General features: G+C 38.9%; 2 long non-coding RNA genes across 2 annotated transcripts; one reads left to right on the forward strand and one right to left on the reverse strand.

Annotated features, from left to right (window-relative positions):
- Positions 1–23864: 23864 nt before the first annotated feature.
- Positions 23865–60059, forward strand: LOC140498428 (uncharacterized). The gene is made up of 5 exons (XR_011965092.1): positions 23865–23915; positions 24839–24928; positions 38653–38713; positions 43847–43969; positions 58899–60059. It is a non-coding gene; the product is annotated as an uncharacterized lncRNA (long non-coding RNA).
- On the reverse strand, positions 30645–49522 carry LOC140498427 (uncharacterized). The gene is made up of 4 exons (XR_011965091.1): positions 49431–49522; positions 46040–46090; positions 45199–45292; positions 30645–31099 (listed from the first exon to the last, which is right to left on the reverse strand). It is a non-coding gene; the product is annotated as an uncharacterized lncRNA (long non-coding RNA).
- Positions 60060–72089: the final 12030 nt, after the last annotated feature.

Below are 72089 nucleotides of genomic sequence, written 5' to 3' on the forward strand. Positions count from 1 at the left end.
AATAAAGTTATGTGAAACCATTCTATACATACTTCTTTTTGTCAGTTCTTTCTCTGGATGAAGATAGCATTTTCTTTCATACGTCCTTTGTAGTTAATTTGGGTATTTATCAAACTGTGGCATATGATCATGAAGCAGTACTACTATGATATAAGAAATGTGGAGCTAGATGATCTGAGTAAAACATGGATAGACTTGTATGAAATGATGAAGAGCTGATGTTTTCTTAATTGACAGATCCAATGGACTTTTCCCTATTCTTATCCTTCTTGACCTCTTTGCAACTTTTGACATTGTCAACCCAGTGACATCTCTTCCTGGATATTGTCTCTTCTCTATGTTTTCTTGATATTGCTCTCTCCTGGTTTTTCTCCCACCTACTTGCTCTTCCTCAGTCTCCTTGGTTGGATCTTCATCCAGGTCATGCCCATTTACTTTGAGCATCCTCCAAGGTTATGTCTTATAACCCCTCTTCTCTCTTCCCTCTATATTATCTTGGTTGGTGATTTCATCAGCTCCCACAGGTTCAGTCATCTCCTTGTAGATTATTTCTAGATCTATCAATCCACCTCTAACCTTTCTCCCAACCTCTAGTCTCACATCACCAATTGCCTTTTGGCCATCTTGAATTGGAGGTCTTGTAGACTTAAATTCAACACACCCTCATTACCTTTCCCCTCAAACCACTCTATTTTCCTGTTACTCTCAAGGCTACTAATATCCTCTCAGTCAATCTGGCTTGAAATCTTAGTGTTGGACTTGACTCCTCATTTTCATTTATCCTGTATATCCATATGTTGTCAAATCTTGTCATTTTTACCTTCACAACATATATGTGTATGTTTTTTCCATTCACACAGCCAGAACTGTACTGATCTTCATTACCCCCCACTACAACAGGGAAACCAACAGCTTTCCAATTTATTTCTCTGCCTCAATTCTCTTTCTACCCCATTCTGTTCTCTACTAAAAGGAATTTTCTTAAAACACAGCTCTGACCATGTCATTTTTTAATTTAATAAAGTCTAATCTCTCCCTGTTACCTCCGGAATCAAAACATAAAGTCCTTGGTTTGACCTTTTGAGATCTTCACCATTGATGTCAAATTATAATAGAAATGGGACCACTAAATCACACATAATGATTCCTGTGGGACCATATTGACTTAGAAAACTACAAATTAACATTATCTATGTCCTATTGTATTTTTAAAAATTAAGTATTTCCCAATTACATTTGAATCAGGTTTAGGCTGTGCTAGGGATTATTGGGGCCATGACTGAGTATCTGACACTTCTGCTTTTTATAACTTTATCTCTCTAATATTCCTATACTTTCCTTTAAACATTTTACAATCCATCTAGAATGGCCTACTGGGTTTTTCTTGCATGTGATATTCAGTCTTCAGTCTTCATGCTTTTGCATTGGCTCTTACCTGTGCATTAAATTCTCTTAATCTTTCTCTCCACCTCCTAGATTCCCTGACTTCCTTCAAAACTCAACTAAAATCCCATATTCTATAGGATGGTTTCCCCAGTTCCTTTTCTCCTCCCTGTTTATGTTTCTCCCTTTTCTGCTTGTATCTCATCCTCTGAGATTCCCTTCCATCTATAATGTGCTTATCTTTTACAGTTATCCTCACATTGTATCCACCACTAAAAGGTGAAATGCTTACAAGCACACACCTTATTTTTGTCTTTCTTTGTTTTTCCAAGGTCTAATGTAGGGCCTGCAACATAATGAGCACTTAAATGCTTATTGTTTTACCAATTCCAGGACCAGGGTACCATGCTCCCTCTCATTATCTTGACATAAAATTATTGTAGTAGACAAAGGAGCTACTTTCTCTTGCATATAGGAGAACCCTAGTTCTGTTTCCTCCTGAATATAGGGAGATCTGTCACTACTGAGATACTTTTTGTTTCCATCCATGTTTATGTCTGGAGTAGAATAATCCTGTTCAAGAAAATGACTTCATACATTTTATTTTTATATGCATCAACTGTGATGAAGCTGTTTATACATTATTTAATTTACCCCCACAGGCTATATGATTTATCCTTGCTCTCAAAGAGGACAAAGACATCAGGGAGATGATGATATGACTTGATTGAATTAGATTTGAATGGAAGAGGGCCATGGAAAGTCACCAGCCTTACTTTCTTCTCCAAATCCATATGGGTCTAGAGTCCAGATATAGATTAGGACAACTAAAGGTGGCCTAGGATACAGTAGGACACCTTGGCCTTTTTAAGCTAAGGTCTTTCCAAGTTCTTACTTTGAGTGAGCCCATTCAGTGAATAGGTTTGTTGAAGAAGTCAGTCAATTGATGGCCCCCTTTAATAATAATAAAAAATCAAATTAGGAGGGGGAGACCCTCTGGTTTGCTGGCCAGAAAAGAAAAAAATTACTATTTACATTCACTCTGAGCCAGGAGGGCCCAAAAAGTAACCATTAAGTAGTCATTGGGCAGGTACCTATTGTCCAATTAATGAGATTCAGAGTGAATTGACTTTAAGGCATGGTCTTTGAGAAAGAAATCTAGTTAGTAAACCCTGACCTAGCTAGGTAGGTTTAAGCTATCAAAATTTACCTTCTGCCCAAAGGAAGGTTGTGATGCCCCATTTTGGAAGAGGAGAGAAGGAAATGAGTTGCCCAACTGGAACTGACCAGATGGGTCCCCACTCAGGCAGCTCAGACTACTCACAGGTTTATCCTTCTTTTCCAAAGAGGGCCATCAGGGAGATGATGACATGACTTGCATTGAATTGGATAGGAATGAGGGAGGGCCCTGCAGAGTTACCTGCCACACGTTCTCCTTCAGAGCCATCTGGGTCCGGTGGCCAGCTATAGAGCAGGACAACAGGAAATGGCCCCAGTACCCCCACAACATACCCATGAGGTGGGTTACAGAAGTACGTGTTATCATTATCCTTCATTTTACAGGTAATGAAATGAAAGATCAGAGAAGTTATTAAATTACCTCTTTAAGGTCACACAGCTATTAAATATCAGATTCAAAATTCTAACTCATGCTTGACCATGAAGGGTAAATATGATTTGGATTGGTAAAGGGGAGGAGGGAATTGTTTTCTTTGGGTAGGAAGAGGGGACAGGCTAAGCAAAGGTGAGGAGGACTCAGCATGGATCAGTGAAAAGACATGGTGGTTTGGGGGCAGTGAGTTCTTTTAGGGGAGTAGTTGAAGACAGTAAGAAAAGTTTGGAATAATTGAAAATATAGGATCATAAGGTAGAACAGATTGAATGTCCAGACAAGTTTGGACTTTCTCCTGTAGACATTGGGGAGCCACTGAAAGATTTCAAATAGGGAAACAATACAATGAAATATCTAATTTTTGAACGAAAGCAGTATATCCCTTTTAACACACACAATTTTAGGATAAATTTTGTATAGTAGAAAGACTCAGGACTAGGTTCAATCTTAGCCCTGTCAAACTGAGCAGGGAAATTACCTTCCTTCTCTTGGCCTCAGCTTATTTATTTGAAAAAGTGAGAAAGTTGGACAAGATGATGTCTCAAGCTTTTTCCTATATTCAGCAGTGCTAAAGCTAGGGCCAGGGTCTCTAGTGTTTTTTTTTTTTAATTAATTTTTAACATTTATTTTCACACAATTTTGGGTTACAAATTTTCTCCCCTTTTGTCCCCTCCCCCCCCCCAAACCCGAGCTTTCTAATTGCCCCTGTGACCTATCTGCTCTCTCCTCTATCCTCCCTCCCTGCTCTTGTCTCCGTCTTCTCTTTTGTCCTGTAGGACCAGATAGCTTTCTTGACCCCTTAACCTGTATTTCTTGTTACCCAGTGGTAAGAACATTACATTTGGTCCTAACACTTTGAGTTCCAACCTCCTTAGCTCCCTCCCTCTCCACCCCTTCCCCTTGAAAGACAGGCAATTCAATATAGGCCATATCTGTTTAGTTTTGCAAATGATTTCCATACTAGTTGTGTTGTATAGGACTAACTATATTTCCCTCCATCCTATCCTGTCCCCCATTACTTCTATTCTCTTACGGTCCTTTCCCTCCCCATGAGTGTTGACCTCATATTGCATTCTCCTCCCCATGCTCTCCCCTCCATCCTCCCCCAACCCTGCTTGTGCCCCTGTCCCCCACTCTCCTGTATTATGAGATAGGTTTTCCTATCAAAATGAGTGTGCATTATATTCTTTCCTTTAGTGGAATGTGATGAGAGTAGACTTCATGTTTTTCTCTTGCCCCCCCTCTTTATCCCACCACTAATAAGTCTTTTGCTTGCCTCTTTTATGAGAGATAATTTGCCCCATATAACTTCTCCCTTTCTCCTCCCAATATTTCTCTCTCACTGCTTGATTTCATTTTTTTTTTAATATATGATCCCATCCTCTTCAATTCACTCTGTGCACTCTGTCTCTATGTATGTGTGCATGTGTGCATGTGTGTGTGTGTGTACTCCCACCCAGTACCCAGATACTGAAATGTTTCAAGAGTTATAAATATTGTCTTTCCATGTAGGAATGTAAACAGTTCAACTTTAGTAAGTCCCTTATGATTTCTCTTTGCTGTTCGCCTTTTCATGGTTCTCTTCATTCTTGTGTTAGAAAGTCAAATTTTCTTTCCAGCTCTGGTCTTTTCATCAGGAAAATTTGAAAGTCTTCTATTTCATTGAAAGACCATTTTTCTCCTGAAGTATTATACTCAGTTTTGCTGGGTAGGTGATTCTTGGCTTCAGTCCTAGTTCCTTTGACTTCTGGAATATCCTATTCCATTCCCTTCTATCCCTCAATGTAGAGGGTGCCAGATCTTGTGCTATCTTGACTGTATTTCCACAATACTTGAATTGTTTCTTTCTAGCTGCTTGCAATATTTTCTCTTTCACCTGGGAATTCTGGAGTTTGGCCACAATGCTCCTAGGAGTTTCTCTTTTTGGATCTCTTTCATGCGGTGTTCTGCAGATTCCTTGAATATTTATTTTGCCTTCTGGTTCTAGAATCTCAGGGCAGTTTTCCTTGATAATTTCATGGAAGATGATGTCTAGGCTCTTCTTTTGATCATGGTTTTCAGGTAGTCCCAGAATTTTTACATTGTCTCTCCTGATTCTATTTTCCAGGTCAGTTGTTTTTCCAATAAGATATTTCACATTATCTTCCATTTTTTGAATCTGCGCGGTATGTTCTGAGATATCTGTCTTTCTCGAAAAGTCCTTAGCGTCCATCCATATCATTCCAGTTTTGAAAGATCTATTTTCTTCAGTGAGCTTTTGAATCTCCTTTTCCATTTGGTTAATTCTGCTTTTGAAAGCATTCTTCTCCTCATTGGCCCCTTGCACCTCCCTTGCCAGCTGAGTTAGGATAGTTCTCAAGGTTCCAATTTCTTCAAGATTTTTTTGGTTCTCCTTTAGCAGGGAGCTGATCTGCTTTTCATGCTTCTCCCTCATTCCTCTCATTTCCCTTCCCAGTCTTTCCTCCACCTCTCTAACTTGATTTTCAAAATTCCTCTTGAGCTCTTTCATGGCCTGAGCCCATTGGGTGGGCTGGGACACAGAATCCTTGATTTCTGTGTCTTTGCCTGTTGGCAAGCATTGTTCTTCCTCGTCAGAAAGGAAGGGAGGAAGTGTTTTTTCTCCGAGAAAGTACCCTTCAATAGTTTTATTTCTTTTCCCTTTTCTTGGCATTTTCTCCAACCAGTGGCCTGACCTCTGAATGTTCTCCTCATACCCACCTCACCTCCTGGTCCTCCTAGCCAGCGTTTGGGGACTGAGATTCAAATGCTGCTTCCCGCCTTAGGATTTTTGGCGGGTGCAGGGCTGCTATTCAGTGTGAGAATTAAGTTCAGGTGCTCAGGTGGGGCAGGGCCGCCTTTCAGGCTCAGTTCCCTCAGGGGGTTTATGCACAGACCTTCCACAATGGATCCAGGCTCCCACCTGCTTGGGGAGCCCCTGTCTGCAGCCGCCTCTCAGCTTCTATCTCCCGGGGGGGCCCGAGCCATGGGGGCACCCCACTCCCCTCTCAACCTGCCAAAGAGACTCTCTCACCCACCCTCGTCAGTCACCTGTTGGTGGGGGGGGTTCCGTGCCGCCGCTGAAGATCCCGCCTCCGGAGCCCTCTCAGATCTGTGCCTCTCGGAGCCGCGGCCGCGGCCACGGCCGCCGCCACAGGTCCGGGCTGGGCTCCGCGTCTGCAGCGCGACGAACCTTTTGCGAGAGGTTTGCAGGTCCCTCTGTGGGTGGGGGGACCCGCGTGGCCGCTGGAGATCCCGTCCCCATAGCCCTCTCGGATCTCCTCCCCTCAGTGTCGCGGCCGCGGCAGGGCCGCACTCCGCTCCCCGCCCGGCGCCCAGTCCGCGGCGCGAAGGACCCTCCGTGAGAGGTCTGCAGGTCTCTCCGGAGCAGAAATCTCCCTCGCTCCAATACTCCGTGGTCTCTGGGTGCAGAATTCACCCTGGCTTGGTCCCCTCTAGCCATTCTGTGGTTTGTGTGTTCGGAGCTATGTGTATGTGCGTCTTTCTACTTCGCCATCTTGGCTCTGCCCCAGGGTCTCTAGTGTTGACTAACCCTATTAATTTGGCGAGGGGCAGTTCTAGTCTAGAAGAAGATAAGGAATATGATGAAGCAAGCTATTACCAGAAAGAGATCAATAAACTGGAAAGAGCCAGGAGAAGGAGAGAATGAAAAAGACCAAAGGAGAATCAGAACCAGACATTTTGATCTTCAAGTTATGAGGATGGTGCTGAGCACTAGGTAAAGAGTTAGATAGACAAAGACCAATACATTTAATTTAAAGGCCATATAGGTTCTTGTGAGTTTTAAGTCTAGCACTGACTAGTCCTGTTCTCCAGGGCCAAATTCTCCCCCAACTTTGCCAACTGTCTATTATCTGGAGAGGTCTCCAGCTGCATTAATTCCCATGAATTCTATGCTTCCATGTACAAACTCTAAAATCCTTTGCTTACATGATTTTATGGTGTATAGATTAGAAGAGAAGGTAGAGAAAAACCTTAGGAAGCTATTTCAATAATCTAAGTATGAGATAATGTTATTTTGGACTATGTGAGGCTAATGAAAATGGCAAAAGAAGGTTTTGAAAGAGATTTTGAAGAAAGGATTGCTGGTACTTGGTGACTGAATCAAACGAGAAATTAAAATGACTTCTAGACTGAGAGATTGGAAGACTAGGAAAATTGTGTTAGTATTTAAACAAATAAGAAAATTAGACAAAGAATCTGGTTTTGAGGCAAAATTGATGAGTTCAGTAGTGGATATTTTGACTATAGTGTGATAGTGGAAATGACCAATAGATAGTTGAATATGTAACTCTTTGAATTTGAGTGAGAGGACATACCTGGTGATTTAGGAATCATCCCAAATGATTTTTTTTGGTAATTAACAATAAAAGCAATAGTATTTTATGTTTTTTTTTATACTTTCAGTTAATTGTGAAATTGTACATCATTGTTGGACATCATTTGTGAAAATCTGCTTGTTCCTTGGAGGTTGTCCCCATCTCGGTTCTCTTTAATGATATTTCTACCTCCTTTATAAACATATCTGGGATTATGATGTTGGAGTCTAACTGAGGATCCCAGGAATGATGGAATCACCATCTTTGATGGAGAAAAGAATTTTTGTTATAATGATTTCTGTGAATCTTCTCTGTTTTCTTCTGTTTGTTGTCTTCCTTCTACTTTCATCTTAAAGTGTCCTTGGGATAAATCTGCTTAGTTGGATATTTTGACAATATTCTTTAAGTTGGTTTTATTGCCTACTGCTTTTTTCTCCTTCTTAAGTGGATTACTGTTCAATTGTCCATTGTCCTTGTTTGCAAGATTTTACAAACAAATTTGTATCATAATCAAATGTTTCTTTTGGCAGCTACCTCTTTGTTGGGCAAATAAGATATTTGATGACAAAGTACTTTCTAGGTTTTTCTTTTTGAGGTCTCCTTGTTGTGGCAATTAATTTTTCTTGGTTAAATTTCTGAGTAAAATCATTAGAGTTCAGTGTCAATATAATTTCTGTTGTCTGCTCCCCACTTTTGATGATCAATTGTTTTAAAAAGTAGATTAGGGTTAGTTTGTTTCAATTGTACATTGTATCTTTATCTCATTATTATTCTTTCTAAAAACTATGATCTTAGTTCTGATGAGTCAATGATATGACTATGCACAGATACATGATTTAGGAATGACTGATATGAATAACACATTTTCTTTCCCTGTCTTTTAGCAAATAATTTATTTCACCAGAAAGTGTGAGTTGCTAACTCTGACACTGAGGGATAGTAGAGTTCTTACTCTAATAGCTCCTCACACTGTGAAGATGACCCTGAATTCTCAAAGTCTATGCCAATAGGGTTTAAGTTCTGGCAGGTTCTACCATACTGGAAAGACTTCAAATATGAGCCTGGCAGAAGACCAAATCTGCTTTCCAAGGAGCAACATAACTAAGTTTGAAGTGACTCATTCCCAACAGGATGGCCAAATGGTGATTCATTTTTTTTTTTTTTTGGTAATGCAACCAACTAAAAAAAGAAAAAGCCTTTTTGCTGTAAGGCCTCTTCTGCTTCTGCAGTAACAATTACAGTGTAGCAGGAAAGGAGACAGAGAGGGTCAATAATCACATAATAAACTTGTATTGGACTATTGATATTCAAAATGTAAGATCCTTGGCCAATGACCAACCAGTACATGTATTGCCAGAAGAGGTGAATCATGCCAATCTTGACATTCTTATTATAAATGAAACCAGAAGAAGGAAGGAAGTTGTAATGAAAGGGAAGGATGGGTCACAGGCACTCCTTGGGGAAGTACGATAAAGTGTTAAATATTGTTTGAGTGGATTTTATCCCATGTCTAAAGATAATAAGGATCATTATTTTATGGGATATTGGGTCATTATATATTGTAGTACTAATTATAAGTACTAAAAAAAGAGTCTCATTAAAACTATTATAAGATATCCACTAAAGTTGGTTATTAAGGACCGTAAATGTAAAGACATTTTACAAAGAACTTAATAAGATGCTCCAAATTAAATCAATATCTGATACCTGGAGACTTCAATATAAAATTGGGTAAAGGAGAGAATGAGGAGAAATAGTTGAGAAGGCATGGTTTAGGGAAGACATCTAGGTAGCACAGAGTGTTGGGCTTGGAGTCAGGAAGACTCATCTTTCTGAATTCAAATCTGGCCTCAGATATTTACTAGCTGTGTGACTCTGGGCAAGTCACTTAACCCAATTTGCCTCAGTTTCCACATCTGTAAAATGATCTGAAGAAGGAAATGACAATCCATTTCTGTGTGTTTTCCAAGAAAACCCCAAATGGCTTCACAAAGAATCAGACATGACTGAAAATGATTGAACAACAACATGATTCAGGGAGAAGAAATGAGAATGAAAAAAGAGATTACAGATTACATAGATGCTCCATGCTTCTGTATCATAAACATTTTCTTCACAAAAGAGTTGGTAAGCCCTGAACATTCATAATAAGCACCAAGCAATATATTGAAGCATGTTCATGTTCTGTTTATGTAGGTCCACATGGGTTGTCTAACCGAGACTCTAGGGAATGTTAGGATCAGTATTTCTAAAATCTTTCCCACTCCTTTCCAAGGGAGATTTTGATTCCTGCCTGTAGAGGAGCTGGAGAAAAGGCCATGAGGCTGATCATTCTGCTTTCTTTGGGGTAGAATTATATCTATCTGCTTCTTAAATATTGTTAGTCTAGAGGAAATGATTTTTAAGTTTAAGTTGCTTCTATGATAGTTGTTCTTTAAAGAGGAAAAGAATGATGCTTATATCTGAAGGCTTGATTCTCTTTCAACTAAACACTAGTTACACAAAAAACCATCACAAATAGTAAATAGCAAATAAACCCACTTATTTAAGCAGATAGCAAACAGAAATCAGAGAAGTTAAATAGATTGGCATATACTAGACAATACACAGAGTGAATGAGCTCTCTCATTAGTTGTGAGATACCTCACTTCAACTGAAAGAGTCCTCAGTCTCACCCAAGGGGCAAATTCCCCAGTCTCTAGGGAAGTAAGCGGGAAATCAAAGACATGTTGAAGTGTGACTTGTTCTTCGTGTCTATTTCTTCCCAAAGTCTCTGTTGTCTTTCTCCTTCTCTGTGTTTCTGTTGCACTTTTTCTCTGGCTCTGTTTTTCTTTGTCTATTTGTCTGTCTTTCTTTTAGCACTACCAACTAATTCTGTAACAAGCTATGACAGAGAAAAAGACAATCCGAAGAAAGGATGTCCATAGTGATATTTTTCAAGTGAAGTAAAGGGCATGGTACTTTCTTTCCATCTGCTGACCTTAGGAGTGCATAGAATGTGGGCCAGGTCCGCTGGCACACCTTGGGGCAAACATTGCCATTAACTCTTTCCTTGCTAAAGATGAGGATGGGCCAGTGAAAATGCTTCCCTTACAGTGTACTGTTTGATTTGTCCCATAAATCCTGGTACCCAAGAAGGTGGCTGATGCTGTACCCTAGTGCTCAGAAACCAGTTTACTAAATGCCTGGAGCCCTGACCATCATCTCTGACAAGTCTTTTGGGGTGGGGGATGGTCACAGAGTATTAACAAGTAGCACTTGTAACTTTTGAATTTATAAAAGAGTGAAACACAAATTTGGGTGCTCCTAGTTAGCGTCACACTTGCCATTAGAATAGGTGACAGGCAAGTGAATTATCATGAACTAGAGGAGAAAACACATCTCTAATCAAAATCATTTTAAGAAGTCTATATTGAGTACCTTCCATGTTTAAAGCACTGTAGCGCCAATGCAGTATTCACAGTACCCATGGCAGCTATGAATATCCCAATGCAATTCTGAATCTCAAAACACCACAGACTCTCCACATGGAAGACAGAACCAAAACATTTATTCAGACACCAGTAAGCCAAATCCATTATAGTAACAAAAATTGATACACAATAACAATGCAGAAAACAACACCATCCCCAAGACTTCCCTCTGCTGGGCTTCCCACAAACCAGGTCCATTAAACAAATCACAACCAGGCTTCCCTTAAACAAAAAACCCTTTTCTCACTCACAGCCAGCTGTGGGCTCGCTTGTATCCTTCAGTTCTGACTGCTGTCTCACTCATTTCCTCTCACCTCTACTCTAGCTCTACCTTTTCCTGCTCCACCCATTCAGCAAACTTCTCCCACCACAGGCTCCATGTGACTCAGGCTTCCCTGTGACCTAGGCAGATCACATGGGCCTATTAATGGATGGGAAAGATCTTCCTATTAAGAATCAAAATTGCATTAACAAGAAGTAAAAATACATTATCAATATAGACACTGTCCTAGTTTGCAATGACCTTACATAGTTCAGTTTTCAAAGGAAGTTTAGTCATAGAATCATAGATTTTAGTGCTAGGAATCACATAATCCAGCCTTGAGTAGAGTCTATTTGATTCACATTGAATAGGGTAAGTGCTGAACACCTAGTGCTTAGCATAGTGCCTGGTAGATGATTAATAAATATTTATTTATTGATTGATTGATAAGGATTTTATATTCATCAAATATGAATTTACCTTGTATTATGTACTCATAGCTATGCTAGATGTTGAAGGGAAACAAAGAAATATGCCAAGTCAAATTGACAAACATTTATCAAGCACCTGCTATATACCAGGCACTGTGCTAAATACTGGGGATAAAAATAAAGGCAAAAAGCAAAAGGTAGTCCCTCAAAGAACTCGCAGTCTAACAAAAGATTCCTACTCTCCATTCTTCCCAAAATAAACACACCTAAAGAAAAAATAAACACTTCCCAAATAAACACAAAGAATCAAGATAGTATCAGAAAACAATTAAACAACAATTTCAGGCAAAGAGCCCAACAGGGTGACACAGGCAGCAAGCTAAGGAGTGACCTCATTTTTAGCATGGGGGTGTTGGAAGGCAGTGTTTTGGGAAGGCTGTATGCAAGCCTTGAGCCTTGAGCTAGGCCTTGAAGGCTTAGTAGACTATATATAAATGGAGAGGTGAGAGGAAAACATTACATGTAGGGTTACAGCATGAATACCACCTTGGAGTTGTTGTGGTTCATTTAAAAGATCCTGGAAAAACTTGTCTGGCAGGGATGGATAGTTCATGTTGGGTGGAAAAGAAATGGTAGAAAAGATTAGACAAGTGGAGTGGAGACAGATTATGAAGGGGCTAAGAAAGCTGGTAGAGAAGATTGGATTTCATCCTGAAGACAACTGGGAGCTATTAGAGGTTCATGAGCAGAGGAATGATATGTTGAAATTTGGTGTTTTTGAGTATTAGTATGGTCATGGTAGTAAGAACAAATGGTTGCTCCTAGTTTTAAAGTGGAGGTCATAGATGGGGTACCTCAGATCAGAAGTCACTGAAATATTTTATATGTGTGTCTCCCTTCAGAATTCATGTATTCTATTTCATCCTTGTAAAGTGGTGAATATATCCATCCTTGAGGAAGTAAAATCATGCCTAACATCCTCTGGGGAAGTTCCCATTTCCCACCTCAGTTTAATTATTTTTTTTCTTCTCTACCCTAACCAATAAACTATGAACTTCTCTTATTTTGTCTATTATCCCATTGGTAGAGAATTCCTGAATTTGGATACCTTTCTTTTTCCCACCCAACCCAGCATCCATCGGGACTTGCTCTCTCCTCTCTTCTTTCTTGAATTCATAGTTTCTAGTCATGCAAAATAGGCACTACTTCACATATGAGAGATAAGTAAAAAAAAAATGTGGCATTGCCTTGCTACCACATAGGGAATAGAAGCTTAGCAAGGAATCTTTGGTTTGTATGTGGATTTGTGGGTTTGGGGGAATGAGTGAGGGAAGTAAGTCTATTGTGCGAGGCAGATCAGATAGGGGCTGGACTTGGAGGTTTTTGTTGCTCTCATCTGGTCATAATTTCCCTGATAGAAAAACAGATGAAAACTGGATCACAATCTTGATCTCCAATCCTGAGTGATATTCAGTAAGTCCTCTACCAAAAAAGATGTCAATATGAAAATTAATCAATTTCCAAACATTTGTTAAATTCCTACTGTGTCCTAGGCATTGTGTCAGGTATTGGGTGTACAAAACCCCAAGTGCCCTTTAGGTCTTACCCTTTATTTAGTCATTCCTTGGGGGAAACAATATGTGTGTATTTAAATACCTCCAGTCTACCTCTCTTCAAGCCTTCCCTTTCCCCTCACACTCTCCTATCACAGCCTCTTCTTTGTGTTGTGTTAAGTCCAACAGATGGTGAAAGGATGAGAGAGGGCAATGGGTTGTGTTCTCCTTTCTCAAAATATGCTGCTATTCTTCTCTCTCTCTCACCTTAGCCTTAGGAGAGAATTGAGTGTGCGCCCCTTCGCTCCTGTTATTGTCTGTTATTCTATTATCACATCCATTCCTTAAACCATTGTCAGATAACATTTTGGTTATCAGTTGATCTCTTACTGGAGATTAGTTGCCAGCTAACTGATGACAAGAATGGGACTCAGTGTAAGAGGAGGGAGGGTGAGGAGGTGGAGATAAAGGGGATGCCTAAGAGAAGGTGGAAAGGTACCAAAGACCACAGTCCCCTTTCCCCATTTTCCCCAGGTTTACTGTGATCATGCCACTTCAAGTCATGTCACATGCTATCCATGCCATTTGTGTCATTGGTTATTGAAATAACTTTCTGTAGGTGGACAATACAACATGATTTGTGAAATAGAAATTCTCTTCCTTGTCTCAAATCCCACTAAAGTGATATCAGGCTGTGCTAATGGAAGCATTATGTGCTAAACCAGAAAAGTAATTATTTCAAGCTACTTGGCACTCATCTTGCCTGAACATATTTCAACTGCTTTTAGTTTGGGATACCACATGTTGAAAAAGAGACAAATTAGAGCAAATTCCGAGAGAGGCAACCAACATGATAAAATGTCTGGTTAAAGGTTGGTGGCATGGCTCAGGGGCTTGGTAATGGGTTATAAATCTTTTCTCTAGTCAGCACTTCATAGCCGGCATCGTCTATCTGATTGCTGTCATCACTGCTTATGTTCAGAGACCGATGTAGAAAGGAATTGATGGTCTCAGTGAATAGTTCAGAATGTCTCTATAGCAAAAGAAATGAAAGACACCATAGTCAGCATCCATCTTCACTGTTTCATTGAGAAAGCAGATGACTTAAGAAAAGTCAAGGCCAAATTGAATCCTCACCCTATCACAACTGGGCTGGCATTGGTGCTAATTAGTCCTGATGGTGTCCACTCTTGTGACCAAATGAAGCTTTACAAGAGGTTTTTCATTTAGGTGTGGGTAAAATCTCTGTGATAGTTGAGTATTTCTTGATGGTTTTAAAATTTGCCTTAAGTGATACCTTCTTTAGCAGTTCTATGCTGATGTCTATAAGGTACATAAATGTATGGCCTTGGATTACTACATCTTTCTCCTGAAGAATTTAAAGAACTTTTCAATATTATAATAGCTAGGGGTACTTTTGGTTGGCAAAGTGTTTTACAAATATGATCTCCCTTTTTTTTTACCTAACCAAAACCTTGGGAGGTAGGTACTACTATTACCCCAGTAGTAGTACTACTACTACAAAGGAGGAAACTTGAGTCTGGGAGAGGTTGAATGACTTGCGCAGTGTCACACAGCTAATAAGCATCTGAATCAGAATAATCTTCTTGACTTTAGGTCCAGTGCTAATTCCCACAGCCTCCCTGTGTGATGAAGGGAGGGGAAGGTATTATTATCCTCATTTTATGGAGTGGCCAGAATGTTGAAGGCTCCTCCTCCCTTGCCATCCTTCTAATTTTCATCATCAGAAATAGTCGCTGCTAAGTTTTCCAGGTTGAGATGTAGGTGAAAAAGTGAATTAGGATATATAGGCAAAGAGGTCAGGGATAGGTCCAGAGCCAAAGTCAGGAACCAATTGAATTCTATACTTTGCTAGCCCATTTATTCATTTGACTGGTTGTAGATCAACAAGCAGCCATCATAGAAGGAATATCTTGTTATGAACTGTCAGCCGGTATTTATAAAGCTCCCACTATGTGCCAGTTACTGTATGAAATACTGTTGATATAAAGAAAGGGGGTAAAATCCCCTCATCCCTGCTCTCAGGGAGCTCACAGTCTGAGGGAGGGACAACATGCAAATAATTATGTACAGAAGAGCTATTTACAGGATGAATTGAGATTAGTCTCAGGGGGAAGGTGATAAGATCAGGGGAGGACTGATTGGGAAAGGCTTCCTTTGGGGTGATGAGCCAAGAATTTGAAAGCTTAGGGGGTGGAGATGGGGAGAGAGAGTTCCAGGGAAAGGGGACAAACTGGTGCGTGGATGTTACCCTAGGTTCATGCAAGCTATTCATGTGGAATCTGAACTTTGGCTGGTCCTACTAAACTGGAAAGTCTATGGTGCTGATAATTAACTATATGACTGTTATTGCAGGACCAGTCACCTAGTTTTATAACTAGGTGGCAAAAATTTTTTCAGCCACAGAAACTCGTAAAGACTGTCTGTCTATTTAAGGTGGAAAGGGATATCGACCTGTTTTAGTGGAGTGAGAATCCATTAAGATGATCCTTGAAATTTGAAGTCATTCTAAAGATATACACATATTCTTACAAATAGAGTATAATTAAATTACAAATTAGTGTCATCTAACTGTCCACTGGGTTGCCTGACAAGAGATTACATAGTTGCCCAGATCCAACTCTTACATATAAGAGTGAAGGAGAAAAGAAAAGAAAGAAGGAAAGATAGTTGGGTCATTGACCTGGTAGGAAGAGGGAAAGAGGGAAAGGACAAAAGAGAGAGTGCAGAAAAGAGGAGAGAAAGAAGAGGAGAAGTGCTATGAAATGCTTTTGTCCTCTGCCAAAGGCCACTCAGAAAGGGCCAAAAAGTGGAGAAAGGAAAAGAATGTAGGGAAGGCAAAAGGATTGGAGAAGAGGAGATGGCACAAATTACAACTTTTTAGAAACTGCAAGACATATAATGCAACACATTTAAAATTAACCAATCAAAAGTGCTGTTGCTTTTTGTTTTTATTAAGTTCTTAAATTTTCCAATTTTGACATGAGTTCTTAGTTATTTAAAAATGAGAAAATATAATTAGATATTTAATTTTTTTCAAATATACATGTAGTCCATTTAAGCTTTTGTAATTAGAGAATAAATATTTAAAAATGTATATTTTATCATAATAAATTAAAATTGTACCCTATAATAATAATACCAAGTTGCATGTTTATTCATAAAAGTTCCATTTAAAAATCATCTACTTAGGAAAATTATGACTATGTAAAACTTCACTGTCATATTGTAAAAGCATAGAAGAAATCTGTTATTCAGAATTGTGCATGCATTGAACATAGAATACTTATATTTGCTAAGAATTATATTAAAATAAAATTACAGTCTATCCTAATATGGAATTAGTAGTTCTTTGGTTGATTAGAGTCTATGTTGTCTAATAACTGACAGATTTTGTCTATTTATGAATATTTATTCTCTCCCTCTTCCTTCTATTTTAGAACATTGTCTTCCCCACCAGGTGTGGAAAGACAGATGAAGCCTATGGCAGAGAAACAGGAATATAACTTCTGATCTGGTCACAAGACAAGAGCAATTTCCCTATGTCCTCCTGACTTGCTTAGTCAGGTCTATCAGATTACCTCTCCTCTGGCCAAGGTCTTTAGAGTCCCTTCCTCAGTTCCTTGGAGGGCTAGTATCAAAATCATACCTTCTGCATTGCAAATAGGTAGGATTTGATGATCACTGAAGGTGTCATCCATTTTTAAGAGCTGGGATGGATTTGAATTGAGAAGGTGACAATCCCATTAACAACTACAAACTGCTTCCTCAGGCTGGTCAGAGGTTTATCTACACCTACTTTTCTGAAGTTTATTGTTCTGGTGGGAGTTCAGTTGGGATGTGCATTCTTAACACCCTCTCTATAAAGTGCTAGAAAGCAATGAAATATCAATGAATAATTATGATATTAAGAGCCTCCTACCAATGATTTATGTGGGAGGAAGTTTGAATCATTCAAGATATCAAAATAAACAAAACCTGGTGTTCTCTTCAGCAGAATCCATTCCTTCATCTTTCTCCCTTTTGTAAAGCTTCTTCTTTCATATCAACAAGAGAATACTTTGGTACTTCCTTTAACTTATGGGACCAGATATTTACCATGGGCAAAGCTTAGTCTGTGGGCAAAACTTCTTTGGTGACAATTACAAGGAAAAAATTTTGTGTTTGTTTTAAAAATACATTTGATTGAGGAACCAAAGGAGAAAAAGTAAAGCTGGATATTTGTTTCTTAATTTGAATGTATCGGATATGTATGAAAACCACTGCTTCCAGTTGGATTTGGGGGAATGACATGCAGTATCTTTAGGCTCCTCTATTAAAAGGATATTCTGTTGAAATGAAATGCCAGGATGTACCTGGTACTTTTGGCAAGAGTACTGCCTTTCATGCAGCTTTCCTGCCAATACCAACATCCCTTAATTACTCTTATGAGACTGTGGAGGCTCACCCTGTTCCCAGATTCGCTCACTCTTTTTTTTTCCTTCAGTAAGAAATCTGGTAAGCTTCAAGGTTAAGGCCTCCTTGGCTCCCTTTAAATCCCAGCTGAAATCCTACCTTCTGCAGGAAGCCTTCCTCAACCCTCTTCATTTCAGTGCCTTCTCCCTATCAATTATTTTCTACATATCCTGCTTATAGCTTGCTTTGTATATGTTTGTTTGCATATCGTCTCCCCCGTTAAATTGTAAGTTCCTTGAGGGGCAGATACTGTCTTTTTCCTCTTTTTATATTCCCAGCCTTGGAGTGATTCTTAGCACATTGTAGGTGCTTAATAAATACTGGTTGCTTGATTGACATGGTCAGACTTGTTTGTGTTTCCAAAAAAGAATGCACACACAAAACCTTTATTCTAGACTTTAGAATGTTGTCAGTTATTCCCTCATAATCCTATTTAAAAGAAGATAAATTTTTCATTATATACTTAGTGCAATCAGATATCTATAGGAACCCCTTCGACATACCCCTGGACCCTCATTTTCCACAGGAGAAAACTATAACGTGGACATAAGACATCATTCTTAGTGTAGCAGCTGAGCGCTCCTTTTGAAGTCAGAAAAATCTGGATTCAACTCCTTCCTCAGATGCTATCTGTGTCACTGTGAGCAAGTTATAACCTCTCTGAGCCTTAGTTTCCTCCTCTGTAAAATAGGGATAAAAATAGCACCTACCCCACAGAACTATTTTGAGGATTAAAGAAGTAATGTACATATAAAAGACTTTGCCAATCTTAAAGGCCTGTTTGTCAGTAATTATTATGTTCATCATTGTTATCTTGTTCTGATCTTTTTTGGTTGGGATTCAGATAGAAAAGGTTGCTATTGTGCTATCGTTTCTTTACAGTCAGCTTTCTATGGGCTATTCTAGCTTTGTTGGACATTATCCTGTCAATAAGCATTCATGAAGTGTCCACCGTATACCAAGAACTTTACAAAGAAAGGTCGGTCTCTGCTACAGTCTCTGCTCTTGAGAAGTTCACAGTCTGATGGGGAATACAACACCCAGATAACTATGAATAATAAGCTATATACAGGATAAATCAGAAATAACCAGCAGAGGCAAGGCATTAGATTAAGAGTGATTGGGAACGACTTCCTTTAGTTTGGATTTCACCTGAGACTTAAAGGAAGCCGGGAAGCAGAGATGAGGAGGGAGAGCATTCCAGGCATGGGCAGTAGCCAGTGAAAATGCCTGGAGCTTCCCCAGCTGATAAATGGTCAAAGGATATGAGCAGGCAATTTTCAGAGGAAGAAATTAAAGATATCTATAGTCATATGAAAAAATGCTCTAAATGACTTTTGATTAGAGAGATGCAAATCAAAACAACTCTGAGGTACCACATCACACCTGTCAGATTGGCAAACATGACAGAACAGGAAGATGATAAATGTTGGAGAAGATGTGGGAGAGTTGAAACACTAATACATTGTTGGTGGAGCTGTGAGCTGATCAACCATTCTGGAGAGCAATTTGGAACTATGCCCAAAGGGCAACAAAAATGTGCATACCCTTTGACCCAGGAATATCACTTCTACAACAATATCCCCAAGAGATCATAAAAATGGGAAAGGATCCTACATGTACAAAAATATTTATAGCAGCACTCTTTGTGATGGCCAAAAACTGAAAATCAAGGGGATGTCCATCAATTGGGGAATGGCTGAATAAATTATGGTATATGAATGTAATAGAATACTATTGTGCTATAAGAAATGATGAACAGGAAGACTTCAGAGAGACCTGGAAAGACTTATATGAACTGATGCTGAGTGAAAGGAGCAGAACCAGGAGAACTTTGTGCACAGCAACAACCACAGAGTGTGAGGAATTTTTCTAGTAGACTTAGAACTTCGTTGCAATGCAAGAACTTAAAAAAAAATTTCCAATGGTCTTCTAAGGCAAAATGCCTTCCACATCCAGAGAAAGATCTATGGAATTCAATCGCAGAATGTAGCAGATCATTTTTGTGTGTGTGTATTACGTTTTGGTTTGTTAGATGATTTCTCCCATTCATTTTAATACTTCTCCACAGCATGACTATAGTGAAAATGTATTTAATAGGAATGTATGTGTAGAACCTATATAAAATTGCATGCCATCTCAGGGAGGGAAGGGGAGGTAGAGAAAGGAAGGGGAAAATAATAATCTAAGTTATATGGTAGTGATTGCAGAACACTGAAAATAAACAAAATTAATTAAAAAAAAAAAAGAAAGACAAAAGAAAAAAAAAAGAAAATGCCTGAAGCTGGAAGATGGAGTATTTTTTTAAGGAACACAGGAGGCCAATGTCATTGGATCAAAGAGTATGTGGAAGGAGAGGGTAAGGTGTAAGAAGACTGCAATACTGTGTGTGTGTGTGTGTGTGTGTGTGTGTGTGTGTGTGTGTGTAGGAGGGACAGGTTATAAAGGACTTTGAATACTGAACAGATGTTTTCATATTTTTTCTCCATTCCCAAACTGTGTAATCTAACCAAACTGGCTGTCTCTCTCTTCTTCTTACATGCAGTACTCAGGGCCTGGGATATGACCTCCTCTCATGCCTAGAATGCACTCCTTCCTCTTTATCTCATAGCATCCCTGTTTTCAAATACTAACCCTCACCCCCTTTCCCCCAGTTCCTCTATTTTATCATGTAAACATACATTAAAAAAATGATTCTTAATGTAAGGAATAAAACAAGCATTTCCTTAACATAGTAGAATAGAAGAAAAGATGATTCTGCATGAAATTGCACATCTATTGTGTGCAACTTGCATATATATTTTGCTATATATTACATTGTGTTTCAAATAATATATAAATAAATCTAATTAAAATAATTAAAAAAATTTAAACTGTAATTTAAATAAATACATATTTTAAATAAATATATATATTTAATAAAGTTATCATGTAATTTTTTTCTTACCTCCCTCCCTCCCCCAGTTGACTAGAATTAGACTTATATAGTCACATGATACTCTTGTTTTTATCCATTGCACCAGAGCTCGGGCCTGACCAAGGCTCAGAGATACCTCTGAGGTCTAGTTTGCCTCTCTGCATTAGGCTCTCTGGCTCCTCTTGTTTTCTATCTGTTGTTGTTGCTCTTGTTTCAGTCATGTCTGACTCTTCATGACCCCACTGGGTTTTTCTCATTGGAGTGGTTTGCCATTTCTTCCTCCAGCTCATTTTACAGCTGACAAAACTGAGACAAAATCAGGGTTAAGTGACTCACCCAGGGTTGCATAGGTAGTAAGCGTCTGAGGCCAGATTTGAACCCAGAAAGATGAGTCTTCCTGCCTCTAGGCCCAGCACTCTATGGTGCCACCTAGCTGCCCCAGTTTGCTGCCTAGCTTTGGGGAATTTGCATATAGACATTTAGGGTTGTGGGGTTCACCTTTCTTGGATTTTGTCTCCTATGCATTTCTAGTCTCTCACTTGATGTCTATGTATAATCTTTTGCCCTCCTTCAGATCTTTTTTAGTTTAAATCCTTTTTTAAAAAATTAAATGTGTGGCACCAGGAAATGTATTCTTAACAGCCTTTGTTAGGTGTACTCTCTTTCTGGCCAGGATCTTGTCTTTCCAATATTGTAAATTATGGTCCAGAAATCCAAATCCCATTTTCAGATACAATATTCTTAGCCAGCTGTTCACTTCCCAAATTAATTTTTGTTTTTTATCCCTTTCCTTCAATGTACAATAATTAGGAAAAAAATACAATTGATTTATGGTCTTCAGTTTCTTCCTCAAGATTTCATAATTTTTGACTTTTTTCTTAGTTTCCTTCTGGAACTGTCACTTATGGTTAGATGAATCACCAGAAGTAAGTAGACCTTATAATAACTAGCATTTACCTCCCATTTCTTCTCTTCTCTATCATCGTGACATGGATCATCTCTATTTCTTCACCACATATCCCTTTCCTACTATTCTTTCTTTCAACTTGGAAAGTAGAAGGATATTCTTCAAGTCCCTTTCTCCTTCAGGAGGGAAACCAGCCTTCTGCTTGGAACACAAATGGTTGTTACTTGGCTGTGGGAGAAACTCAGATATACTCTGTTCGATGCAAGTTATTAAATAATAATGATAATAATAATAAATAGCATTATGGAGTACTTTATGCTTTGCAAAGCACTTTGTATATAGCATTTGATCTTCACAACTACTCTGTAAGGTTGGTGCTATTAAACCTATTTCACAGAAGAAGAAATGAAGACTGAGAAGTCAAATGACTTTTGCCTAGGATCCCATAGCTAGTTGTGTTTGAGTTAGTTTTTTTCATCTCCAAGTCTAGCACTCAATATTGTATACTAACTAGCTGCTTAATATCTTTTGCTCTCCACAAGAGGGGAGAATTTCTAGCCTCTTTTCCTTAAATTACCTTGGGTAGTTTTGTACCTTAAACTGGTGGGTATTTACACATCAACTCCAAGCATCTGGCAAAAACTTTCTCAATGTTATCTTATCTTCTTGAACATGGATAATCACTCTTTTCAGTATCTTCTGTGTTAAATGGATCATCACAAAAGTTTTGAATAAGGCCAATCTCCAATGATATGCCACCCTCTCTATTTCTCTGACTCTTCAGAGAAGTCATATCATACTGACCAGAGTGTTAATTTAATCAATGATATAAACAGGACCCAATTAGTCTTCATTTTAGGGTTTCTGAGAGTCCTTTACAGCTACCATAATAGTGTAGGGGTACGCAAAGCCTTTTCCACGTATTACTGTGTCTGGCAGTCACTTACCTGTTGTTCTTCACATTCTCAGCACAGGCAATGGGTTGGACTCTGAATTGTTGCTGTTATTACCACTACTACTGGTATTACCACTACTATTAGTATCACTACTCCTACTCCTACTACCTCCACCATTGTTATTATGCTCCTTTGCTAAATCCACATTTCAGAGATGATAACAGGGCTAAACTAAATATATACATTTTCCTTGGATAAGCCAAGTACCAAATCAAAGAGACTGTGGTTGAAAAAGAGAGTTGTTTAATGTAACTTTCTATCAAATAAGTTTATTTTCCCCAAACCACATAGAGCTCAATTTTACCCATCCTCAATGGATATCCAATTGATTAAGTTAGAGGAAGATGCAAATATTTATTCCTATAATTATTATCTAAAACATGGGCTCCTATCATTTAAGTGTTATAAATACATTTAAAAATGAAGTTTATTAATAAAGGATTTTGGTAAGATCTAAAGTTAAGTCTATGAAACAGTAGTTTCAAGAATATTTGTAACATCATCATAACAAAAAATTGCACTGAAAATAGAGATGAACATTCATTTTTTGCTTCCTTGGCAAGGAAGTTAGATGATGGAGTGACTATTTCCTTTCTCAATTCAAGTGGGTTTAAATTTTTTTTTTTACTTTGTGAAATTTGTTAGTGGTAACAGCTTTCAAGTTTATCAACCAATATCTGACTCATGCCTTCCAGTTTAGAAATTTAGATTAAGAACATGAGCACTTAAGTTTAGTACAATGTACATTTCTGAGTACAAGCAATTGACCCAACGTGGGTGCTGACTTTTCTGTGAATTTTCTCATGAATTCAAAGCCATCTTTCTCTTCTTCCAAAAGAGTTATGAGGGCTTTGTGGATAAGAAACTGAAATGAGATGCTCTCTGCTCAGTATAACTAGCAAATAGCTCTGCAGGCTTAATCACTAAACTCTGCACGGAAATAATAGTTGTCTCACGGTCAGGTCAGAAATGATAACTGAAACCATGGAATCCTTCAGATAAGCTACCTGTCTAATCAGGGGAAATAGTTGAAAGTCTAATAGAAGTCTTTGTGCTGAGGGACAGTGATTGAAGTTCAAAAGACTTAGCAGAGGTCAAGTTGGCCATGTCAGGCATTTCCCCAAGTTTACTTCATTCAATTAACCTAAAACAATCTGCTCCTGTGAGAGAGTTCCTGGCTTCCCTTGCTCAGAAAAAGGGGGCCCAGGGCAAGGGTGTCTGCTTCTCTGTGTATTTTATGGAATTCCTGGGTTCGGTCTGCAAGGATTATTTCTTCTGTCATTTACCCTAGCACACAAAATAGGATTTTGTAAATTCAACCAATACATTTAGAATGGAGGAAATGAAAAACAACATCAGATACATTGAAAGGCTGGAGAATTTGTTAGTCCAAAGAATTGTGTCTGCAACTCTGAATCAAGTTCTGGCTTTGGTTGCTTTGAAATACTACGTGCCCCTCACATAGACGTGAGTTGGTTTTCTTCTTGTTTAGTCTAGGTAATTATTGATAGTCTTAACCCAGACCCATCTGAGCCATGGAAAGCAACTGAGTTATGTGCTTTCCCAGGAGCTCAGTGAATGCTTACGGTGGTAAACTATTTGTCCCAGGTACTTTCACTAACAAAAAGTCTTTATGGTTTATGAATGTCATGCTCTGCATTTTTTTTCTTGGTATGCCTATGTTTGATTTTTTCTCTTTGTAAGTTTATCTTCTTATTTCTTAGATGGAATAATTATGTTACAAATTTCAGTTAACTCTGTGGAGGTCCAGCAGTGGTTCATGCCCTAGCTGCAATGTGTGATCAGATTACACAGATAAATGGACATATGAGAGGTTCTGGCATGCTAGGGAAATATAGCACATAACTCTGGGAAATACACACATACATAATACTTATGCTTCCTTGAATATATATATGTTCATACACATGTATATGTATATACATATATACACTTAATTTTTAGCAAACATTTAGATAAAATTCTTCTTTTTTAAATAAAAAGATTAGAATCGACATACTCACCACTAATTATGTATAAAATAGCACATCAGCTGGTCCTAACTCATGGCTGTAAGCTGCTCTTTGCAACGTAAGGAAATGGACGCAAGCCCAGTACCAACATTTTCCTGTTTTCAAAATCTCTAACATAACAAATGTGGACAGATGTTCTAATGAATCTGAACAAATGAGTCAGACTTTTCTTTGTGTTCAAATTGCACAGTAGCAATAAGTCAGATGTTTAGGGAATTGTGTTAGCTACCGAGGTACCTTTAGTTCATGCTTGTTGAAGGAGATGAAAAGGGAATATGAGGTCCTGAATGAATGAGCACATATGGCTTCACTTACTAATAGGGAGTGATAGAGAAGAATAGTCACTGATGGTATATTCATTTTATTAATTGGAGCTTTTACAAAATATGTTGCGTGCTTATTATCATTCACCTATTGTCTTATTTTGACTTGAAGGTCTACAATAAGCTTGTTCTTTAATATCTCTTTTATAATTTTCCCTTTTTTACCTCAACCAAGACACCTTCTATTGTTGATTTTGATCCTGCACAGATGTGAGACAGATGTGTCTATGGTGCCTTCTTTTATCCTGCAGAGGGACAGAGCAAGGTAAGGGAAAATTTATATTGAGAAAAATAAGTATTTAAACTTTGTACCTGTATTTTCTACACTGGAAAAACCCAAGGTACATAGACCCCAAGGTGTATAGACCATTTACTCTAGATGCTCTAATTTAGCTAGAAAATCCTCTCTCTAACTTCTACCAAAGACCTGGCAAGCCTTTAGTAAGTGCTTGTTGATCGCTCTTGATTAAAATAACATTGTTGGGGTCAAAGCTGTCCTCTGTATTTCTGTTTGGGAATGTGATGTAGTGAATTGGGAGTTGTAACTGTAGCCAAGAAGAGGTGTGTACAAGTTCTGTCTCAGACACTGGTGGGGGCCCATGTAAGTTACATGATGATAGTACCTTATATTGATAGAGAGCATTATACAGTTTGTTTTTATTTGAGCCTCATAATAACCTTGTAAGGTAGATGTGACAAGTAATTATTATCATACCCATTTTATACCTGAGGAAACTGAGGCTGAGAGAAGCTATGACATATCTTCAACCCCCAACGACAGGAAAGGCAAAGAAGTACAAATATACAAAGACTGCATTTGCCATTACTTTAAAAATGGAATGTGATACCACTCTGAAAGTGCATGAAGATGAATCCTACAATGTCGTCACGAGAGGTTACATTCCAATTAGAGAAATAATCTGGAGTAACCTATCAGTTTAGTGTTTGAGGACACAGAAGAAAGGGTCCTACTGGGTAAGCGTTGAATGGCTGTAAAGCTATCCAGAGGGTCAGTCCCTGGAGCTGCCTCATATCTCCCAGTGTCTGAGGTTTTGACCCATTTGCAAACTCACTAAGCTGTGCTGTTTCTCTTTCAGAGATCTCAGAGGTTGAATTTCTCATCTTCTGTTGATGGTGTTCCATTTGCCCAGATCTGTTCTGTCCATTGAGATAGCTCAGTCTGGAGCTTGGACTCCTTTCTTCTCCCTTGGTTTGCTTTGAGGGGGCCTCAGATATTTGATTCTGGATAAGTCACTTAATCTGTCTGCCTCACTTTCCTCATCTGTTGTTGTTTGTCCTTTGTTCTTGAAGAGAACTATGACATCAGGAAGATGATGCCATGACTTTCCAGTGAATTGGATTTAAGTGAGCTCAGGAGGGTTGTGCAAGGACATCAGCCTCACTTTCTCCTCTGGAACCATGTGGGTGCAGTGGCCAGCTATAGATCAGAATGACTGGAGACGGCTCCCTCCCCGTCTGTAAAGTGAAAATAATAATAGTGCCTGCCTCCCAAACTTGTTGTGAGGATCAAATGAGATAATATTTGTAAAGCATTTCACAAAGCTTAAAGTGCTATCTGTTGTTGTTGAGTTGTTCAGTCATGTCTGTCTCTTCATGACCTCATAGATCATAGCACACCAGTACTGTCTACAGGGTTTTCTTGGCAAAAATACTGGAGTGTTTGGCCATTTTCTTCCCCAGTTCATTTTACAGATGAGGAAACTGAGGCAGAGTTAAAAGACTTGCCCAAGGTCACTCAACTAGTAAGTGTCTGAGGCTGGATTTGAACTCAGGTCTACCTAGCTGCCTCCAAAATGCTACCTATCATCATCATCATCATCATCACCACCATATTGTTGTTTTATTATTATTATTACAGGATCATAGGTCTGATGTTGGAATTGATCTTTGTTCTATGTGTGGAATAAGAGGTCTGCTTTTCATTAAGAAAGTCAGGCTCAGTCTTCTTGGGCTCGTATGAATTAGGTTGTGACAAGAAGGGTTCCTAGCTCTGAGTGTATAATTGTGGACACTACAGCTGCGAAATCTTGTCGTGTGCAGTATGGTCCAGCATAAAAAGGGTTAAGATCTGAAGCCAGAGCAGATTAGAATCCTAGCTCTGTCACTAAATATGGTTGTGATCTTGGGTAAATCACTTAACTTCATTGGACCTCAAATGTCTCATCAGTAAAATAAAGAGATTATACCAGATGGCCTCTAAGGTCATATGACTTCTACAGAAGTCTACATCTAGGAAGTATCTAAGACATTGACTAGCTGGGTGACCCTGGGTACCTCAATCTCCTCAACTATCAAATTGGGTTAATAATAGCACCTACCACCCAGCCAGTAAGTGTCTGAGGTCGGATTTGAACTCAGACCTTTCTGACCCTGGTCCCCATACTTTACCCACTGTGCCACTTAGCTGATCGGAAAGGCATCCCTATTTGAAATCCTGAGGATGTAGGTTAAAATGCCAGCTTTTCCATTTACTACCTATGTAACCTTGGAGAACTCATTGTCTTTGGGCCTCAATTTTCTTGGCAAAGATACTGTAGTCGTTTGGTATTTCTTTTTCTAGTTTATTTTATAGATGAGGAAACTGAGGCAAACAGGGTTAAGTGACTTGCCCAAGGTCATAGAGTTAGTAAGTGTCTGAGGTTACATTTGAAATCAGGCCTTCCTGACTCTAGACCCAGCCCTTTATCTACTGTGCCCCTTCACTGAAAATGCTATCTAAATACTACTATTATTATTCTTATTAATAGAGTTAAATAATTCACAACTAGCAGTGTAAGAACAATTTTATAAAACTTGATGAAAATTCTTCCACATTTAATTTATAGCAATCTGGTTACAGCTGTTCTAACACCTAGGCCACCATTCTGGAGGAGATGTCAAGACTGATACCTCTTCTTGGTGAGAATTATTGTGGGAAGCACTGGACTCTTATTCCATTAGCCAGGATTTGGGTATTGCCTCATTGACTTTTCAGTGGCCATGCTCTTGTAAATTAGGTAGGACAAAGCTAGAGATACAGCAGGCACTGCCAGTGTGCTGAAGACTGCTAAACATGTTTCATCAGAGGTCTGCAGGTACTTCAGGGGATGACTTAGGCAGCCTTTCTTTTTCTATCTTTGACCCACTTTGTGGTTAGGCACTATGGAGTCCCTTGAAACTTCCTGTGGATCAGAAGTACTCAGAAAAAATCCTCCTGGGATAGATAGAATTCCAAGTGAACCTTGATTAAGGTGGAGCTGGGGCTGGAAGGGTCAATGGGTGAAAGGATAAGTGCCCATGGATCTCATTTTGTTTGACTATGATGAGCCCATAGCAAAAAGTTATTCAGAAACCTATTACGCAGACTTGAGCTTGCCCCTGGACGATCCTACTTAAGTCTTACTACGCCCAGGGATCATTTCTGAAAAAATTTCCAAAGGAAACCATCTCTTAATGCCTTCAGCCTCCAAATGAAGTGCTTTCTTAGTGGAAACTACAGTTTATTCTACTGGAATTACCAAAGGATCCAAAATCAGTAAATGATAATAATGATGATTAAAATAATAGCTAACTCTCATTCCTTGTTTTAAAGTTTGTAATCTGCTTTACAGATGATTTGTCATTTCGTCATTTGATTTCCTCACAGCAACCCTGTAAAATGTGTGCTGTTATTATTACTTTCATTCATAAATGGGAAGTGAGCCTGAGAAGCTGTGGTGACGTGGCTAAGAGGTATCTGAGGCAGGATTCAAACACAGAGTCCACCCTATCTATTGAACCACCAGCTGCCTAAGAAATGCAGTAATCCAACTCTTCCTTCCCTGGCATTCCTCCTCCCTGCTTCCCACTCCAACTCTGTAAACGAAGACCCTCTGAAGGATGGATCTCTTTGCCCATTTTTGCTTTGCTCTCTTTTGAACAGTCCCTCCATGAGTCTCTCCAGAGGGCATTAACTTAGCTGCTTAATTGGGTGGTCTGGAAAAACTTAAGCTGCTCACTTGACAAAGTCAGATGTTTGAGAAATGCTCTTCTCTAATTGTACTTGGGCATAAAAGGTTTCCAGAGGGGAACATCTGTAGGAAGTTTGAAATAAAAGCAGAAACACTTTGGGATGTCTACTGTTTATGGTCCAGCACTTCGCTATTGATGAGTTCTGATGAAAGAGGGAGAATATTGGTTTCTAGAAGAAAGTCTTCATGAGAGGAAAAGGGGATCTTAGATTTTTTTAGATGGCTTTACCTTTTTCCTTCAAATATGAAAACATATTGATCAGTCCACCAATTACTTTGGACAAGTACTGCAAATGGAGAAGGAGCTTGACTTAGAATTGAATAGTAGGAGGTTGGAATGGATTGGACTTGAGAAACAGGTCAGGGTTTTCAATGAATTCAAGCTAGTTATTGCTGCAAAAGTCCATCTCCATCATCAGTATTCTCTCCTGGTGGTACCATGTGGTTGCAAATCTTGGAACAACATGAACCCAGAAGAAAATAATTCAAAGGACAATGGAAAAGTTCCTGATGGATATAAGATGGCTGTGGCATATTGCCAACAGCAAGAGTGATGTAAAAGATGTAAGAGATAACAGATGGACAGCCTAGGTGATACATTGGTATCCCCAAGGTAACTAAAAGGACAAGAGAGGAAGTCCTCTGGTGTAGTAGGTAGATCTTTCATGGAAGATTTATGGAAAAATATAGAAGAGAATTGCAAAGAATGAGAATGTACAGAAGAGTTGAGAACTGTGTCTGATGGAGTACCTAAAACACTGATTAAGTCATGGATCCATTTGAGCATCTAAGTATGAAAATATAGGCAGGAGGAGAAGAGGGGTGATGGAGGTATTGATATAAAATACTTTGTATGCAGTTAATGAATAGCTCAATGAATATCTATTGATTTAAATGTTTCCTATACCAAACTTGTCCAATTGGCCTGAGTTGCTATTATAGAGGAGGCTGCTATCTTGTATGAGTTTATTGAACATTACTACGTGCTACCCACTCTGAAGGAAACAAGAAACAATGACAAAAATGCAAAGTACATTCCACCTCCCATTTCTGTGTCTTTTCACTGAGTGTCTTCCATGCCTAGAATGCTTTGTCTCCTCGCCTCTACTTCTTCTTTCTCTGGTTTCCTTCAAAATCCAGATCAAAGCTCATTTTCTGCTAGTGCTTGCCCCTCCCACCTTAATTTTCATGTACTCTGTGTGTGTGCATATGTATTATATATATATATATGTATATGTGTGAGTATTTGTGTACCTAATATTTTTTTTTACATGTAGGGGCTGTTTATTACTTCTCTTTGTATCATCAGGCCCTTAGCACAATGCCTGGCAATTGTTGTTCACTCTATGTGACCCCCATGGACGATGTCCATCATTGTTTTCTTGGCAAAGATGCTGGAGAGTTTTGCCATTTCCGTCTCCAGTGAGAGATTCCATCTCATTTTACAGATGAGGAACTCAGGCGAATAGGAGTTAAGTAATTTACCCAGTGTCACCCAGCTAGTAAGTGTCAGAGATCAAATTTGAACTCAGATCTTCCTGACTAAAAGGCCCAGAGCTTTAGCCATTGCTGGCACATAGCAAGCACTTTATAAATGCTTGTTAGAGGCAGCTAGGTGGTGCTGTGGATGGAGTGTTGGACCTGGAATCTGAGATTTGAGTTCAGATCCAACCTCAGACCCTTTCTGTTGTCTGACCTGGGCAAATCACTTATCTGCCTCAGTTTCCTCAGCTGTAGAATGAGAATAATAATTAGTTGTACTCTGTTCTAGCAATAGAATAGGGCAGAGCATTCTAAACAAGGGAAACCTCATGGGTAAAGGTGGAAGAAATATGGCATGTATTGGGAATCAGTCTGAATAAAATTGACTTTTTGTGTTGGGGGTAGAGTAAGATGTAGTTGAATATAATGGGGGACATTCAAAATATTTCTAACCAGTAAGCTTAAGAATGCTCGATGAATCCCTTTAACTTTTCGTCAGGCCAAGTTTATTATATTCATGCTACAGGCACCCAGCTAGGAAATACAGCAGCCGATGACTCTGAAAACCTCAGTCATTGTCCAGGATTACATTAAACATATTGCATGTGGCCATCCCTCTGAGATGCACATGGGATTTGGGGCCTTGAAAGATACAAAAGCTTCAACACAATAGACAGAGAATCAGCAGGTTCCTGCAATATGACTAATTTTTTTTCCTGACTGTTTAGTAACAGGTGGTATTTATCTAAGTGGACTGCCAAGGGCAGCTGGCTGATGGGTTCTTCCAGCTGGACATCTTCTCTCCATTTAGCTCAACCACACCTGCTTCAGACTGCAAACAAGAGCCTTTCTCATCTTCGGTATCTACATGTGGGGGGGGTGGGGATATAGCTCAGCCCATTCATCTTCCAGCTGTAATGTTTCATGGTGTCTGAGGATTCCATCTGGTCATATAGCAGAGAAAAAGAAATAGGTTTTAGGTTTAGATGTGTGTCCCTCCCCCTTACCTCCTACCTTTTTTTAGTGGTGGTTTTGTCCTGTTACGTCTCTATCTTTGACACAGCTACTTCATCATCTGTTGCCATCGTAGGATCGAATTTATCTCCCATTAAACTTCCTTTCCTTGAAGCAAGCTCTGACATGAATATGCCTATCCCTTCAAGCTTTTATTGTCTTGAATTAAGAAATAGTAGAGTAGTCTCATGAAAGATTAATCACTTCCTGTGAGAGTCTGGTACCTGCAGACAAGCAATTACTAAAATATGTCCAAAAAAGACAACAGAGGATGTTAAAAGTGTATCAGCCAGGTATTTATTGGCAGGAAGGATACAATGCTTGTTTGGGTGCCAGGTTTTTTAGAGCCAAAATGAACTTCTCTCTTGAGTTAATGGATCATATTTTGTTTCAGACAAGAGTAGCAATGTTTTCTTTGTAATGATATCTAGGGCTTTGACTCTGTACAGGTATTTCTCTTGAGGCGAATGTACTCAAATGCATATACCCTTATTCCTTTCTCTGAACTAAAGACAAATAATTTAAACATCACTTTTAGAGTGTTTTCTGCTTGACATGATGGTTAGTGATGGGTTTTGTGTCAATGAACAAGGTCCTAAGTGGGGGGTTTCTTTGAGCAGGAACCTGAATGACAGTTGATAAAAATTAAATGGGTGATTTTTAAGATGGAAATTCTTTTTTGTTGTTGTTCAGTAATTTCAGATGTATTCAACTTTTTACCCCGTTTGGGGTTTTCTTGGCAGAGATATTGGAGTGATTTGACATTTTCTTCTCCAGCTCATTTTACAGATGAGGAAACTGAGGCCACAGGGTTAAGTGAGTTGCTCAGTACATGTCTAAGGTCAGATTTGAACTTAGGAAGATGAGTCTTCCTGACTCCAGGACCAGCATTCTATCCTCTGCACCACCTAGTTTTAGCTCATCGGCAAAGAATGACCTAGGGTAATAGCTCTTGAGAGGATCTTTTACTCATCTAGTCCAACCTTTTCATTTCTACAGGCTCAAGGTCACAGAAGTAGCAAGTGGTAGAGCCAGGATTTGAATTCATGTGAGTCCTATGACCCAGAATTTATTGAACTATATCATGCTACTTCCTTAAGGATATACCTCTACTATGTCTAGAAATTCACTGATTCAACCAAATGTTCTTAAGTACTTACTGAGTACAATGCTCTGTGTTAAGCATAGAGGGACAAAGGAAAATAAAATACAACTTAGTGTAATACAGTAGGAAGGAAGAAGGGAAGGAAGCATTTATGTTGGGGACACAAATAGAAATCAAAAGAAAGATATTCCTTGTCCTCAGGGAGCTTATATTCTAATGGAGGAACATAATACTCAAAAGGAAGCTAAAAGGTGGTGATGGGAAGGAGGAAATGAAAAGATTCAGTGTTGGGGCATGATTTTGAAGTCCAGAGGAAGTCAGGAATAGTCAGGGAGGAGAATGAAGGTAGGCCAGCTACAGGTGTTCCACAAGATGGTACCAAAGAAATAACATTTTATTAAATTTTTTATTTTTATGATAAAATTATGAAATCTTATTTTTTATACATATAAATTTTATATAAATTTTAAAATTTTAATTAAAATTCTGTTAGAAATGCCATTTTTATTCTGGGGCAAACATTTGGGAAGCTATAGATAAGCAGTGCAAAGGATGGGCAAACATGAAAGGATTATGATCTGCATTGCTGGAGGAGGAGTCCTCAACAGGGAATCATAGATATACTGGGTATTAGAATAAGGCACAATTTTATTGAAAAATTCTCAACACACAGTCAGTTTATATTCTAAAAAGGGAAAAAAAGATGAACATGGGTAAATAGAGGTAAATATAATAGAAGTTATAGAACCATAGATCTTAAAGCCAGAATGGAATTAGAAGTCATCTAGTAGATGTGGAGTGTAAAATCTAGAGAGGTATGGTGACTTGTTCAAGGGCACTTGTCCAAGGTCACAGGAAGTAAGTGATAGAGCTAAAAGACACAGCTACATTCACTGCTTATTCCATTGTATCCTGTCAGCTCTCAGTTAGAATAAGTACTAAAGAGGATGATGAAAGGCCATGAGATTAGGAGATGTCTTCTAAAGGGAGATGCCACTTTCAACTGGGAGAATTGAGGGAGGCTTCAAATTCTTAACCTCATTTATTTTTCTTCCTGTTTTCCTACTGTGATGAAGGCTGCAGGAATGTCCCCTTTGAGCTTCAGATTCTTTCCAGTTCTTGCCTCAGTTGTTTCCACATCCTCTTTCACCAGGAAAAGATATCACGTAAAATGATGTGAAATTTTTGAAACTTTTTCAATTGTCTTTTGGTTAATTAAAAAAACTGTGTCTTTTCTGTCAACTCTACTTTAAGTGTTTTAAGGATAGAGACTGTTTTTTTTTTTTAACCCCTTTATATCTCCCTACCCATTCTTCCCCAAAGAACTCAGTGCAATGTTCTCCACATAGTTAATACTCAATAATTAGCTGCTGATTTGTTCAAAAATTTGTGTAAAATGCTTGATCAATGGAATGTTATTGAGTAGCTTTCTGTCCTCAAACTGATCCTAGCTAATTAGTCGTTTATACAGTTCCTCTTGGCCCCACCCAGCGGTCAGGCTGTGAGGGTATGCAGGCCTTTTTGGGGGATGTATCCAAGAACTCTTGATGGAAAGACTAGTGATCCAGTAGGGTGGTCTGATTGGAGCTAAGCAGTTTGGAGTGGTAATAGTTTCCATAGTAATGAATTAGAGTCAAGCTTTTCAAAGTAACAGGGCCAATGCACAAAAGGTTAACTGAGAGGGAGAGGTCAAAAGCAGAACTTCCAATCAGCACAGTGGAAGCAGTTGTGATCCAGGCAATGCATGACTTGAATTCAGGTAGCAGTCCAAAAAACCTGGGGTCCAAACAATTTTGAGATGATACAAAAGGCATATTTTCCAAGGTTTCACTTTACTATACTAACCATGTGGATAGCCTTTGTTAGATGTACTCCTTATTTTCTACCCTCAGTTCTCTCCCAGTTTGATAGTTTGATATGTATGAGATTCAGCTAGGGGAGCTAAGTGGTATAGTGAATAGAGTGTTGGGCCTGGAGTCAGAAAGACCTGAATTCAAATCTGGCCTCCAGACTCTTACTAGCTGTGTGACAATAAGCAAGTCACTTAACTCTGTTTGTCTCAGTTTCCTCATCTGTAAAATGAGCTGAAGAAGGAAATAGCAATCCATTCCAGTATCTTTGCCAAGAAAACATCAAATGGGTTCCTGAAGAGTCAGACACCATTGAAATGATCAAACAACAACACAAGTTAGCTATAGACAGCTCCATGGTGATGACGATGATAATGATGGTATTTTCTTCCATGGGAAAGTACTGTGATATCAAATAATCAACAGGCATTTGTTTAGCACCTACTATGTGGAAGTGAAACTGTATGGTCAGACCATGTCCTCTTTCTAAGAAGGAGGAAGGTGTGTGTGTGTGGAGATAAGTGGTGGTGATGATGGAGAGGACTAAATCCAAATCCCAGGACTCAAAAGTATGTCAACTTGATTAGTACATCAAGGAACTATATTGATAAACATATCTCTTTTATGTCCTCAAATCTGTCCTTATTTGAAATATCTTGGATTTTTACCTGGCCATGGACCATTCTTGCCTGGACCTTAATAATACCTAACTTTGCTACTTGGGCTTGCAATCTTGGTGTCATCCTTGAGACCATACTTGATCAGGATTCATGAGATGTTCAGGGACAACTAGTACCTCTAGTATGAGGGCTTATTGAACCTTTTTCAGGACTGTTTTCCACCTTTGGTGTCCATGTTGTTCACCCAACTTTCACCTGTGGCTCCAAGAAGCTGTAGCATCTGCAGCAGCCACAACCCCAGTAAAACCTTCTAGGCAGACAGTCTAAACCAGGTTGAGGGTAACTGATAGGTCTCAAACCTGTCAGTGAGTTAGGGGGGTGTCTACCTCAAGCATGTGAAGACTTTACCTGGTGGAATGGGTAGATGAGAACACTTTGTTCCAATGGCCATGAAGGTGGCTGAAGCAGGTGCTTGTGGAGTACTTAGAACTTGGTCACACATCAAAGACATGGAGTGGGTAACCTTGGATCGTTGTATTTGCTGAGAATAGCTAAGTCATTCATAGTTGATCATTACACAAAAGTTGCTGTCCCTGTGTACAGTATTCTCCTGGTTCTGCTCATAAGGTCCAAATTCCTTAACCTGGTATTCAGTCATTTTTCAACCTGGCATGATGTCCTACTTTTTCAACTTTATTTCACATGACCCTGCTTCAGGTATGCTATGATTCAGCTAAACAAGATTATCTGCTATCTCCCATATATATCCTCTGCTTTCCTGTTTCCTTGTCTTTGCTCACCCTATTCCATACTCCTAAGATGCCCTTCCTACTCCTCTTCTTTGCCTATTGAAATCCTACCTATCCCATGAGACCCCACACAAATATTACTTATTCGAGAAGCTTTCAATGATTTATTTCACCAAACAGTAACCATCTTTAGACATTAGACCTTATATGGCACTTCTGTTAGCCACTTATTATGTATCAATATTATTTGTGTATTTGGCCATTTTGCCTGCTAGGATTTGAGCTCCATGCCCCATGAACCATGTGCTTTCCCCTAGTATGGTGTTCTGCATAAAGCTTTTTTTTGTCAGTCATTTTTCAGTCATGTCTAACTCTTCATGACCCCATCTAAAGTTTTCTTGGCAAAGATACTGAAATAGTTTGCCATTTCCTTCTCCAGCTCATTTTATAGATGAGGAAACTGAGTCTGAGGAAACTGAGTTAGGTGACTTGCCCAGGGTCACATAGCTAGTAAGCGTCTGATTCGGGGTGTGAGTTCAGGTATTTGTGACTCCAGGTTGAGAGAGGTTCTGACTCTTTGGACTTTGAAGACTCTGGAAGAGAGAGTGAGGCTGAGGCCACGTTGCCTCACTTAAATCCAGTTCAGTGTCATTGGTTCTCTTAGAAAATGATGAACAACATACTTGATAACTCTCTCATGTTCACTTCATCCATCTCATCTGTTGCCAACTGTTGTTTCTACCTTCACTACATCTCTTATATATGTCCACATCACTCCATTCACAACCACCTCCCTGGCACAGGTTTCCCCCCCCCCCCCACACTTGGACTATTACAATGACCTTGTGGGTCTCTCTGTCACATCTCTCCTCACTGTAATTTGTCTTCTGTTTAGTTGCCAAAGTGATTTTCCCTAAAGTACAATGTCACCTCTTCACTCAGTTCACAAATGCCATTTGCTGATCGTTGCCTCTAGGATTAAATAGAAAATATTCTTTGGCATTTTAAACCCTTTACAACCTTGCCCACTTCTCTCTTGCCAGTCTCCTTACACTTTACTCCCTTACACAGATGCTACCTCCAGTGACTCTGGCACTCTTACTGTTCCTTGAACATAACCCTTCATCCTCTACTCTATCCTTTTCACTATCTGGAATGTTCTCCTTCCACACCTTTGTCTGTTGGCTTCCTTGATTTCTTCCAAGACTCAGCTCTAGTCCCATCATCTTCAAGAAGCCTTTCCTGGTTCTGCCCACTCACTGCTGGTTTTTTTCCTGTGAGATTATCCTCCATCTGCTCTGTATATATCTTATATGTTTGTAGTTGTTCACATACAGTCTCCCTATTAGAACTGAGATCCTTGGGGGCAGAGACTATGTTTTTACCTTGATATGTATTTCAATACTTGACACACAGTAAACACAATAAATACTTAATCAAATGGACTGATCAATTCCTCTCCACATTGGTTATACTGGGTGACATGGAGCCATTGAGGAGGGTAATCACAAGATAGAAGTGTTGTCATGGGGGCAAGGCACCTCCTTTCCCAAGTGTCACAATACTGGGCTGAAGTAGCCCATACCTAGTCCTTACTGTTATTCCCTCAGGATCCCGCCACCATTATGACTCTTTCCCAGCCTATCTGCCCTCACCACATGATTGGACCTCATTGGAGTAGATTGTCTGGAGTCTGTCCTGCGCACTATTGCCATACAGGAAATTCTGGCTCAGTGGGAGGATCATCAGGCCTTGGGTTGTAGTAGGATGTCTGTCTTTCCCACTTGTGAATTATTTGACCCTCATGCTGGAATCCCCAAATATATCTCCACCTACTTTATGCAGGAGACAGCTAGGTGGTGCAGTGGATAGAACTGAAGTCAGAAAGACCTGAACTCAAATCTGGCCTCAGACACTTACTGTGTGACCCTGGGCAAGTCACCTAACCCTGTTTGCCTCAGTTTCCTCATTTGTAAAATGAGCTGGAAAAGGAAAAGGCAAAACACTTCAGTATCTTTGCCAAGAAAACCTCAGATGGGGTCATGAAGAGGTGGACATGACTGAAAAATGACTGACCAAAAAATGACTGACCAGAGTTTCCATTAAAGACCTTTCTCTACCAATCCAAGTTAGCACCTTATCTGCAAGTGACTTGGGGTCACTGAGAAGTTAGGTGACTTATTCAGAGTCTCACAGCCAATATGTATCAGAAGCAGGAGATGAACTGAGGTATTCTGACTTAGAAGCCATACTAAGGGAAAGGGCATGGTTCATGGGGCATGGAGCTCAAATTCTAGCAAGGAAATGGGCAAATATACAAATGCTATCGATATATAGTAAATGCCTAAGAGAAGTGCCATGTGAGGTCTCATGTCTAAAGATGGTTACTCTTTGGGGAATCATTGAAAGCTTCTAGAAAAAGTGACAATTGTGTGGGGTCTCATGGGATAGGTAGGATTTCAATAGGCAAAGAAGGGGAGTATGGAGTAGGAACAGGGTGAGCAAAGACAAGGAAACAGGAAAGCATAGGATGCATATGGGAGATAGCAGATAATCTTGTTTAGTTGAGTCTTGGCACACCTGAAGCAGGGTCATGTGAGATAAAGTTGAAAAGGCAAGACTTCATGCCAGGTTGAAAAATGACTGAATACCAGGTTAAGGACTTTGGACCTTATGAACAGAACCAGGAGAACATTGTACACAGTGACAGCAACTTTGTATAATGATCTACTATGAATGACTTAGCTCTTTTCAACAAATACAACAATCCAAGACAATTCCAAAGGACTCCTGATGGAAAATTTTATCTACATTTAGACAAAGAACTGATGGAGTTTGAATGCAGATAGGAACATACTATTTTCACTTTCTTTTTTGTGTGTTTTTTTTCCTTTTGGTTTGTTTTTTCTTTCACAACATGACTACTATCAAAACATGCTTTACATGATTGTACATATATAAACTATGCCAAATTGCTTTTTGTCTTAGCAATGGGGACGAATTCAAAATTTAAAAAAATGCTAAAAAATAAAACAACTTTAAATAAAAAAGGAGTTTGAACTTTGTTTAGGAGGTAGTAGGCAGCCATTGAAAACAGCGACTGTTTCTGTTTTGTCTTTTGTACGCCCTGTGCTTAGCAATGTTTTCTGATTGATTTAGGTCAAAAGAGTGACCAGATCAAATTGGAGCATAAGGAAAATTGCTGAAAGATGAAGAGAATGTAAGCACCCATTTTACTTATTATTGTTGGTTGATCTGTCAGATAAAATGCCACCTCAAAGGCCTTACACAAAATCGATACTTTATAAGTATTTGTTGCATTGTTGATTGGAGAAGTTTTATCATAGGATCATAGATTTTGACTGGGAAGGATTCTTAAAAAATCATCTAGTCTACCCAGCTCATTTTACAGATGGGGAAACTGAGGTGGCCCAGAGAGGTTAAAGTAAATTGCTCATGGTCATACAAGTAGTGAATAGAGTGGAATTTAAACTATTTCCATGACTCCAAATGCTACATCAGGGGTGGGAAACCTGCAGCCTTGAGGCCACATGTGATCCTTTAGGTCCTCAAGTGTGTCTCTCTGATTGAATCCAAACTTCACACACTTTGGCCACACACGTGGCCTTGAGGCCGCAGGTTCCCCACCTCTGTGCTACACTCACTCTGCCATACCATGCTTCATGGCTCTTCTGAAAGTCTCTTCACTGAAACTCCCGCAAAGAAATTATCTGAGTTAACCCCTGTCACAACAGTGCTATCCTAGGTCTTGAAATTATCCTCAGTATCTTCAGCTTTTTCTCTACAGGTTGAGTTTTCATGGCTTATTATTACAGCTTTTTTTAGGGGGGCAGGGTGGGAAAAGTCATTTCATTAGGGTCCAGAGCTCCCATTAAAGACCTTTTTCTACCAATCCAAGTTAGCACCTTTTCTGCAAGTGGCTTGGGGTCACTGAGAAGTTAGGTGACTTGTCCAGAATCTCACAGCCAATATGTATCAGAAGCAGGAGATGAACTGAGGTATCCCTGACTTCAAAGCCAGATTTTTATTTGCCAGACCAGGCCGTGTCTCTCAATCCATCCTCTATAATAAATCAGCTGGCCTTAGAGCATTGAGAAAAAAGTATTCTGAGTTTCTGCCTAATGAAGTGTTCTCCATAATTAGTTATGAGATGGATTCTTCCTCTTCAAACAGTTTACAGTCTATGTAGGTTTAAAGTTTACACTCAGACATCACCCTTGTGATGTCATTGGGACTCTTCAAGAATGAAGGATGAACGACAAAAATACACTTAAAGAAACAATCAGCAACACAAGAAAGTGTATGATAAATGTTGAGTGAATGATGCAGATATGAAGAGCTCAGAGAGTGAGAGAGCCATTGAGTGGAATTTGAACTGAGTCTGGAAGGATGGGGAGGATTTGGATATGTGGTAAAGAGTATATGTAAGGCCTAGTGTGAGCAGATTCTGAGGCTGAAAACCACAAGGCAGATTGGGGTCCACTTTGACTAGAGTAGAGACAGTGGAATTTTTTTTTTCTGATCTGTTTAGAAAACAATTCATCCTCACAGGTCACAGTTTCTCCTGGGCAAGTTAATGGAGACACCACATGTTAGGGGAGGGAATGTATTTCCTTAAGAAAACAAAGCCCCTAAATCTAGGTTGGAAACTGTGGCTAATTCAATTTGATTAAGGGATACTAGCCCCAGGGGTTTACTGTTAAGAAATCTCTGGGGGAGGAATTCAAGCTTCTTAGAAACTGACTCAGATCTTAAAGTTAGATGTGGAAGTGGGGACCCTCTAATCTTCACAAACTTCTAAATGCCTCTTCTGTAAATCACCTACAGTAATTTGAAAAGGCTGCTCTAGCCATGGTTTTCCTGGTCTCCAAAGTGGGAAGACTGAGGTGGAATTGCTAATATCCTACATTATCTGATGCTCCTGGAGAAGTGAAATCTCTCATTGTCCCCTCAACTGTCCAGTCCCCAAAGCAGGCAGCCAACTTTCCACCAATGAAACATTCCTTTTCTTCATTCAAGTTTGATCAGGAGCTTCTGTGCTCCCTTTGGCCAAGCATAGACTCATGGTTAATGGAAACAAAGCAAATGTTTGGGGAAGCATAACCAGGAGGAGTGAGGCTGTCCCAAGGGTGGGATGGAAAGCAAATCAAGGTATTTGGTGAGAAGGGAATGTTATTGACGTGAAGAGAATAATGACAGACTAAAAAAACAGCCCCAAAGAAAAGCTAATCCCAAACATTGGTGCTTTTAAATCTTGGTTTCGTCACCAGAAAGAATTTTATAGTTTTCAGGCCGTTTGGGTAATGTGCCTATTGGACAGTTATGTTTTTATTTATGACCTTGTCCTGCTCTCTGTGAAAGTTAAGAAAGTGTCTTAAGCAATTCCTCTTTGTTCCACTGGGAACCTACTAATTCTATGGGGTAGGAGGGAATTTTCCTAATGCTGTTTCTGGGCTTCTGTGATAAGTATCACTTTGCTGCTAGTTAAAAGGTGACAATCTTTTTCTAGTAAACAGGTAGTGATATTTTATTCCCCTCTCCCCCCTTCCCAGGAATATTTCTATATGACAGGTTCTACCTTAGACTAAGAACCAAGGTGACTGGAATGGGATGGTGTGCATTTTACGGTAGTCTTGGCATTAACTCCTTGCCTAACTGGTCAGGAATTGAAAAATGGCACTCAAGCAAGTCAGGTTGAAGGGTTTTGGAGGAAGTCCTGTAGTGGAGGAGTGACCGTCCCTGGTGAGTAAAGGAAGCCATAGGAGCATCTTTTCCAGTTTTTAAAGATCTTTATCCTCCTAACTCCCATCTTGGGATTTATTAGCCAATTCCACAATGCTTTTGTTTTAATTGTTCATTTTTTTCAGTCATGTCTGACTCATTATGACCCCATTTGGGGATTTTCTTGGCAAAGATACTGGAGTGGTTTATCATTTCCTTCTCTAGCTCATTGTACAGATGAGGAAACTGAGGCAAACAGGGTTAAGTGACTTGCCCAGGGTCACAGCTAGTAAATGTGTCTGAGGCCAGATTTAAAATCAGGAAGATGATTCCAGGCCCAGGTCCACTGTGCCACCTAGCTGCCCTTCTTTTAATCAGTAAATCAATATTTTTACCAATTATTTAGATCACCAGAAAGTGTGCAAAGTTTGGGGGAGGAAAGGTGTTTTATTGTTGTTATTGATATTGACAACATAGAGGAAGTGTGTGGTAAGGTGTTGAGGGTGCTGGGTCGGAAGGTGGAGGACCTGAGTTTGAATCCTGCTTGCTACTTGGGGGCAGCTAGGTGGCACAGTGGATAGAGTGCTGGGCCTGGAGTTAGGAAGACTCATCTTCCTCATTTTAAATCCAGCCTTTGGCACTCACTAGCTCTCTGTCATTTAACCCTGTTTGCCTCATTTTTCTCACCTGCAAAATGAGCTGGAGAAAGAAATGGCAAACCACTCCAGTATCTTTGCCAATAAAACTCCAAATGTGGTCATAGAGAGTCAGACATGACTGGAAGAGAAAATCACAAGACTGAAACAGAATTAAGTAAGTCTACTACTTAACATATGTGTGATCTGAACAGTTTCTCAGTTTGTAGAATAAGGGGATTGGATTAAATGACCTCGAAGCTCCCTTCCACTCTAGATCCATTGTCCTCTGTTTTATGTCATATGGAAATGTACATTATTAGCCAAAATGAACTAAAATAAAAATTGTTTTCTGTTCACCATATTCCATTAATGTTTAAAATAGATTGGATTACTATGTTGATTTACAACAGAAGATCTTCGCAGAGGCAGCTTGGCATAGTAGCTAGAGTTGGGCAGGAGGCCAGGGAAACCAGAGTTTGAGTTCAGTTTCTGACAAATACATCATGTGATCTTGGGCAAATCATTTAACTTTTCAATGCACTTGGTAGTTCTTTAAACTGTTAAGTTGGAGAGAAGTTGTTGATTTGCTTTGGTAAAAGAAGTGTCCTCATCCAGAAGTTCCCAGCTTCAATGAAATCATACCTCTAATTCCTATTCCTATCCTGGGATTGGCATCTGCTTGGCTCACACCAGTTATTGAAAGATCTGGAAGGACCACTTCTGGGATCATTTAGATTAGGGCTTTTAATTAAAAAAAGTTTTTGTTTTTTGTTGGTTTAATGTGAAGTTTCCAACAGACTCCTTGTCAGTCAGTTGCTTAATCAATAAGTGAGGTGTTTATTGGCTACAGGAGGGGTACTTGGTCCTGCACAGAGCATTTAACATGCTATCTATCCTCTGTCCAAGTTCTTGTTGGCAAAATGTGCTAAACCAATGAAAAGATAAAATGGTAGAAAAGACTCATAAAGCCTTTTGCCTGCCAGAAGTCTCTTGCAAAAACAATATGTTAAAGAGGCAAGAAGGAATAAACAAAGACCACATGGATTCCAACTCTCCTGAAATATATTTGGGTTAAAAAATTAGGAGAATTGTTTGGCAAAAATAATGTTTTATGTTTCTGATGCCAATTAAAATAATAACTTAAAAAGTAGATAATGCAGCCCAGTCCTGCTTTGGAGCTAGACAAATTGCTCTTTTTTTTTTTTTTTTTGCAAAAGCTTATTCTCTACAAAAATTTTGTAAGCAGCAAGTCTTCTCAGTTTAGTGTTTAGTGTATAGTCATTAATCGTTAATTCTCCAACTCTTGAATTTCCTGGCTCCTAGATTTAGCGCTAGAAAAGTACTTCAAAGTCACTTACTTTAATCTTTTTTTTTTTTTTAAGATTAGGAAATAAATTCAGAGAGGTTAAGTGACTTGTTTAAGGTAATACAAGTAGACAGTGGCAAAATCAGGGTTTGAACCGCTGACTTTCCATCCAACATAACTGCCATGGCAACATACTAATGTGCTATTAAAAGATCCTTGCAAATGAGATTATTGTATTGACAAAATGCTGGGCTTGTAGTTAGCGATGCCACAGTCTATTCCCCAATGAAAGCTGTTGGAAATTGTCAGAGAGTAAGAAGCATCATGGAAATGCAACATTTTAAAATTAGATTAAAGCCTAATTAGAAAAATGGGATGATTTTGTTGCCATGGTGAATGCGATGTTCTCATTTTTTTTATTCTTTCCAGGAATGGGAAAAATATATTTAGTAAATTTATCCCCTGCTTAAAATTACTTAATAACTAGCACACACCAGTTGTCACATAGACATCCTCTTGAGAATTCATACTTGTCCATCTGTTTCTTCCCAAAAGAATATATGAAAAACAATTCTCCTAGCTGCTTAAACTTCAGGAAAGTTAAGTGTATTTCAAATGTACATATATGTTCTTTGTACTGTGTATAATATTTGTGTTTATATTTCAGGCACAAATCTGACAAAATTGTGCTCCTCAGATAAGAAGAGAATTTCATTTCCTAAATCTGCCCGAATTTCCCACTGGAGAGTTGCACCCTAACCAGCTCTTGAGCTGTGGAAACATTTGTTACGTAAGTGTTAAGAAGAGAATAAATCTATCTTTATAAGTAAATGATATCCCAGCTCACATTGTAAAAATATAATCACCTGCTTTAAGAAAAAAACACACAACTGGTTTACTCTAAAGAGAATGGTGCCAAACATGGGAAAATTAGACATAGCTAAAAGAACAGAAAAGATCCTTTGCTACAATATTAGTACTGACTATGAAAAAAAGATACGGAAAGTAGAGTAGGTGAGAATACGATTCAATTTTCTCTTAGAACTCCAGTACTAACTAGAGCTGGAGTTAGTTCTAGTATAAATCTCACTGATAACTATTCATTTTTAACGGACTATGATCTTTAGGATTTTGCGTTTATGTCACATCCCAGACCTGAGTAAAAAATTTGTTTTCTTTCAAGCAGCAGTTTAGGTCTGTTGAAGAGGGCTAACCTTTCAAGTAGAGAGACCAATAACCTCCTTGTAAATAAGAAAGTATCTAGAGGAGTTGAAGCTGTCAGAACTTTTACTTACCACTCACCTCAGAGTAAATAGGATTTATAAAAGAGTTCAGAGAAGACACTCAAATCTTGCTCCATTCAGTCAGTCAGTAAACAATTATTAAATACCTACTATGTGTCAGGCGCATTGTGCTAAATGCATCACCCTAACTCTAATCCATAGACATTAGAATTTTGTTGCTTGCAGCAGTGACTATGAAAAATCATAATTTCCTTGAGCCTCAATTATCTCATCGATAAAATAGAGTTACTAATTCTTGCACCTATTTCATAGAGTTTTCTGTTAAAATTACCTTAAAGAGCCTAAATGTTTCAGTATTTCAACTTTAAAACCTAAAGTGTAATTTAAATGTAGCTCACTTCCTCTTCTCAAAGTGAGCCTTTAAAAGCTACACTCAGGTTCCAGATATACTTTGGAAGAACATATTTTTTAGAACTAAAATCATGAGCCCCCTTCATTGTTTTCCTTTTATGAAAACATTTGTAAATAAAATGCGCATAATAAGATCTCACAAGGCTGATATTTACATAAGCAGGGATGATCACGGTAGTTCCTCACCTTTAGTTGCATATATGTAGTAACTCTCTGTAGAGAGAAAATTGTGTTGATAATGTATGGGCTTTTGTAAGCCCAGAAATGAGTTTTCTACTTTATTTATAGGCTCCTAAGAGTCCTTCGTATTATTTTAGTTTTTCTATAGGGTGAAATAAAGATTTTCCTGTTATCTGATACGTACCTGTTACCTTGAGTGTTTATGCAACAACTGGGCACTTTGCTGCTCAAACTCGTGGAGACTTGTATTGGATGATTTTCCTAGAGTAGACTCTGGGCTAAGGCATAAGGAATCAAAGAAAGAGTAATATTTTAGGAATTCTCCAATTCCTTTGCTAGCAACATAGAACTCAGTTCATGTAAACCTGGACCATGGAGTCTGGAACCTGTGTTACATTTCAAATTGTGTGCAAAATGCTTTGCATACCTTTAAGCACTATATATTGTTGATACTGCTATTATTATGGAATAATAATAAAATATAATAAAAATAAAAACATATAATACTTTATAATAAAATAAAACAAATGATTAAAAAATAAGAAAAACACAGCCTAGAATGTTGTAGGGACATAGTTGACTTTCAGCTATGGGTTGAATACTTATTGAATATTTGGAAAGTATTATACCAAGGTTTCAAGGTAGGTTACACATTGTTATCTCACCTTTTTTTTTTTTTTAACGTTTTCTCTAGTGATTCCTTGTATTTTAAATACTATGGACTAAGCTAGTATATGACTAGATAATATGCATCCAAAGGCTCCATAGACCCTTTGCTTAAAAATGAAGGGAAGGTAAGGAGCATAAGATTGACAGTGGGAATGACAGATCTTTGGTATGAGTTCAGTGGTTAAGAATCACTATTTGATAGGTTCTGATGGGACCAGAACGTTTGTTGAACCAATTTAACCCATTATTCTTTGCATCTCTGAACATGCATTACTTGGCAGCTAGGTGGCACAGTGGGTAGAATTCTGGGTCTGGAGTCAGAAGACTTCAATTCAAGCTGAGTCTCAGACACTTACCAGCTGTGTGATCCAGGGCAAGTCACTTCACCTCTGCCTCAGTTTCCTCAACTGTAAAGTGGGAATAATAAAGCACTTAATGTCCCAGGGTTGTTGCAAAGATTAAAAGAGATAATAATTGTAAAGTGCTTCGTACAATGTCCAGCACACAGTAGGTGCTTAATAAATGCTTATTTCTGTTCTTCATGTTTATATGGGCAGCCATACAGCAACAACTCATATATATCTGCCCATTTTCTGTGAATTTTCTTCACGGAGAAAGCTCTTTCTTAAATCTGTCACAGAGGAGCTAAGTATCACACAGTTTTTAGACCTACAAATATTAACCTAATACAGGGCAAGATCTCACAGCAATACTTGGGATGAAAACTTAAAACTTTTCCACTTTTCAGCCTTGCAGACTCAACCTGCAGAAGCAGAGTTGGATCTACGAAAGGCACATGTCTGTTCTCCTAAGCAGAGCAAGAGGCTTTAATTGACTCCTTAAAAAAAAAATTGCACAGGCTTAAAATAGAAGTCATCAGAGCAAAGAAAAACTAAATGATTTAGTAAATCCAGCAACCGCTAATCCTCTTTTTTTCTGATCAAAGAAGTGATGAGATGATAGAACTATGTTTTAGCTTTTACAACGGCTGCAGAGTAGTTAGTTCTCTATTGACTGTGTGAGAAGAAGTCTATATAAACAGACATCTCCACCCTGGCATTTTTGCTTGTTTTGGGGCTTTTTCAGAAATCTGGTTCGGTGCTAATCAGCACCTTTTTTTTTTTTTAATCTCAGCCAAGAGAGCAGAAACCTCATGGAATTGAGAAACAGAGATGCTACTTTCTGTTTCTGTACTGGATGTCTCAGCTTGGGTGAAAGTTCTAAACTGTAACCAGCAACACTTCAGCCATCATCGCCACTCCTTCTAAGGCCAGTCTTACTTGAGCGTGAGCAGACAACAAATCTGTGCTGTGATCGGAGTGGGCTGTGGAGAGGAAACTGTCCAATAAGCTCTCCTCTCTTGGTTTGCTGGTGGTACTTAGAATCCTAACACTATTCACTCCTTTGGGTAAAAAACTAGCTCATTGTTAACCTGTAAAAGGAAAGGGATGAAATATTAGCCAATGTCCCCTATTAGCACCTTTGTCACATAGTGGCTGATCCACCAGGAGCTGAATTTGCATCCCAAATTCTATGCTAGCCTGAAGCCTAGGGGAAATCCCATGTCACTGCTCTGACCTTTACTTTCTTCAATGAAGGACAAACACGTAAAATAATCCACCAGGTGGGCTCGTGCCCTTCTAAGGAGATAATGCTGTGTTAAAGTTCTTTAGAAAATGGAAAAATGCTATACAAGTGCAAACCATTATCCTCATTATTAGTTTATCAGAGCAGGCCTCAGTGAGTTCCTTTGTGGTTGGCAGTTGGGGGTCAGTCTTAGGGTGCTGGATACCTGGAAGTAGGAAAGAGACTGAGAGAGGAATTGAAGTGGCACTATTTCACAATTGTGTCAATGGAGGACCTTGGTTATAATTTCTCCCTCTCTTTTCCATTACCCTCCAGCTCCCCCTGTGAATCAGATCACAGAAAGAAAGGCCTAGAAAAGAAGACACAGCAATTTAGACCCAGAACTGAAATTTAGGTCTGTAAACTGCTGACAACCACCCAGTCAAACCTGTTGACTGTGCTGGTTGATCACCAGCTTTATCAATAAAGGTAAACTATTTTCAGAGCCATCATGGCATAGTGCATAGAGAACTGGCCTGGGGGCCTGGATTCAAGTCCTACCTGTCACATCCTGGCTATGTGACTATGAGCAAGTCACCTAATCTCTCAATACTCCATACAATTCTACTACTGAAAATTGCTGAGCACATGCTTTTCGGCATTGATGGGGACTGCAAAGGCTATCTAGTTAGTTCAAGCCTCTCATCTTACATTTTAGGAAATCAAGGTCCAAGGGAATTAGGTGACTTGTCCAAAGTTACACTTAATCACCTTAGAAGCAGGATTTGAACCCAAATCCTGACTCCAGGGATAGTGCTTTTTCCATTATACTACACAGTAGAAGGACTTTTCTCAGTGGGTATACCTTACCCTTATGAAATCACAGGTTCAAAAAACTAATTCTCTCTCTCTGTCTCTCTCTCTGTCTCTGTCTCTGTCTGTCTGTCTCTCTCTCTCTCTCCTTCTCTCTGTCACTGTTTCTGTCTGTCATTGTCTGTCTGTCTCTCATACACACACACAGCACCCCCCACAAAAAATCTCATTGCACAATTCTGCCTTAACAGGATCATCAGATTTAGACCTGAAGTCCATCTAGCCAAATTAAGCCCACCTTCTTGTTTAAGTTAGAAAAAATCTTAAATAGGGAAAAAAGTCTCAAAGGCATTTGAAAATTGCAGTAGAATGCATGCACAAGCAAAATGTCACATTAATTTTTTTTTTTTGCCTCTGAGATATTTTATTTTTATTTCAGCCAGATTGTTGACTATTTTCCTTGGCCATCGAAGACCTGTTTTGTAATAGATGCTCTGTGTTGTATATGTAGATATTAGGATATGTTTCAAATGATAATAAGGAGAGTTCTGATTGTTGTTATCTCCAATAACATATAGGACATATGGCTCATTTCTTCTGTTCCCTCAAGATTAAATTCTTTATTTGGAAGGTGGTAAGAAAACAGATTCCAAAGAAGGAGCTTTACATCATTTGTGACCTGATAGTCGCATGTCTCTGCAAAAGTACCCGGTGAAAGTTAATTGCTTTCTACTTGGAAAGCTCAGAGCAGCAGATTTTGCCCCTGGCAAGATTATTTCACAAAAGCAGGAACAATAATCAGCCAGCCTGTCTCTCAGCCATTACCATGTCAGATGAAAGCTGGAAAATCTAAAATGAATTTAAAAGAGGCCCAAGTTCAAAATTAGTGCTTATGTCCTAAGCACCAGAAAACAGAACACAGCACAGAGGGTTCTAAAAAAAAAGCCCCTCAAAATCCATTTGTCCTTTGGGAGGGATGTGTTTTTGTTTGGAACATTGGGTTTCCCAATAACCTGTTTGACTAAAATACCTGCACACATTAGTTTTGGCTTGCTACACGTTGCTCTTTCAGCAGAGGGACTTAACTTCCTGACCTAGCAGTTAATGTATTAATCCCAATTTTATCCCAATACCAAGGCTCTTGGCTGTATTAAATCAATCCAGGTTAATTCAGAATTACGTCGCTCCCACCCAGAATCAATAGACCCACTGTTGGTGCCTTCTTGGGCTGACCACCCAGTTTTGTGAGAATCTGCAGTGAATTAGAAAATCTGTCATTGCTAAAGGAGCTGGGCAGCTTGGATGTGGCATGTCATTTTCTCCAGTCTATACAATACCCACTCTTTGTCTCCGAGCTCTTAAACTAACCTGACATAGCTTCTCTGGCTGGTCAATGAGATCTTTATTCTCTTGGAAGGAATGCCTCGCTCACCAGCATTATTAAGAAATTTCTGGACAATGTTTAGAGGGTGCAGAATAATCCAAAGTTCTATTAAAAAGCCATCTGGGTAATTAATAGCACATTTGTTCTCAGCCTCCTCCCAATTTGTCCATTAGTGGAATAAAAGCTCAGGACAAAGGGTAATGTGGTTCAGTTATATTTTACAAGAATTCTTCAGGAAGTTGGAAACACATGATAGTTTTCCAAAGATACATATGTTTATGGGCTCTCAGCGCAGCAAATAGGAAAATCCACAGGCTTTAAACTGGGGTTCTTTACTGTCATTATCTGTTTAACTTAAGAAACTGGGATGGAGCATTGACAGCCCCTGCCCTGGGAGAGATAAGTGTGTTGGGACAGGAGGAAAGAGGTAGATGGACTGGTATGTTCCCATCAAATTAGAAGTGAAACCAAACAAATGAAATGGCTCCCAAGCTGTTTGTCACATCTGCATGTTAAATGAACGCAACTGACTTTTATTCCCTTTCACCTGATTGTTGAAGTCCTTCCTGAAATCTCTTTTTAATGTCTTTTTGAAAGTTCTAGCCTCAGGCTGCATACTTCTGCTGGAACTCTAAATAAACTAACTTTTCTCACTCCCTTTTTCCCTTTTCCTGTCTTTGTCTTTCTTTCTTTGTCTTCCTTCCTTCCTTCCTTCCTTCTTTCCTTCCTTCCTTCCTTCCTTCCTTCCTTCCTTCCTTCCTTCCTTCCTTCCTTCCTTCCTTCCTTCCTTCCTTCCTTCCTTCCTTCCTCCCTCCCTCCCTCCCTCCCTCCCTCTCTCTCTCTCTCTTTCTTTCTTTCTCTCTCTCTCTCTCTCTCTGTCTCTCTCTCTCTGTCTCTCTCTGTCTCTGTCTCTCTCTCTCTCTCTCTCTCTCTCTCTCTCCCCCTTCCTCCTTCCCTTTCCCAGTGAGAACTTTTTCCAAAAAAACCCCCAACATGTTTGCAAATCCCAATGAAGACTTGCTGTGTTTTCACTTATTTAAATTGTTTGTTTATTTTTTTTGGAACGCAGTGGACAGCTAAACATTTATTCTCTCAGTTCTCAGTGAGGAGAGAAAAGTCAATTGTCCTTTCTTTATTATCCTCTTTCTTCAGCTTTGGATCATTCATTGAGCCTCCATCTAATCTCTCAGAAGTTTAGGTGCTAATTAGGAGAAAGAAGTTATAGACTGAGTTCTATTTTGGATGCATTTATTGAAGAAAGCTTCTTGCCATGGCTACAACTTGCGTCCTTCCTGTGGGCCACAGGGATGACCAGGGAGAGAGAATGTGGGTGGATGGTGAAAATCTATTCCCATTTCTGGATCAACAACCAAAAGCCTGTGTCATCTTGACAGGGAATCAGAAGCATCTTCAAAGACAAGCCATTTTTCCAAAAGCTCAGTTTCTGTGGTGGGAGCTGAGGCCCTAATATAGGCCAAATAAAATGAGTTGTTTATTTATTAATTTGTGCCTAAGTCTTTTTTAAACTTCACTGAGTTAAGAGGTCAGCATGAGAGACTGCCAGAGCCTCAAATGAGCCCCACTGCAGGCACAATGGGGTTTTTCTTGGACTGGGACACTGCTATCCCAGACCGATGAGAGAGAGTCACTGGGCCTCTACTGGGCAGAGCAAATATTTGTGATCACTTCACACAAGAATACCCTTGAGCTCATTGTATTTACATTGCAAATGCTCTGTACATAGCAAAGCAGTTATGAGGCCCTGGAATTGGCACTTGTTTGGAGTGCTCTAAATTCATAGAGGAGCTGGAAGTAAGTTTCTCTAAATGGAGGGAGGGAGGGCAAACCTCTTCCCGCCCCCCAAAATAAAACAACCCTGAGAGCCCTGTGATATCTCTAGGAAAATCTCTCTTTTTGCCAGTGCAGATATAAAGAGTCTATCCTAAAAGGAAACTTAAGTGAAGCTCTTGCTCAAAGCCTTTCTCTTGTCAGGTAAAGGTGATGGATCTCACCTGTGTAACTCTGGGTAAGTCATTTAACCTTCCAAGGGTTCAGTTTCCTCATCTGTGAAATGAAGGGGTTGAATTAAAGGTCTTCAAGGTCCTTTTCAATTCTAGATCTCTGCCTAAGAATCACAGGCAAAATGTCAGCACCAGTAGTTTCTAAAAAGAGCAAACTGACATATTTTGCTGGCTTATACAGGCAGTTCCAAAGTGTGACATGCATATGTCTGTATGAGACCTCTGTAGACCTTTTAGCCTCTTCTCATCAACTTGACTCTAATGCCATATATCTCATTAATAGCACTGGAAGTTGATGCCTGGAGGATTCTTATCTCCTGAAACTACCTCTAAAATCTTTCCATAGCTAACCAAACTCTCCCTGTGGCAGAGCACGTGACTTGGCCTTAGGTTAGATAATCACAGTTGCTATAAGATTAGTCCCTAAATTTCTCTCTATTATTCAACATATCTCCCAGGTTTTTATTCTTCTTTTAAAGGTCTAATAGCACTGGGAAGTCAAAGGTATTAATTTGCTAACTTCTTAATGTAAAAGGGTTTATCAGTGAATCCATAAGCATTTTTTAGGCTTTATGGGGATTATCAGATGGCTTTCCTCTGAAATGGGATATCTAGAGAGCCCAAGGGAAGTAGGAGTAAGGGAATGGGAGAATAAACATAAAGGGATAGTTGCTGTTGTTCAGTCATGTCCAAGTCTTCGTGATTGCATTTGGGGTTTTCTTGGCAAAGATGCTGGAGTGGTTTGTGATTTCCTTCTCCAGCTCATTTGATAGGTGAGAAAACTGAAGCAAACAGGGTTAAGTGACTTGCCCAAGGTCACACAGTAAGGATTGGTGACACTATTCACGGGGCTCTTGACTTGAGGGTCCTGGGCTATCACCATGCAAGTCTAATGGGAGGTGGGAGTCAAAGTAGTGGTTTGCCTTGTGTGGCACAGGTTTCCTGTCTCTCCGTAGTACCTTGCTCTTCAGGAAGGCTAACTTGCCTTCTTCCCAGTTGATCAGGAGATAGTAAGAGTTCAAGACTACTTCTTAGAGGACATGGACCACACCACCAAAGCTAAGTGCTACATGCTTTCATTTCAGAACTAGGAAGGCAGGGTTTAGGGATATAGGATTTAGAACTGAAAGGGAATCAGTTATAACCCCCTCATTTTATAGAAGACCAAAGTGATTAGTTTAAGATTACACAAATAGGAAGTAGCAGAGCAGAGATCTGAACCCAGCTCTTGATACTAAGATGTATTTAGACCCACTGGTGGCAAAATATGTCTCCAGAACATAGGTCCTTACTCAGAATCTGTGATCCAGTCAAGTGAATCCTTCCATGCAAAGATGATAGGAGATTGCATATTGGAAATCCACAGATTTGGCCAAGGACTTACTGGAGACACATATATCTTCCCTCACTTTTCCCCATACTTGGAATATATTCCTTCCTTACCCCTGCCTCTTAGAATCCCTGATTTTCTTCAAAGATCAACAGCCACCACATGAGGCTTTTCCTGATACCCCCAAATGCTAATGTCTTGACCTCCATTACCATACTATATATTTTGTATGCACTTTTACATGGACATGTTGTCTACACTGATAGAACATAAACTCCACGAGGTGGTGATTGTTTCACTTTAGCCTTTGCCTCCCCATTGCCTAGCATAGTACTTGGCATGTGATTAATACTAACAAATTTTTGTTGATTGATTCCTAGATCTGTAATTAGAAGGCAGGATGCGGTAGTAACCATATCATCTCCAAGTCTTTTTCACTTCAAAATAAAGTATTTTACATATAGGAACTCTTCTTAAAACTCATAAATTATTCTTGAATAAAAGTGTAATTTAGTTTGCAAGAACATTGTCTTCAGAGTATTACAGTGGGTTAGGAATCTAGAAGTTTGTGTCCTAATTATTACCTCACTTTGGATTATATCTGACCTTGGCAGGCAAATGAATGTTAGCTCCGTGCTTTATAGGACTGAATAATTAGCAGTACAATAGTTCCTATATTCTCTACTAAGATTCCATAAATGAATGCCTTTAAGGCCTCTGAGATCATCAGGTGAAAAGTGTAAAAATGCTCTTTTTTCCTCCCCTAGTGGTTCCCTTAGATCAGATTAAGTGCCAAGGTATTCATTCTTTCAGTCTACAGGTGGGACTAGACTTGTGGAAATAATAAATCACAGTCATTATCCCTCTAATAGTACCTGATTACTTCCCCCTCAAAGGATATTGCTAAAATACTTCCACCACTACTATTAGCCTCAACTGGGATTGTCATAGAAAAGAGGCAATTAACAGATAGCACACAGGATAAGGTTTTTTAGAAAGAAGACCCCAAAGCTTAAAGTTTTAAAAGCGTATTAGATTTAATCTGAAGGACCAGACAGACACAGGAAAAAACCTTCCCTCCAATAAGATCCTGGCTTACAGATAGGCTGCTCATAAAGCAATATTTTTTACAAAATGAACATACAACACATAGGGCAGTGGAAAGTATTAGACTCAGAGGCAGAGAATCTGGGTTCAAAATCTAACTTGACCTTGGGCAAGTCAAGAGACTTCTCTACATCTTTGTTTTCTCATTTGTGGAATAAATGAGTGAATCAACAAATCTGTAAACTGAGGGAGTTGGACTTTGATTGTCTCTTAAGGGTCCTCCCAGCTCTAAGCCCCTAATCCCATGATCTTGATATGTCCAATGACCATGATATGTCATTTTCATGTATATCCTACTTGATTCTAACAACAGCTGAGTGAAGTGGATGTCAGAAATGCCATTTCAATAATTTGAGAATCTGTGATGTCAGTCACATGAGTATAGATTACAATATTTCTTTGACTTAGGGAAAAATCTTCAAGTCTTAATGGAGCCCATGTCAACCTCTTTGAACTTATTTGGGGCTTCACACTTCCCCAGCAATAGTTGGGATTGTTTTGAGCAGTGAGATTATGGAACAGATCTCGGGTAGGTTGAGTTAACTTTGCCCCCTGGTGGAGTGATTTGGGACCCAGCTGTGTGCCTTTTTGGCACACAGGAGGATAGAAAATCGGCTCTAGTACTCTTGAGACCCCAGAGAACTTTCTGCCTCTTTATAGGTGACTTTTACTTTCTAATATCTTCCTTTGGATGGCTTTTAACACCTATGGGAACTGCTTTTTCCCATAACATATGAATGTGTTCCCCAAAAACATATGAATATGTTTTTATTAAATGGATTGTTTATTTGAACCCTCAGACTCTGATTGATCCACTAGACCTGAAATGGAGTGGTGACAATGACAAGGCTGCTCATAAGGCTTTGAGACCTCAGGATTCTTCCCTATTCTTTGACTTAACACCTGCAACTTCCATTTGCAGAATCTATTATTTAGAGCCCAGAAGACAGCAACAGCATAATGTGTAGACAGCTGGCCTTTGGGTTAAAAAAGACCTGGGTTCAAGTCCTGGTTGTATGACCCTGGCAGGTCACTTAACCTCTCATTGGTCCCTAGCAGCTCTTAAAGACTATAAAATGAGGAGCAGGTGCGGGAATCAAGGAGGAAAATCAGATCCAATAGAGGAATTATTTGAGATAACTTTGCAATAGCCTCAGTCAATAGATTCTTTATCAACATAATATTTTTAAATTTTTTTCTTTCTATTAATTAGTTAATTTTAAACATTCATTAAAAAAATTGAGTTCCAAATTCTTTTCCATCTCTCTTCTACCCTTTGAGAAGAGGGGAGAAAGGGGACCTCATAGTGAATGGCCTCAATTTTTTTTCTGTAAAGTATAGGGCAAGGTTCTTGGCTGAGAGGGGGAGGGAGAGCCATTGAGGATTAAAGGAGGGATGAAAAGTTTTGGAAGAGCCATTGTGGAGGGTAGGATAACGATTTGATAAGAGAGATATAGTTGGGTTGCCTAGCAGCAGTGAGGGCCTACTTGAGCAGGTAGAGTTGTATTGTAGGTTGTATAGTAGATTGTATTATAGGTTATATTGTAGGTTCTATTGTAGTGAACTCAATTAGAATGGTTGAATGATTTTCTCTACCTTCATTTAACAGTATATAAGTAGGAGTAAAGGTGGCAGACGGTGGAAGTGATCTAGGACTGAGGTTTGGTAGAGTGGTAGAGATGATAATGGGGCTAGAGACTCGTGAGAAGAGACAATGTAGAATTGAACTGGTTCACCAAAGGATTATGACAGAAAAAAAAAGAAGAGAGGCAAGTGCAGGGGAGATGGCCCAAGAGAACTGAGACATCAAGGTGTGAACAAAGAGTGCAGAGGCAGAGGGAGAGGTGGAAAGCCAGTAGATCATGGCCAGATAAGGGTTTTTGGAATTCTGGAATTGGAGCATTTGTGGGTGATGGTAATGTCAAGGATATGACCATCTTTGTATGTGGCTGAGGGGGGTGGAGGAGTATACTGGTCATGGGAAGTAAGTAGGTTGAAGAACTGTATGATTAGGGTGTTTGAGGATAAGTCATTATGTATGTTGAAGTCCCTAATATGAGGGAAGGAGTTGGGGAGGAGAGAAAAATTGTAAGCCAGTTACTGAACTCATTGAGGAAGGAAGGGGAGTGATCTAAAGACAACAGCTACCAAAATTTTGATTGGGTGGAGGACAGATTACTGAATGACAGGGATAGGGGAAAAAATCTGTAAGTGGCAATGGGGAGCAAGGAATATTCTAACTTTCCTTTCTCAACCAGTGAACTGAGGGCAATGAATGAAGGGGCAGCGATACTGGAAAAGATGGTTGTAGAGGGGGAGTCAGGTTTCAGTAATAGCTGGAAGATGGAAGGAGTACTAGAGGAAAAGATTTAAGATGGAGAGAAGTTTGTTGCCTATGGAACAGGCATTTCAGAGGGCACAGCAGAAAGAGGGAATGACATTTAGTTGGTACTCTTGGGTGGAAGGATTGGGGGTTATGGGAATAAGGAATGAGGAGGTGAGGTGAATGGGAATGGAGTTTGTATGATGACCTACAAGGGTTCAGAATCAATGAGATGTGTAGGGTATGACTGGGTGTAAGAATATTCATCACTGAGTGGAAGGCACCACTCCTCTTCTCAGAGGAGGCCGAAGACAAGTGGAACATGAAATGGCAGACAGATTGTCAGAGGGGAGAACTTGTTTACCAGTCTTCCCTCTGAGGGCTGAAGATTAGGCAGAAGATCAAAATCTCACTTTCCACTGTCTATTTTGGTCCCCTTCCCTCAAGGGACAGCAAGAGATGGAAGGCCTGATTGTTCCTCTTTGTACCATAGTTTCTTTACATCCTAACTAGAGATCAGACTGGCATCAGGAGGTGAAAGTTGCCTTGTGCTGGCATGGATGGAATTGGTCCACTGGCCTCTAGCAGTTTCCTGTCATCATGTACAGCAGGAGATGGAGAACCCACACCATGCACTGTATACTATATCCGAATTATCAAACATGTTGCCCACAAAACTCTTGAGTGTGGCCCGAACAGGATTAAAATATAGTTCCTCTCTGATTTTAATTTGTTTATGTGTTAGCAAATAAAATAAGTATATAGATAATTTATACCTGATAAATGATCTATTATGCATGCATGATAAATAGCTTATTTTGCATGGGTGATTATAATGTTAATGGAATGGGAAGATCTTTCCCACCCATTAATAGGCCCAAGTGACCTGCTTTGAAGTTGACCCAACTGACTGCTGTGATGGAGCCTGAGTCATATAGAGCACATGGTGGGAGGAGCTTGCCAATTGGGTGGAGCAGGAAGTGAGAGTGAGGCAGAGCTGGGAGAGAATGAGGCAGAGCTGAGGCAGAGCAGCTAGTGTGAGTGAGAGAGGGAGGACTTTTGCCTAGGGGAGCCTGTTTGTGGGGAGGCCTAATGGAGGGAAGGCTTGGGGGTGTAGGTGCTCCCTGGATTAGAGGTGTGTATAAACTTCTAGGTGGAAGAGGAGTGGTGCCTTCCACTCAGTGATGAATATTCTTACACCCAGTCATACTCTACACATCTCATTGATTCTGAACCCTTGCATTTCATCATACAAACCCCATTCCCATTTACTTCACTTCCTGATTCCTTATTCCCATACCTCTCAATTCTTCCACCCAAGAGTACCAACCAAATGCCATCCACCCTTTCCACTGTGCCCTCTGGAATGCCTGTTCCATAGGCAACAAATTTCTCTTCATGGTGGAATTGGCTTTCTGGTATCTGAATAAATATTTTGGTTTTGCTTTGAGGAAGAGAGTTATTTATATTTTGTGAATTTACCCTGGAAATACGCTTGCATATTCATGGTGGCTGCTATGGGTATTGCATTAACATTATAGTGATGAACTACATATTACATATGGATGACAAATAACACTATACATGTGTGATAAATTTATATATGCTGTGTAAATGCAGAATATACATGATGTATTTTACTATATACTACAGTGTATTTACACATATATTTTATAGCATATATATATATAAATGATAGTATATTTATGTATACCTTATATACTACATATCATTTTGTTGTTTAGTCATTTTAGTTGTGTCTAACTCTTTGTGATCCCATTTGGGGTTTTCTTGACAAAGGTACTGGAGTGGTTTACCATTTTTTTCTCTAGTTCATTTTACAGATGAAGAAACTGAGGCAAACAAGATTAAGAGACTTTCTCAGGGTCATGGAGCTAGGAAATATCCAAAACTGGATTTTCTGGATTTGAACTCAGGACTTCTTGATTCCAAGCCCAGCATTCTATCCACTGAGCCACCTACCTGCCCATTATATACCATACAATAGAGTATACATGTATAGTGATATATTAGTCTTCTTTGGCAACCAAGGATGAACACAATAGTAATATATACATTAATATACATTATATACTAGTACATTATAATATATTATGCTGTACTATGTGCTATACCATATATGATATTTAACACAGAGAATGCTATATACCAATGGCATCAAACACAACAAGAATCTCTGGCTTGTATATTGACTTAGAAAACCACATATTAACATTATGTTCTATTCTATTTTTATTTTGTTAAACATTTATCAATGACATTTTAATTTGGCTTACCGTACTTGGAAGTTTTACACAGTTGCAGGCTGGGAGTTTTACACTACAGACTACACTGCAAATCACATACTATGTACGAGCATGTACAATGTGCTGCTAAATGGTGCGGTGGAGAGAGCGCTGGGCCTGGAACTAGACCCTCACTAGTTTTATGACCTTCTATTTGTCTTAATTTCTTTATCTATAAAATGGGGATATTAATGGCACCTACCTCTCAGGTTATTGTGAGGATTAAATCTTTTAATATTTGTAAAGCCCTTAGCAAGTGCCTCATATACAGTAAGTGCTATGTAAATGCTAGTTGTTGTTATTACTTATTATCATTATTATATTATACTTACACGATGTGTTGGCGTATGATTTTCTGTTTGCAGATGATTGTGCACTCAGCTCAGCCTCTGCTGCCTGTGCTCATTTTGGCTGAATAATCGACACCAAGAAAACACAGGTGCTCCATCAGCCACCACCGCACCATCCAAATGTGGGACCATCGGTTACAACAGATGGAGAAGTTTTGAATGCTGTGGATAAGTTCACTTACCTTGGTAGTGTACTTTCCAGGGATGCACACATTGACAATGAGGTGGATGCATGCATTGCCAGAGCTAGCTCAGTGTTTGGGAGGTTCTGAAGAAAAGTTTGGGAGAGAAGAGGTATTTGACTACCAAACTGAAGGTCTACAGAGCCGTTGTGCTGACCTCATTGTTGTATATCTGTGAAACATAGACAGGAAACTGAGTCGCTTCCATTTGAACTGTGGAAGAGTCTGAGGATCACCTGGCAGGATAAGGTACCAGACACTGAAGTCCTTGCTCGAGCTAAACTGCCAAGCATTCAAACTATGCTTCAGAGAGTGCAACTCTGATGGGCTGGCCATGTTGTTCAAATGCAGAATGTATGCTTGTCAAAAATACTATTTTATGGAGAACTTGCATGGAGCAGGTGATCCCATGGTGACCAGAAGAAGAGATACAAGGACACTCTCAAGAATTTTGGATTTGACTGTGCAACCTGGGAGATGCTGGGACAGGACCGCTCAGCATGGCATGCCCACACCAGAAAATTCTGCTTTGAGCAAAGAAGAATTGAGACAGCACAAAGTAAACTCAGGATATACAAATTTGGGATATCCACCCCAAATATTCACACAGACAATCTGTACCTAAACTGTGGTAGAGTATTCTGAGCTCGTATTGGTCTGATCAGCCACAGTCAGACACACTGAAATTTCACTTTATCATGGTGATGTCATTTTGGTCCTCTTCGAAGGTGAAGGACAACAACCAATCAACATAATATAGTCTATAGTATAGTTTACACTGTGTATACTACACTATACTTTATTATCCTGTGCCATACTATACAATGTTTTGTATTATGCTGTATGTAATACTATATACTATGTCATACATCAGAGGTGTCAAGCTTGTTGCTAAGTGTGCAAGCTACCTGAAAAACTTCCCAGGGCAGCCCTAACCAGATTCAAATATAATTGGAAAATGTTTAACAAAATAAATAAAAATATAATATAGCATAGATAAAGGAAATTTGTGGTTTTCTAAGTTAACATGTGATCTGCAGGAACCAATTTTTATTTGAGTTGGACAACCCTGCTATATAGTACATAGTAGATAGCATATACCACATAATCTAAATACTATAATATACAGTATATTTTACTATATGCTATATGGTAGTATATACTATACTTTGTATGCAATATTCTTCAGAAAACTATATCCTATATATTATTCCATTCTAGACAGTATAGCATTTAGTATAGTATACAGTTTGTAATAGGTAACAGTATAAAATGTAGTATATAGTATGATATATGATCTATGGTATATCTACTATAATATTTGCTATATACTAGTATATTATAGTAGATATACTATAGATCACACATTCTAGTAGTGAGTGGGACAGCTAGATGGCTCAGTGGATAGAACGCTAGGTCGGTAGTTAGGAAGACTTGAATTCAAATCCTGCTTAAGACGTTTACAAGTTGTGTGACCCTACGCAGCTCACTAAACCTCTGCTAGCCTAAACCACTGAAGAAGGAAATGGCAAACCCTTTCAGTAACTTGGCCAAGGAAAGCCCATGGACAGCTTTGGCACATTGTGTTCCACAGGATCACGAAGAGTCAGACACAACTACTAAGAACATAGTATTGAATATAGTATACTATAGTAAAGTATAGTACACAGTATAGCATGGGAAAATTATGTATTATAGTATGTAGTATACTATATGTGATACAATATAGTATATACTGTACCAAATGATACAATATATATCAGAGAATTCAGGTCTTTCTCACTTTATTCCCAGTGTTCTGACCACTGCCTGAATATTTTGTCTTTATTAAAAACACCCCCCTCAAGGGATTTCACCTTGATCATAGCATTTAAATTTAAATTGAAGCAGAGGTCCAGAAAGATATTTAAAGTAAAATTTGAAACCTGGTCTTTCTGACTATAAGTTTAATGCCCTATCTACTATCCAGAGCTGCTATCTCAACTAGTTAATAGCTTCTGTGTCTGAAAATCCATCACCTGATAGCCAACCTTCTGTCCCCCCTGGACCATGGAGGCACATCATTCATCTCTAGCCCTGTACTTTCCAGCACATCAGAGTTTGTTCTGTCCTGGCACAGTCTTTGCAAACCCAGGGTCACTTCCACCCTTCAGTGGTGTATCAGAATTAGAATTTGGTGGAGGATTATTGACATTAATATGAAAATATCATGGCTTATCTAACCATTCAAGTTCTTCAATAGTTCACAATAAGTCTTAATTATCAAATTTGCAGATGATACATAGCCAAGAGGAGTAGCTAACATGTCAATGCCAGTCAGGATCCAAAAGGATCTGAGCACAATAGAACAGAACCTAATGAAATGAAATTTAGTTAGGGTTATCCCTATTGAAGGTAAAGTTCTACAATTAGATTAAAAAATTCAACTTCGTTAAGTATGGATGGGGCAGGTGTAGCAAGGCAACAATTCTCTCAAAAATGGTCTGGAGATTTCAAGCTTAATATGCCAATGTGGTATAGTACAGCAAGAATAAAATGTTATGTGGATATTAGAAAATCAGAGAGGTGCCGAGCTAGGGTATGATCAGAAGAGACGGATCAGGGTGGTAAGGGGATTGGAAAGCATTCTTACAAAGATTGGTGGGTAGAAATAAAAGGGAAAGGAATAAGCATTTATATAGCACCACACGAGGTGGTACAGTGGATAGAAGCAGAGTCAGGAAGACCTGAGTTGAAATCTGACCTCAGACATTTACTGTCTGTCTCTGGGCAAGTCACTTAGCCCTGTTTGCTTCAGTTTCCTCATCTGTCTGGAAAAGGAAATGGCGAACCACTCTGGTATCTTTTCTAGGAAAACCCCAAATGGGGTTATGAGGAGTTGAATACAACTGTAATGACTGAACATTAGCAGCAAAAATAAAAATACCAACTATATGCCACGCATTGTGCTAAGCACTTTAAAAATATTATCTCATTTAATTCTAAAATCTCCAGGCTAACATTTAACCTGCAGAAGAAAGAAGATTCAGGGAAAACATGATAGTGATCAATATATACACACACAGACACACACCCATGTATGTATGTATATATAAATATGTATATTTATATACATTTATGTGTGTACACACACATGCATACTGTGTATATAATGGACACGTGTACACACATATATACATATGTGTATACATGCACATGTCTAGCTATGTGTGAATATATGTACATATATACATACATAATACATGCATACATATATCCATATCCATACATATACATATATGGAATATTAGACTTTTTCTGCTTAGCTCTAACGGGTGATTGGTAGAAGTTGTTGCGAGACAAATTTAGGCTTGATACAAAGAAAAGCTTCCTAATAATTAGAGCTGTCTTAGAGAGAGCAAGCTGCCTCAGGAAGTAGCTGGTTCCTCATTCTTAGACATCTTCAGGCAGATGCTGGGTGATTACTTATCAAGGATTTTGTATGGGGAGATTCTTGGCTAGGTACAAGCTGAACTACTGAGGCCCCTTCTGGCTCTGAGGTTCTGTGATCATTGTGAGAGAACCCACCATGAAACCCCTTAATTTCTTGATCCTTTGAGTAAATCTCTTACTTTGGTATAGAATACTATGTCTTAAAAATAATATTATTCTATCCCCTCATTTCACAGATAAGGAAATGAAGGCCTTGAGCCTAATTGGTTGATTTGGTACAGTTGCTATTTGTTGCCTGAAGGAGGATTCTCACAGCCAAACTGGAGACTTGAGGTGAGAAACCTCATAACCATGGTGAATGCCAGAAAGCTGCTATTTCCGTTCCTGCCTTCATATCCACTTTTCCACTTAGCTAGTCTTTAAAGCCTAGGATATACATTGTTGGAGGCTCTGGGGGAATTATTCAGGACTTGGCATAAAGTTATGTTTTCTTCTTTTCAATGTCAAATAGTCTCTTTTTTTCTCCCTTCAGCTACCCAACAGGGCTTTCACTCATTTACAGCCTTATTGATTCTACACATATGAAATGAGTCAAATTCATCAGCTTTTTCTTCACTGTCACTACGTTAATTCTGAACCTCATTATCTCTCATCTTGTTAGTCGCATCAATAGCTTTTTAAATAGACTATGCCTCCAGTTACCTCTGCAATCCATCTAAAACAATACTATAGTTTGCATATAGCTTATATTGGAAGAGCTGGAAGACAAAATTGATGAAGTAAGCCAGTGTTTGAATGTTTGTGGAGAATGGGAAAGATTTTCTCATTTTTCAAAAGAAGGAAGATAAGTAGTCTATCAGCTTTAGGTCAGCAAACTTCTCTTATTCTTAGCAAACTTCTAGAATATATTATTAAATGGATTGTTAGTAAAGATGTAGAAAATGAGGTAATGATTACAAAGATCCAACATAGCTTTATTAAGAATAGGGCATGCCAGATTAATCTCATTTCCTTTTGTAATAGTCATTAAGCTGCAATTTGAAGAAGGTTACTGTTAGATATAGCTTATCATTATTGTGTTCATTTGAGTCGTGTCCAACTCTTTGTGACCCCAATTTAGGGTTTTCTTGGCAAAGATATTAGAGTGGTTTGCCATTTATTTCTCCAGCTCATTTTACACATGGGGAAACCGAGGCAAACAGGATTAAGTGACTTGCCCAACGTTACAGAGAAAGTAAGTGTTGGAGGCTGGATTTGAACTTATGAAGATGAATCTTCCTGTTTCCAAGTCCAGTGTTCTGTCCACTGTGCCACCTATCTGCCTTATAGCCTACCTAGATTTTTAGCAAAGATTTGATAAAGTCTCTAATTCTATTTTTATGGAAAAGATGAAGAGATGTGACTTAGGGAATAGGTGGACTTTTGCATTGTAGATTTGGAACAGTTTGAATGGCCAGATCTAAAGTGTCATCTGTTTGAAGAGGAGAAGGGGAAGAGAACAAGCATTTACTTAATACCTACTATGTGCCAAGTGCTTTACAAATATTGTCATAATTGCTACTTGAAGATATGATGATGATGATGATGATGATGATGATGCAATAATGAATATAATAATTAGAGATCTACTCCTGGAGTCACAAAGGTCTGGGTTCAGGTCCTCTCTCTTACGCATCATACTGACTTTGTGATCCTAAACAAGTCATAACTTCTCAGTGCCCTTATGCAGTTTAAGTCAACCCACAAACATTTATTAAACATCTGTTATGTACTAATGTGCTGGATCTCTCTAAGAATGTAAAAACTGTAGGCAATACATCTTCCCTAGGATCTAGTATACAGTGCCTTACACATAGTAATAATTCTAAAGATGGAATGAATTTTGCAGGAGATGAATTTCTCTTTCAATAACGCAATTATAGAACGGGAAGGGGGGAGATTTCTCAGATCGCTCTAGGATATGTAAAGTGAAGACAACGGGAGGCCTGGGAGGAAGTAGCCATGATATGTCAGAGCTCCTGGCAGATGAAGAGGGCAATTGCATAAATCTGAATCATAGAATCTCAAAGTTGGAAGGCACCCAGAGATCATCTACCAACCCATGTGACTTTGGGAGAGGGGCTTTCAAAGAATTCAAAGGTAGAAGTAAAGTTTCCATTGCAGTTGTTGCTGTGTTTGTCCTTCGTTCTTGAAGAGGACCTTGACATCAAGGTGATGACATGATTTGAGGTTGACTTTGATTTGAGTGAGGGAGGGCTGTGCAAGGTCAGAGAAGTCAGCTTATCAGGGAGGAATACGGATGCTCTAAAGAACGAAATTCGGGTGATTTAATGGTGGTTGATTCCAATAAGAAAAAGTAAAATCTTCAAAGGGAATGATATGTCTGCACTGGGAGATCATCAATGTATTCCTATTTTAAAAGAGCATATATAAGAGATAGAAATGAGGAATGATACTACACTAAACTGTAGAAAACTTAGATGGGTAGGTTTGGAAACGGTTGATTGAGCATATCCAAAAAGCTTTAATTAATGAATCAATGAAAATGTGGAAGCCTTTACTTGTTGAGTGCTGTAGGGCTGTCTCTTAGGCTTAACTCTGATCAACAATTTTATTGGTGATTTGGAAGAACGTTTTACCTATCAAATTTGAAAGTGACAGACTGAGAGAGACAAAAGCATTTCTCGTATTTCTTTAATGTTGAAAGTTTCACAAAAACCTTAAGGATATTACAATCAGGTTCCAGAAAGATCTGATCAGTCAAATGGTAAGCCCTTTAATGTATAGCTCTTCAATAAAAAAAAAAAAAAAAAAACAAACAGCTGCATATTACAGAATGTGGGAGATGCAGTTAAAGATTAGTTCACATGGAGAAGACCTAGAATTTTGATGAATTGCAAATTCAATACAAAATGAACAGTGTATTGTGATAGCTAAAAAAAATAATACAATCTTAGGTTACATTAATAGAAAGATGGTGCCCAGAGTGAGGAAGATAATAGGCCCATTACGTTCTAACCAAATCAGACCATATACAATATATTTTGTACATTTCATACTGTTTTTAAAGTGATGTTGACAAGAGAGGGAGCATGGGCATCCTACCTCTGACACTTCTTGACTGTGTTATCCTGGGCAAGATACCCAACTTTTCAGTGCTCCATCGCAACACGCAAGGATTAAAAGTTGCAGAGAAGGTGTACATTTGTTTTGGTAGAAGGAAGTTCTACACCAGAAGTTCTTTAGGCCAGTGATGTCACAAAGCAACCCCCCAAACCCTGACATGTATGAGTGAATTCAGAAAAGAGTGAATAAAGTAGAAACCAAGTCATGGGAGTAGGCTTTATTTATTTTTTTGAAAATCTGGGTATGCAAAACGTTATTAAACTGCCCTTTGACCCAACAATGCCACTACTAGACTTCCTTCAGACCCAACTAAAAGTCCTTCTACAGGAAAATTTTTCCCATCCTTATTAGTTCTAATGCCTTCCCTCCGTTGGTTGTTTCCGATTTATCCTGCATATAGTTTGTTTGTGCGTAGTTGTTTGCGTGTTGTCTCCTATAGTCTATTAGACTATAAGTTCTCCCAGGGCAGGAGCTTTCTTTTGCCTTCCTTTGTGTTTCCAATACTTAGCACAGTGCCTGAAACATACTAGGCACTTAATAATAAATGCTTAGTGACTAAGTGACCAGGGAGTTCCCCATATTGATGAAATCACAGTTCTAGATATAGAACCTTAGATCTGGAGCTGGAAGGGACCTCAGAAAGTCATCAAATCCAACACTCTTATTTTAAGAAATGAGAAAATGGCAGCACAGAGGTTAAGGGACTTGCCTAAGGTCACACAGCTAGTAAATGTCTGAGGCCAGGGACTGGGGCCAGGTTTATTGTTCTTTCTTTTTTAATATCTTCAAATAATCTTCACATCCCAAGTGAAAATTCCTGTTTTAATCAAGCTTTCTGCTTTTTATTTTTTATTTTAGTTATGCTTTTCAATGGGGCATTTATGTCTTTTTCTATGTTCTTTTTACCTACCTTCATTATATTTTATAATTATTTTATAAATTACATTAGATTTTTCTTTATCCAGTATTTTAAGCTATTGAAACACTGTACAGAGTGTTTCCCCCCTTAAATGTGGTTTACATTTTCTACAAGGAAAAATGATTTTTTCAAAAAAGGATTACCTTTCATTTAGCAAAGAACAGAGAATCAAATAGCTGTTCTGGAGGTATTTTCTGAAATAAAAATTCACATAATTGATTTAAAGAGGTTTATTTTCTAAAGATTACCTAGGTACAGTCATTTTGAAAATTTAACAAGAGTCTTATTTGGTTCAGTGTTAGACTTCTCAGCACTTTCCGTTCCATCTGTGTATGTGAGATTAAGAGCTCAAGGCCCCCTGCGCTCCTGCCTACCTGTGCATTCTCTACAATGAATGTCTGTTACATGGTTAAAAGAGAAGTCCCAGTGACACCCACTGTGAAACTCATTTCCAGCTTTCCCCTTTTCTTTAGCGGAAATTCTGGGAACTTCCTCATGATCTTCATTTTACTTTAAAAATGTCTCTATCTCTTTAAAATAACTCTCCATCTTCCCTTTTCTTTTTATTTTTTAGATGAATAAGAACTCTTGGACTCCATTTGATCTCTGATAAAATGAAGATGAAAATGGCACTTCCCTTACAGAGTTGTTGTGGTGAGGTGGTACAGTGGATAGAGTGTTAGACTTGGAAGACCTGAGTTAAAATTCGGATACTCACTGGCTGTATGACCAAAGGACAAATCACTTAACTTCTGTTTGCCTCAGTTTCTCCAACTGTAAAAATGGAGATAATAAAAGTGCTTACTTTTCAGTGTTATTGTGAAGATCAAATGATATAATATGTGTAAAGGATGCTGCAAACCTTAAGGTACTATATAAGTGCTAGCTATTATTATGAGGATCAAATGAGATGTATGTAAAGCTCTTTGTAAGATTTAAAATCAAGTCAAAAAGCATTTATTAAGCTCTTACTATGTGCCAGGGACTATGCTGAGCTCTAGGGATTCAAAGAAAGACAAAACAAAACAAAATACCCCTCTCCCCCATTCTCTACTGCCAAGGTGCTCCTATTCTATTGAGAGAGACAACATCAGCTAACTATGTACAAATAAGACAGGAGAAATTGGAGATAATAAAGGCACCAGAATTAGAGGATTTTAGGAAAGGCCTCTTGAAGAAGGTGAGAGTTTTAGTTGGGATCTGAAAGAAGTAAGGGAAACCAGGAGGGAGAGAATTCCAAGTGTGAGGAACAATCATTGAAAGTAGCTGGAGTAGGGACAGCAAGGTGGTGCAGTGGACAGAGCACTGGCCCTAGAGTCAGCAGGACCCAAGTTCAAATCCAGTCTGACATTTACTAGCTGTGTGATCCTGAGCACTTAATCCTGACCGCCTCCCCCAAATACCTGGAGTAAAGAGATGATATGTCTTATCTGAGAAACAAAAAGGAAGGAAACCAGGGTCACAGGATCATAGAGTACATGGAAAGGTAGGAAGGGGTCAATTTATGAAGGACTTTGAACTCCAAACAAAAGATTTTTGGCTTGATCCTGGAGGCAATAGGGAGCCACTGAAATTTAAGGATAAGGAGAAAGACGTGGTCAGATCTGTGATTTAGGAAGATGAGTTTGGCAGCTGAGTGGTATAAAGAGAGACATGAGGCAGGACACCAAATAATAGGTTATTTCTCTAGTTCAGATATCAAGTGATAAGGATCTGCACCAGGGTAATGGTCCCATCAGAGGAGAGAAGGCAGCATATATGAGAGATGCTACAAAGGCAAAATTGACTGGACTTGGAAACCGATTGGATATGATGGGGTGTGAGAGAAAGAGAAGTCAAGGGCAACACCTAGGTTGCAAGCCTGAGTGACTGGGGGACATGGTGATGTCTTCAACAGTAATAGGGGAGTTAGGAAGGGGCGAAGAGTTGGAAGGAAAGATAGATTCAGTTTTATACAGTTTTAACCTCTCTTTGCCTCAATTTCCCCAGCTGTAAAAATGGAGATAACAAAACACCTTTCAGCACTATTGTGAAGATCAAAGGATATAATATTTGTAAGAGAGGTAATATTTGTAGAGGTAAAGAGAGAGGGGCAAAGAGAGATGGGTCTTGTATCCAATAAGCAGCTGGAAATGAGATGCTCAAGTTAGGGCTTTTCAAATAGATCTGAGAATCATCTGTGTGGAGGTGATAATTGAATCTATGGGAGCTGATGAGATCACCAAGATAAAAAGTATTGAAGGAGAAGGGAAGAAAGAACAGAGCAGAGAGTTGTGGAACACCCATGGTTAATGGACATGACTTGGATAAAGGTCCAGAAAAGTAGACAAGTGGGACAAATTGGAAGCAAACCAGGAGAGAGCAGGGTCTTGAAAACCTATAGAGAAGAGAGTGTCAAGAAGACGGTGATTGATGGTGCCAAAGACTGCAGAGAGAGGTCAAGATGGATGTATATTTTTGTATAGAAACTCTTGCAGTGCTGATTTCGTATTACTCCTCTTCATTCACTAAGTGATCTAGCTAAACTATCCTATTAGCTGTTCCCCAAATTTATCATTCCATCTCCTACCTCCCATGCCTTTGTCAACTCTTCTCCTTGCTTAGGATATTTTCCTTCTTAGAATTTTGTTTCTCTTAAAGGCTCAAACCTGGCTCCATATCTGGGAGAAGTCTTTCCTGATTGCCCTAGTCATTAGTGCTTACTCCTACCTCCAATTATGTTGCTTATTTATCTATGTGCTTGTGTACTTCACTGTTTTTTCCCCAACTCCTATCCAGGAAAATGGAAGCTTCTTGAGGTCAGGACATGTTTTGTTTTTGTATCCTCAGAACTTAACATAGTATCTTAAACATAATAGGGATTTTAAAAACATTTGTGAATTGAATTGAATCTTTTTCAAGTCTTCCCATAAATCCTCCATAGGGAATGTACCCAGTATGCCCAGAGACCTTCCTCTTTGTCTTATTACATTCAAGTTTCTAAATAGTGAAGTAATTCCTGAAGTGTATTGTGGTAAAAAAATACTCACAGATCAAAACTTGGGGTACAGAGTAGGGATCAGCTTGTTTGTTATCATAAGTCATGGCACAAAGATATACCAGTTGACTCACAGAGAAAAATTCCTGCAAACCCAGTGGGCTCACATTGCAAGCTATTTCCTACCAGTGTGTGTGTGTGTGTGTGTGTGTGTGTGTGTGTGTGTGTGTGTGTGTGTGTGTGTGTGTGTGTGTGTGTGTGTAATAAAATAGTGACCTGTCTGTACTTGAACCTAGAAGTTGGGGAGAGGTTTGCTACTCTGTCATTGGCTTTGGGAGAGTGGAGTGAAGCAAATTTGTTTTATTCTCTGGTTAACCTTTCATAGAGAACTGGAGAAGAAGAAAACAGAAACACAGGAGAGGGAATGAGATGGTTCATTTTACACTAAAAGAGAGCCAAGTTTAAAGATGGAGTCACTCAGGTCAGGAGAAGGAAAATACAGTACCTTTCTCTCTTTTCCTCTCTCTCTTTACCTCTATAAGTATTCATGCATTTTAGTACTTTTGTTGGTTTTAGAGTTCTTGCATGATATATTTAATTCCAAAGAACTAGTATGTTCTCTCAACTCTCCCAATTTGCTTGACACTGAATTATCTCAAAATAATGTCATGGAACATTGGAGCAAAACAGTAGGTCAGCTTTTCCCTTTTGTTGTTTAAGACAATTATTGGTCTTTTTTTGTTTTTACATCATCTTTGTTTCCAAATATATCCCTTCCCACTCCTTGCCCAGTGAGCTATGCTTTGCAACAAAGAACACCAATAAAAGAGAAACAGAAGCAGTTCAGCAAATTTACCAATCTATCAACTGAGTCTGATAGAATGTGTAGTGTTCTATACCCTTAATCAGTCATATACCTTGTTGTATTGGATTGGGTGTTGGACCTAAAGTCAGGAAGATCTAGGTCAAATTCTGCCTTTGATACTTACTAGCTTCATGACCCAGGGAAAATCACTTAACGTCTCTGTATCTCAGTTTCCTGAAATGTAAAATACAGAGGTTGAACTTGATGGTCTCTTAAGTTCTTTCAAGCTCTAAATTTTTTGATTTTACCTTTTTAACGTTCTGTCTAAAGGAATGGGAAGAAATTATAACCATTTTCCTGGGAAGACACTCCAAACTATAGGATTTCAGTAATACAATTTAATATTGGTAGAAATTGCAAGGAAATTCCCCAAACTGCAGCCATTTTAATCACTTAAGATTTAATAGTAAGTAGCTTGGAAGCTAGTGATGAAAATTTTGTGAAGTTGATATTCTGAGAAGTGTTTGGCAAAATATCACAGAAAACTTTAATAATCTTTGATTTTTTCCTTTATTTCACTTGATCTTATCTTCCCATTCTAATGATTTTAAAATTTATTCTAGTTTTTTGTGTTCTCAACCCATCTATGAAGAAATATCTTTTGGCAATTGATAGAAGAATCTTTATCAGACAGAAAATTCTTGCCCCAGCCAGAAAAACACGTTCTTTCTGTTTTTATGTGTGACCAGTTGGACAAGACAGTTGCGCCTTTGGAAACTCTCAGGTGGGGGAAGGAATAAATACACTGTGGAGCCATAATAAATGATTGTTGCTCTGTAAAGTTCAGAGATACCTTAATTCCTCCACAAAGTTGGATAAAAGAGACATCTCTATAAAAAGTGAGAGGAAAACAATGAGTTCTGTGAAGGAGAATGAGGTGGGTAATAAAGATCATCAGAGTAGGTGAAGTATCAAGGGGCAATAGGTCCACAGTCCTCTTAACTTCATGACTCTTCTGGAACAGGGATGTCAAAGTTCAGGGGATAATTCATGTCATCCTGATTAATCTAGTCCAAAATTTTCTGGTCTGAATGTAGCTGATGAATTTCCAATCAGATTTTCTAATGAATATGCCCCCAATATGGAAATCATCTTGATTTCTACTGAGCAGAATTTTCTCTTTAATTACTTTGGCTGGATTTTATCATATATTTTGAGTTGGGATAATCTTCATTCATTTGGTCTCACCATGAAGAAAAACAGCTAAAGATTTCTTTGACTGAATATAAATAACCAGATTTAACAATAGCAACGCTGATTTTCCTAGATAAAAGGCAATCAGGTCAATAAAAAAAATTCTACCCAGAAATTTCTTCTGGAATATTCATTAGGAATGACTCTTAAACATTGCAGAAGAGAGAAAAAGGTCACCAAACACCAAATACCACCCTCTTACCACAAGTTTGCAAACTTTCCAGGCCCCATCCCTATTTCTGTTCTATCACTAATAAGTAAATAGAGGTATGTAGCTATAGGAACATTGTCATGTTTCTGAAACATGATTTAAGTGAACATTCTTTTTTTTATTGACTTTAAAATAGTCAATAAGCACAATCAATTCTTTTGCTACCCGGTTGATCCACACTGGGCATAGAAGTGGTTAAAAAATTGTATGCTCCATTCAACAGACCATTTAATGGTTGATTGCAACTATGTCCAGAAAAGTCTAATCAACAGAGTTAGCCCACAAATAGAAAGTTATGGC

This window comes from Notamacropus eugenii, chromosome 4 (genome assembly GCF_028372415.1).
Source record: "Notamacropus eugenii isolate mMacEug1 chromosome 4, mMacEug1.pri_v2, whole genome shotgun sequence".
NCBI classification, from domain to species: Eukaryota; Metazoa; Chordata; class Mammalia; order Diprotodontia; family Macropodidae; genus Notamacropus; species Notamacropus eugenii.